The sequence below is a fragment of the Thamnophis sirtalis genome, unplaced genomic scaffold, assembly GCF_051295495.1.
Source record: "Thamnophis sirtalis isolate CommonGarterSnake01/CBP01778 unplaced genomic scaffold, rThaSir2_p1.2 scaffold_1, whole genome shotgun sequence".
Taxonomy (NCBI): Eukaryota; Metazoa; Chordata; class Lepidosauria; order Squamata; family Natricidae; genus Thamnophis; species Thamnophis sirtalis.
In genome coordinates, this window is record NW_028261381.1 from 47,906,412 (window position 1) to 47,978,500 (window position 72,089).

Consider the following 72,089-nt stretch of genomic DNA (forward strand, 5'->3'; position numbering starts at 1 on the left):
CAGAACATTATTTTACTTAATAACCGTAGCAAGAAAAGTTGTAGAATGGAAGCAAAACTCACTTAACAAATGTCTCACTTAGCAGCATAAATTTTGGGCTGAATTGCGGTCGTACATCAAGTACTACCTGTAGGCTCATGTCACCTGATCAATCCTGATTCTCAGTAAGAAGAGCAAAGCATCTGTTCTTCAGCTGATCCATCGGGAAGAGGAATGCTATGCGTGATGCCAGTGACACAATTATTCTACTGTACTGTTTTAAACCAAATGTTGTTTTTCTTTCCTCGTTGCCGCCTAATTCATCTGTGGAGGCTTTTTTGATGCAAGGTTAAACAAATTATCTGAATTGTTGACAGTCCTCTTTCCCCATTAGGCACTTCTGCCAGCGTAGAGGCGCTTAGTAACAACCATCAAAACTCATTATTGTTGCATTCCAATCGTGCAGCCAAGCTGGCAAAGGCATTGTTAACTCCTGGTAGACTGGCCTGCTCCTGCTGCTGCCATGAGTAGTAATCAAGACAGTAATAATAACTCCAGTCGGCATTTATAACCCAGCCTGTGGGAACTGTGTTTTGCCCCCACCCCACCCACTTGTCTCCATGGGCAAGGACAGCATGCTTCCAGTACTACTACTGTCACTTTGCCTGATTCAAGTGTCAGCTAAGCTGGCATTTGGCTTGATTAAAGAATAAGTGGACGCAGCTCTCTCGCCTTTATTAGAAGGAGTCACTTAAACTGATTATCGGGAGCTCCATTTCAAGGGAGACAATAGCGATCGGGGCATGTCTTTTATCCTGTTGATATCCTGCAATTTCCCAATCAAGCACATCCATGGTTATAAATCAGCCCATGTGAGATAGCTAGATGGCCATCAATCATTAGCTTTTGCGCATGACTGTTTTCTGATGACATTGAAATAAGCTAAATTTGGGGGGGGGGAGTCAGGCGTGACCCAGGAAGCTTTGACGGATCCAAACCCAAAATGGCTCTCAGGCATAATTTGAGCCTATCTAGTGATCCTGTTCATCTGCCTCTGAGTCCTGCCACGTGCGTGCATGTGGGTGACTCCAGGGCAGAATCTGGAACCCACCACTGGTGGGCATGGTTTAGCAGGCGTGACAGGGGAAGGATACTGCAAAATCCCCATTCTCTCCCCATTCCTGGGGAAAGGATATTGCAAAATCTCCATTCCCACCCCACTCTGGGACCAACCAGAGGTCGCATTTGCCAGTTCTCTGAACTCCTCAAAATTTCTGCTACCAGTTCTGTAGAACCTGTGAGAACCTGCTAGATTTCACCTCTGGTCCTAACCCTCATTTTTGGAGTAAAACATCAATAAAAAGTTGCAACAAGTGATGCATTTCATGATTACCATGGATGGGTTAAAAATATGCTATTGGGAGCTCATCCAGATCCAAAGATTTCCCTGAATAGAGGAATCTTCTTGTTCTAGAGTTGTTCCTGTCCACTTGTTAGCAAAGCCGTCTCCATTTGGCTCAATCCAGGACATCTTCAGGGGTGACACTCATGCATTTCATGTCCTTGATGTGATCCATTAACCGTTTCTTGGTCCCTGAATAGAGGAATCATGTGGTGGTAAATGTCTATGGAGATTTTCAGTCATTGAAGTCATGGTTGTCCCAAAGGTGGTTTTTCAAGAGGCAATTGGACTTTCTGTTTTTTCTTTGAAGACCTTTCACTTCTCATCTGAGAAACCTCTTCTGAAGAAGCTTCTTGGATGAGAAGCGAAACGTCCAGTTGCCTCTTGAAAAAGCACCTTTGGGACATTTGGTGGTAAATGGTTTGACAAAAGACTGTATTTGGGTGTTGAGTCTCAGAGGAAGCTGAAGAAAACATAGAATCTACATCACAGGTCAGGAGAGGGCAACTTCTATTGGCTCAACAGCTAAGGCAGGCTCTATATGGTGCATTGGAGATACCCATTCAGATTGTTATCAGACTTTCCTTCAGAGAAAGGGCTGGAAGAGTTAACTTCATTCCTTCTGGGATACTTGTGGCCTCCAAACATCGTACAACGAAATTAAATGCCATCTTCAGTGCACATTATAACTATAAAAATAAAAACACAAACACACATCCTCCACATCCTATATAATTGAAATTTAAAACTGAATATTGCATTAATATTGCAATATGTAATAGAGTTCAATATAGCTACTGCTCTGGGTTAGAAACTGTTTTTCAGCATGTTTGTTCTTGTTTTTATTATCCTGTACTGTCTGCCAAATGGTAATAGTTCCAAAAAAAGTGTGTCTAGGATGAGATGGACCTTTAAGAATGTTTTGAACTTTCTTAAGGCAGCGGGAGCTATAAAGCTCTTCCAAAGAGGGGAGAGGGCAACAAATGATCCTCTGGACAATGATGTTAACCCTCTGGAGTGCTGTACTATCTGCCACTGTGCAATTGGCAAACCGTACACAGGGGCAATAAGTTAAAATACTCTCTATGCTACAGTGGTAGAATGTCACCAGCAGTTTTTCATTCCCGTGTTGTTTCCTGAGAAGTCTCGGGTAGTATTATCTCTGCTGGGCCCTTTTGACCAGTGCTGCAATGTAAGTGCTCCAGGTCAGGTCCTCTTTTATGATAACACACAGAAACTTAAAACTGGCCATTTGCTCCACTCGGTCCCCATTGATAAGCAAGGGCTGGATGTCTGATCTATTCCTTATATAGTCTACTATAAGCTCCTTGGTCTTATTGGTGTTAAGGACCAAGTTATTGTCTCCACACCATGAAAGCAACCGGTCCACCTCTTCTCAACAGGCAGACTCATCTCCCCCGGAGATGAGCCCCACTGCTCTGTGATCTCTGCAATTCGAGATCCCATCAAGAATGAGACAGGCTGATGGTACGTGTCTATGTATCAACACCCCACCAATGGCCAAGTCTGCCCTTTTTGTGAGAGTTTGGAAAAAAATCTCACAAAAAAATTTGATTAATGCTCAGAAAAATGTTAGGTTACTGGTACTCATTAGTATTTTTTTTTAAAGTCTAACTGGGAGGCAATGTCTTTCTTCCACAGTTTTAATCTCATGAATCTTAATTTCTGCTTAACTCATATGTATGTAAAAATAAAGCACGGATTTGGGGAAAAAATGCCACAAGCCTTCGGTGACCTCATTCCAAAGGATCAAAGCCCCGGAGAGCTGTTGTTACGTTAATTCAGGATCTAGCCTATCACTTCCAGGTCCATTTGGGACATGTTTTTAGGAGTGAAGTGAGGGAACACAGGGCCACATGGGCCAAGTCTTTATGTATGTGTATTTATGCATATCAGTCAGTCAATAATAAATACAACTTATTCACAAACTGATGTGGCATGAAAAAAGAGAGGATAATTTTACAGAATTGTCCTGATGCCGTACTAGCTAGGGAAAAAAAGAAAATCTTTTCTTTTCCCCACTCACACAATATTTAAGTTTGACCGCTATAGAACTGTGCTGTTTTCAAGACCTGAACAGTGCCAGAGTAGAAAACAAGTCCTACTCATATTATGTCATCCAGATGCTTATCAGCAATCAGGACAGTAAGTACAGTAGCTTGTCTGAAGTCATCATTTGTCAAAACAGTTTGGGTTCAGCTCAGCTCAGGGCTTCTTGATTATTGTTTATTACTACAGTGTTTGCTAGAAAGCACAGAATATAGAATCAACCCAAATAAAATATTTGTGATGGGAATTAAATTCAGATTTTCAGTTCAAAAAAATATATCTCTTAGCCCTTTGCCAGTTTATCAAACAAGTAGTATGTAAGGGCATGGATATTTGAATACATGCATGTGCTTACACATATCAAAGTCAAGGAGGAAGGAAGGTGAGATAGCATGGAGTAGGAAGACTCATGAAGGAAATGGAGAACACCAAGATTGTTATCTAATAGCAACTAGAAAAAGCAAAGAAGACAAAGCAAATACTGAGCAAGGACCTTCATTAGAACAAGGAGGATCTATGCGGGTGGAAATATGGTCGCAACCACACTGCCTTTGCACCTTTGTAAGTAGTCTTCCCAGACCAGAAGTTGTGAATGTCTCATCTGAATTTTCTCCTTTCTTAAATGTCACTGCATCCTCAACTTCACGGTGCTCGTCTAGCATCCCACCATGTACAATTTTTAACAGCTGCAGTATCCTGAATGTTTAAGCATGTCAGTCGATGTGACAGGCTCCGTGCAGAGCCAAAGGGAAAAAGAAAACAAGCAGGTAGTATGAAGTATGCATCTGTCCCCTTCATCAGCATGCATGAAATGCATCATAAAACACTGCCTCCATGCCAAAGAGACCAAGCATTGGAAAGGAATTGCTCCAATTAATATTGATAGGAAGCACTTTTGACATGGATAAAGTGCAAATCAACATGACCCATGGGGGAGGTGAATAGAAATGATAATTGTGTCTGAAATGCAGCCTTCATTATCCTAGGAGTCTCCAAGATACCAAGACTACAGTAAAAAGTGCTTCCCATCAAATGTGGTCCCTATTTTTCTACTTGCATTTTTTACATGCTTTCGAACTGCTAGATTGGGAGAAGTTGTGACAAGTAACAGGAGCTCATTCTGTTACAAGGCACTAGGGATTCGAACTGCCAAACTGCTGACAATTCTGATCTACAAGCTCAGCGTCTTAACCACTGAGCCACCGCTCAGTGAAATATAGTCTCCTTCTAAAAGCAGAGCAACCATTTGTCTTAATCTTGCTGGCTTTACTTACCTTCTTTGACTCTTGCTACAATTACAGCAGACTTCTGCACAATTGCAGTGTCTGCTGAGAAGTTTCTTCTGGCTTTGCAAATGTTGAAGAAGGCAAAGAAGAGATTTCAAAGCAGTACAGACCTCCTACCCAAAAAGCGCTTTTTTAAAAGGCAACTGGACTTTCTTTGTTTTTCCATGAAGGCATTTCACTTCTTATCCAAGAAGTTTCCTCAGTTCCAGAATTAAAGAACCGAAGAAGCTTCTTGGATTAGAAGTGAAATGCCTTTCAAGGATAAACAAAGAAAGTCCAGTTGCCTTTTTGAAAAAGCAGCTTTGAAACAATTATGAACTGGATGATAGACATACACATCACCTAGCACCTTGTCATGTCCAAACTTTGTTCACATATAAAGTCCTTTGTGAAAGTGATTCAAAGTAGTTTTGTTCCCTAACAATAGTTCTCAATTTCCTGTGAACATCAGAAGACTCATCAATGACCTATTGGAACTTGGTACACATTCCCTACCCCCACCCCTAATTTTTCTGTCATTTACTCAGAGAATAGAATGAATAGAATAGAACTGGAAGGTACCTTTAAGGTCTTCTAGTCCAACCCCCTGCCTAGGCAGGAAACCCTACATCACTTCAGACAAATGGTTATCTAATCTCTTCTTAAAAACTTCCAGTGTTGAAGCATTCACAACTTCTGGAGACAAGTCATTCCACTGATTAATTGTTCTAACTGTCAGGAAATTTCTGCTCAGTTGCTTCTCTCCTTGATTAGTTTCCACTCATTGCTTCTTGTCCTACCCTCAAGTGTTTGGGAGAATAATCCCTGAGATATTGGAACACTGCTAATGTTAGGACCGATTATCTGATGCTATAGTTTATCTGCTTGGCAGATCAAACTTGGTTCTATGAAGTCATCTGTGTGCCAAAGAAGTAGTATCATTTCATGCTTCTTTGAATGAAACAACCCTTTTGCTTCTAATTCCACTTTTGTAATCTTATAAACATCTGTTTGTATCTTCAGTGAAGGTATCTGACTACACTATCTTTGGTCAGCACCTCTTTTATCCCCTTGGATTTCTCTAATCTTCAGGGTCTTATCCAATGATTCTTGCCTTTGCATTGTGTGTCCAAAACAGTTAAGCTTTAGCTTCATTATTAGTGCTTCCAGTAGGAAAGCAGTCTGGCTTTCTTTGTCTACTATTGATTAATTTGTTGTTCTTGCAGTTTAAGTTATTTACAATTTCCTCCAGCCCTACAGTTCAAAGGCCCTCCATTTTTCTTTGTTTATCCTTTCTGATAGTCCAACTTTCAGTGGCATAAGCTGAAACCCATCACTTTTATTTCCAGTGTGATATCTCTACACTCAGTATTTTGTCTAGGTTTGTCACTGGCTTTCTCTCATTTTTGAGAGAAATCACATCTCTTCACTCTTTCTCCATCTACTTACATTAGATTGGTATTGTTTGGCGATATACTTTTTAAAGAAAATATTGGGCGGCCAATCAGCTTTTGTGCTCTCTTCTTTCTCCTTAGCAAAAGATCCCTTAAGACTTCAAAATATTACCACAGGCATATCTGATATTGTGGTTATTTCTCCCAGAAATTTCCATTCCAATATTTTGGAGATTCTCAGTCATCCAGGTCATGGTTGTTCTAAAGGTACTTTTTCAAAAGGCAACTGGACTTTCTTTGTTTTTTTCTTGAAAATGTTTCGCTTCTCATCCAAGAAGCTTCTTTACTTCTAATGCAATTCTAGTGCAACTCAGTTGACTCCGATGGCACAAATAAACCTCCACATGGCCTCAACAACTCTCAGAAATAGTGCTAATGACCAGATGACTGCTAAGGAATATAAATCCATCCATTCGCCACCATTCAGTCAGAATTGATGAAGCTTCTTGGATGAGAAGCAAAGTGTCTTTCAAGAAAGGAAAAAAAGTCTAATGGATTTTTCAGAGTATAAGATGCACCTTTCGCCCCTAAAAGAGCGTGAAAATGTTGGTGCATCTTATACACCGAATACAGCCATTTTTGGCCTTCTGAAGCCCCATCCCGGCATCCTATTTTTGTGAAAATTGATGAAAATGGGCTGTTTTTCACCAAAACTGAGGTGTTTTTGCCTTCCTCCCCCCCCCCAGAAGCACTCTGAAGGCTTCAGCAGGGCTGGGGGAAGGGAAAAATGCCCCAGTTTTGGTGAAAAACGGGGTCATTTTTGCCTTACCCCAGGCCTGCTGAAGCCTGTAGAGTGCTCCTAGCAGCCAGGGAAGACAAAAATGTTTTTTTCTTACTTCTTTGAAATCTTGGTGCGTCTTATACACCGGTGCATCTTATAGACTGAAAAATACGGTAATTGCTTTTTGAAAAAGCACTTATAAGATTCCTATATTTCTTTAGTCCAATATCATTCATATTGTATTCTGTATACAAGTTAAATAAATAAAGCAATATTTCCAATTTAGTATACCTTTTCCTCAAATTTGAACCATGATAGTGCTCCATATATAATCATTTTCTTCCTGATCATGACATAATTTTTTCAAAAAGCACATGAGGCAGTCCAATATACCTGTTTTTAAGGTTATTCACGATGTGTTTTAGTTAAGGGTTATTCATAATGTATTGTAGTTGCAAAGTGAAAAGCCTTTATAGAATCAATAAAGGGAAAAAAGACTTTTTGGAATCCTTTGTCTTTTTATAGCCCATTAGTTATTAACAATGTGATTTCAGATATATTTGCCTCTTTTAAATCCAACTTGTACTTTTGGCAATTCTTGTTCCATATATCATGAAAGTCTGGATTATAAAAACTTGAGCAGTATCTCACCAGCATGAGAAGTGTAAAAACACTCAGGCTACTGGACAGTAAGTGTAATTCTTCATTACACATCACCCATTTGTTAATACTGCTCTTTCTTAATAGTACAATGATGTTTATTTATTTTTCCCCCCAGACCTGGGAAACTGCTGTTTTTTTGTACCTGTTTACAAACTGTAAGCAGCACTTCACTTATATTTTGCAAGGTTTCAAACAATTTGGCAGGTATTGTATTGATACTTGCAACTCCTTTATTGATACTACCTATGAGAGCCCTAATATAGTTGCATGGACATGTTAGCATTACTGAACTTTCCTTTTGCTTCTGATCACATCCGAGCTGGGTCTTCTAAACTCAGGCACATCATAATCCAGTTTCGTTGCCAGAGAGTGGAGTGGAATGTATTTTTCTCTTGCACATACAATATTTAGATATCCTATAATGTTAGTCTGGCCCACTATAACCCTGATGGTGAACCTATGGCACGTGTGCCACAGGTGGAACGCGGAGCCCTGTCCGCTGGCATGCGCACCATCACCCCAGGTGAGATCTCAGTGGCGTTTCTTTTGTGAGCTTCTGTTTCCCTGCAAACAACGAAACAGAAGCTCACGAAAGAGATCTTACCTCTTGCCGTGCTTCCAGTGTTGGGATGCCCCACCTCCTGCCAGCCAGCTGGTCTTCAGGTCTCTGCTGCACTTGTCCATGCATGCGTGTGTTTAAGCATGTCAGTGCATTTGCGAGTTTGCACATGTCAGTGCATGTTCATGTTCATGCACGTGTGCACCTTTCAGTTTGCGCACATGCAGTTTGGGCACTCGGTGCCTGAAAGGTTCATCATCACTGATCTATAATATAGCTGTGCATTTCTCTCTCATTTATTTTTTTCCAGCTGAGCAGAATGGAATGGAATGGAATGGAATAGAATAGAATAGAATAGAATTGAATTGAATTGAATTGAATTGAATTGAATTGAATTGAATTGAATTGAATTGAATTGAATTATTGGCCAAGTGTGATTGGGCACACAAGTAATTTGTCTCTGGTTCATAAGCTCTCAAACTTTGTTTTGCTCTTCCCCAGTGGCTTTTTGGATACTTTTGAACTGGGTGCCTCTTCTTCCAGTAACATGTTGGTCTTGTTGTGTTTGTGAGTGTTCATTTGGCTTTCATGGCGGACCATTGGAGCATGTTGTATTTTCCTTCTCCAATGGATCGTATTTTGTCTCAATCCTCTTATATGATTTGCCATTATAAGTGACTCTTATGGAATATTCATTCCACACAGTGTAACTCATAAAATCATTGGGATGTACAAAACTCTTCACTATTAGTGGATAATGATCCAAGATCCAGATTGGTAAGCAAGGAAGTGGCATCCATTTTCATATCCCATTGGGGTGATTTGATTGATGAATATACGTCTACCAAACTGGCATGAATTAAGAACTTTCTTTTACTCAAACTGGCCGTGCAAATTGTAGATGGGCACATTGTCATGGACCATCTTAAATTGTGGTACATCGACACGATGTCACCATCATACTTCAATTCATGGCTTGAGCAGAGTCCTCATCTTATAGCTCTGAATTCTAAGAACCAACATTTTGCATTGTTCCCAAAGTTACAACAGATGCCCAGGAAATGTGTCATACTTTTACCTGCCTGACTGTGCCTTCCTTTTTAACTACTGGGTCATGTTTGCTTTCTCTGCTAGTCAGATGATCACACATTGTATGTTGAAATATGCACCACTTTATTTTAAACTTCCTACTAACATTTAATTACAGTTCAGCTCTGCTCTGCAATGTCCTGCCATTAGCAGGGCATATTTTTAAAGAATTTTTTTAAAAAAATCTTATCGCTGAAATGAAATGAACCCATTTCATGAGTTCTCAAAATTCAGACATTGTCCCATAGCAGAATAATTCAACACAGCAATGACTCTTTTCCTCCAAGCCCTCTTCTCTACTTGTGATATTTTTCAGTGAAACCAAGATTGCAAGTGACCTCAAGAAATAAATTAGAGGGGGAGGGGGAGTAGAAGAAAAAAATGTACCACTGAAACTCCAAAAAATGATGGTTGAATGTTAAAAAGTCTTTAAGGACTGAATGAGTCTAAGTGGCCATAGGAAGCCAATGTTGTCTGCTGTGGCCTAGCACCGGGCTCCCCAACCTTGGCAAATTTAAGCCTGGAGGACTTCAACTCCCAGAATTCCCCAGCCAACTTTGCTGCTTTAAAGTTGCCAAGGTCAGAGACTCCTGGCTACCATGACAAACTATTGGGGGAAAATGTTATCTAGTCACTGGATCACTCCAATCCAAAGGCCCATATTATCAATATTTTAAAATGGCATTCAAGTTCCAGAATCAATGTTACAATAATGACATACTGTTTGTTCTAGTCATAAAGTATCATCCTGTGCAAAAACAACTGTGATAAATGAAGCTGTGAATTTATATACATGGCAGCAGCTTCCAGTGTTGACCAGTTTGGAATTATTTATCTTGTGTCTACTTAAAGCCATGCATGGACCAGAATAGTAATACTCAGAATTAAGGTTCTTGCCAGAACTACTTGGGGAATTTATCCATTCCTTTTCTATACTATTTATCTAATGTTGTCTCTTGCTCACTATAACTCTACAAGCAAATGGACATGACAATTGAATCAAACAATCAAATACACACCAAACCCAAAGTCCCAAATCTTTCAAAGAAAAAGATCCTGGCTAGGAACAGGAGGAGGGAAAAAAACAATAGATGTACATTCAAATTAATGCAGCTGCACAGTGAAGTTGGGCAGCATCACAAAGGAATAGACTACCAGTCCTGGAATAACTTGGAAGGATTTGCAAGGCATGAATTACTAATGCAATTGAGTCTGATCTCACTTCCCAGTGATCTCATTTCAGCCCATGTCATTCACACATTTCAGTTCTGCTCTGCAGAGCTTCTGGAAAATGTCAAGCTTGAGGGAACTACTAATGACAAAAGCCCATCTGATGAGATCTCTCTCTTAAGTCTTCCCATTTAGGGCCCCCATTCTTGCCTATAAGACATGCAGGTCTATGAGCCACTCGTATTCATGCTAAGGAAATATCCATTGCTTTAATTCTAATAGATATAGATAGCTATTATCTATATTCTATGGATTTGAGAGTATTACTCTTGCTACTAATATTGTTCCAGCCTTATAAATGGACTGATGTCATGTTTCTCTTGTACTAGTGATTTAAATAGGAGTATATATTGTAACCAGAGGTGGGTTTCGGCAGTCCCTATTGCCGGTTTGCACATGGGTGCGCCGTGCATGTGTGCTTGTTGCGTGCTACGTGCGCATGCACAGTACAATAAAAATTGCTTTGCGCATGCACAGATGCAAAGAAAAAGATGGCCGCACCATCGGCAGCACCCGGAGAACTAGTTCGGGGGTGTGGCAGTTCCAGTGACCCAGGCTGCCAAACCACTACAGGTTCAGCCGAACTGGGCCAAACCAGTAGGAACCCACCACTGACTGTAACCCAGTCTTGGGCCATATTAAAGAAGCAGCATTTACATTTCAATATAGAACTTTGACCATCTGATAGATTACAGATTAACAGAGTTGGAAGCAGTGGTGGGTGGCAGGCAGTACGCCCGTAACCAGCGCACCAGTGCCTGCCCAGAGCATCGGGTACCGTTCCAGTACAGTGCCCTGGAGGGCCCACCCACCCACCCAAGCTCTTTACCTGTCTTTAAACTCTTCAGCACTTACGTGCACATGCACGGCATGTACAGCACCTGGCGACGCTCTGCAGAGCAGCTGGAGCATCACAGAGGCATCGCTGGAAGGTAAGATTCATGTGTGCACTATGCGCATGTGCACGCACGCTGCACATGTTCATGTGGAGGATGCTGGGCCCACCATTGGTTGGACAGGATCTTTTTTTAAAGATTTTTTTTATTTTTTGAACAAACACAAACGGACAGAACAAAAAACAAAAAACGTAAAAGCATCTTCCCTTACAAATTATAGAAAGTGCAGTTGGTTACAAAATTTCTGTACATCCCTTCCATAGTCATCACTTGCAATACATATCAAATCACATATTTTTAAATCAAATATATTTATATATATATTACTATTATCGTACCTCAACCTTCATTTGACTATAGTTGCTTTTACATCCTTTTATATGAAATATTTTAAATCTAAAGTAAAAATGTATAATGGCATTCCATTAGATCTTCCTAAAACATCCAATAACCTTACATCTTTATAACATGTTCTGAATAAAAAATAATTATATTTAATAACAAAGCTTTTAAACCTCCTCTCATAGTCTCCATTTGTAATTTATATAAAATTTCATGTTGTCAAACATAGATAGATAGATAGATAGATAGATAGATAGATAGATAGATAGATAGATAGATAGATAGACAGACAGACAGACAGACAGACAGACAGACAGACAGACAGACAGACAGATATGTAATTTTGTGTCACAACCCCTGGTATGCACACTGCTTTCCTTTCTCTGTCTATCGGCTCATCTCAAGAGACCATCCAGACAGAAAGCCATTATTTTTACTGTTGCCTTTGTTACATTTTTGCATCATTATCATTATTAATCATTTATTTGACTATAAGTATTATCACTTCATTTATACATAATACTCTAAATTTATTATACACTTTCACTTTCCAGTAATAGTGCAGACTTTTGCCATTTGTAGTATTAGTATTCTGATTACTTTCTTAGTAAGTCTTGTATGGACTTCTCTTCGCAAGTTGTTGTTCATTTCGTATCTCATGAAAACTCGAAACCCTCCATCTGCTCCTTCCATCAGCTTATCTTCGGTTATCTCTGGTGCTTCTGTCAAGATTTCTGTCCTTACCTCCATCAATTTTTCTCTCTTTTCTTCTTCTATACTTTGAAATCTGGGGTAGAGTTCCAGTCCATCTATCTCCCCTTTCCATATTCCGCTCTTGCCATTTCCAACCACGCTAAATTTGTTGTCAGTATCCACAATTTTCTTATCTCTTTGCTCGTTTTTTCTTCAATTTTTAGGACTCTGTCCTCCACTTTCTTCATTTGATAAACATCCTCAATTTTTCCATCAAATTTTTCTGTTTTGTATTCTATATTCTCCAATCTCTTCCCAATTTTTTCTGTTACTACTAATATTTTTTGAATTTGAAACATGATCATTTGCAATGTTAAAGTTTCTTTTTGCTGTTGCGCCGTTCTTCCAATTTGTAAACACTGGAGCATTCAAGGCTTTTTATTAAGTTTCAAGCAAGTTCATTATAATCTTTCAAGTCAAGGTTTTGTCTTCCCTCCAATCCAGCTGGCAATAAAATTCTGGAAGAACACCTGTGTAAACAATCTGTGCTCTTCCTACTATCACTCTTGGTAAACAAACTGAGAAACCTTGAAGTGTCAAATGATCAAAGAGAAAAAAGTAAAACAATGTTTCCAAGCCTCCAGCCTCTAAGTGGCAGTGTTACTTCTTTTCCCTCTGTTGTTACAACCCTGTTTATATTCCTTTTTATATCTTCTTTATGTTCCAAGTTTAAAGTGAAAACAATTCTTAAATGGAGAAAAAGAAACAATCCAATCAAGCATTATAAAAAAAGAAAAATTTTAATCCATAGGTATAAGAAAGAATAAAAAGTAGTAGAAGAAAAACTAATCCATTCAGTTTAAAAAGTAGGGAACATTTGCAAAAATTCCATCCATAAAAAGAAAAATCAATAAAAGATAACAGACTAAGTTTAATGTAGTTTAATTTCACCGCTTATTCTCTTCTGTCTTCAATTTTAATTTAGCTTTGATTTTTGGGGGGTAGTTTCTTTTCTAATAATAAAATTTCCTCACCAATTCGACACGTTTTCTCTTTCCGCTTTCTTTCTGTTCCACAGTTGTCCTAACTTCAACAGCTTCAAAGGCTGTGTTTCTGTCATTGGAAATAAGAGCTTCACCTGGATCAATCAGGGACTTTGCGATGCCCCTGATATCAGCAGGACGTACTCTTTACTATCACCGTCTCTGCGGGATGGTTTAGGTCCAAATGGACCGCCCAGCAGCAGAAATATCAACTGCAATCTTGGAGCTCCAAGATCATACTTTGTGTTGTGGCAACGTCAGATCCTCCTCTTTATTGGATGGGATCTTGAAGGTCCAACCCCACCATTCAAGCAGGAGACCCTAGATCTCTATTGATCCTGCTACCAAATTACACAACATTGGTGATATAACCTGATCACATTCTGATGTTATAATTTTACAATGTTGGCCAAAGATGTTGCACTGTATGCTGCTGGGGAGTTTTGACAGTTTTCTGATTCTTATGTAGTCAATGACTCTTCGATGGCCAGATTATTTTTAAGATGCATTAGGCATCATAGCTATCACTTGCTTCCCTTTTTTAAATACTTGATATTTTTCATCAAGATTGTACATCATTGATCTGTACCAGGCAAATCCATAAATTAGTGGCTTCACCTTGCTGGTAGAAGTATACAGAGCCTCAAAAACACTGTCCAGTTTAGCTAAGCAGGTTTTAGGGGCAATGTTTGTTTGTTTGTATGATTGCTTGCTTTTAATATTTTTTTAAAAATAAATAAATATTCACCAGAATCTGCAAATAAAGAAGAGTAATGGACTTCTTCAAACTGCACAAGACAAGTGAAATCCCTCTTACCTCTTTGTTTATGCTGTAAAAAGACTGGCGTGCTTTTTAATCCTTCCTTAGAAATTGCCAATGAAGGAAAAGAATCAAGTGCTACAGGTTTTAAATTTTGAATTCTTTTGATGGAAGCCTAAGAATAGATGTTGCTTGTGCAGAGCACATTTCCTGATAGGAATCCACTCTCAGGGGATTCATCTTTTCAAGCTCTTCTACAAGCTGAATTAATCTCCTACCACCCCCATCCCTCACATGACCTGGTGTGCTGCTTTACTGCACTCCTGACATCAACATTTGCTTCCTATTCCCTGGTCATGTGATTTGGAAATGTTCTCTCTAAGTCTTCTATTTATTTATTCTACACTGCCTTGTCTCACCATCAAAGCTGACACCAGCCAGAGCACAGAAGAACTCAAAGAAATAGTTCAAGATTGGAAGAGGTGGAGACACCTGGCCCATGGAATCACCAAGAGTCAGATTCGGCCATTGACATCATCATCATCACCACCATCACCTTGTCTAGTTGTGTCTTTAAAAGGGATGACTGGGGAGAGCAGCTGCCTTGTATTCATTAGGTTAGATTCTTTTTCTATCTTCTCCTTGTTCATGTACACCAACAGGTTTTCAAGGTTTGAGGCAGCGCATGTCACATCAGGTGCTTTGTGAAGCTTTTACTGAAATTGAAACCTTTTTTTACATAAAGCAGGTGCTCTGCCTATAATTGACTTAACTCAATAAAGGAGAATATTTGTAGCTCAGGGTTGAAATGAGGGGTCCCTGGTGTTCTCTGAGCTTGGTCGTTTTCTTGCAGATGTTTCATTACCCAAACTACATAACCTCATCAGCACTGATGAGGTTGCTTAGTTTGGATAATGAAACATCTGCAAGAAAGCACCAAGGACTCCCTCACTGAGCTGTCTCACCACCTCCACCACCATACTGCTGATATACAGCACCTCTTAATGAACTGCTTTCTTCCTTAAACTCAGGAAGTAGAATTCAATAACTATGAGCAACTGGTTTCCAATGGAAATGAATCCAACTACAACTTGAGACAGAAGCCCTGATCTGGTAGCCTGTGACTACATTTGCATTTTTCTACATATGCATTTTATCAAGACTCCAGAGCTCCAGGGGATTTGGCCAAAGCCCTAACTACTGCAAAGTATCAGTGGGCACATTTTTACAAAAACTTCATCAATAATTTCTCATCTGGAAACAATTAGGAGTTTTGAGTATTAAATCTCAGGAGACAAGGACACTTGAAACATATACAAAAAGAGACCAGATTGTTTAACATTTCAGGTCATTTTATGAGCCAAAACAAGAAAGTTTGTAAGGGAGAGGGATATTAATGCTGCTTGCAGAGCAAGAGATAAGATACTTATCCTTTTTACAAGTCACTCACTGCCATTGAAAAAGACCAATAGATCAAAATGCAACTAATGAATAAATGTTCGGATTGTTGTTGATTGGGTGTGCTTGTGGCTGACAAAATCCATTATTTTCCAGCCTATTATTATGCTAAAAATCTCAAGAATATTCTATGGTGGTTTGAAAAGATGCATGCTATTAATCCTTTTTAATCCCATTTATCATGTATAGTGAAAACTATAGGCAATAACTTGCAACACTGAAGCTGTGAACTATAAGTCAGGCAAAGCAGCAGCTAATACTGTACTATCAGACTAATTTAGTGTACTATCAAACTAATTTATTTTGCATGCTTATTAACTCTGTTAGGCTAGCAAAAGAACTATAAATGACTGACATCCCACATATGTGGAACATTTTTAAACATCAGTGTTGCTGCCATCTGTCAGCTGCATGTATAAGAAAGAATTCAATCTGGGGTAACAGAAATGCAATATATTGTGCAATTGCCGTTTTATAAATAGTTTATTTTCCTGTTTACTTAGAAAAATACATGTACAAAGAGAAAATAAATAATTATAATGGGCGGCATGAAGGAAAGATATTCTATTGATAGAAATTTTCCTTTGCTCACAGAATGGCGATGCTGCCCATTCTAGATAACTTTCAGAAACTGGGATGCTCTCTGCCTCCTTCTCCTCTTCTTCCTCCTCAGGTTAAACTCTAAACATAGGATCTCATGCTTGGGATCCCTCCACAAGGATAGCAATTGCATTGGGTGGGCAATTTAGAGGATTTTGATACAAGGACACAAATTAGTGCCAAAAACAGCATCAATCCCTAAATGTGGATAATCAAGTTACACCTCTGTACAACTCTATCTGCACAGATGTTTCAATTAATTCCACCTCAGAACCTTTTGGATGGCATGCAAGGAACAATCCTTCACAAAATGATACATCAGACATCATTAGAGACAATTAATATTACAACAGCTTGATCTGAGGGAGAATGCAGGGTTGCTTCTGCACCAACCAGCTACTCCTAAGCCCCAGTGTATCTTTCCTGCATTACTGCCCTCATTACTGTCCACTTTGGAGTCCATAATAGAAACTGGTACTTGCCAGTTGCATTAGCCTGCTAGTAAATACAAGACAGTTTTTGGTTGGTGGAAAGGTATTAAAGTATAATACTTTCCATGAGAAATCATTGCAGATAAGCTGTACATAAAAAGCATCCACAAAAGAGACCTAAAACAAGATGAAGCAACAACATCAACAAGTGTCTCAAAGGTGTTTTTTCAAAGAATGCAAATGACCAGCTGTCTGCAGGGAGTATAAATCCTTCCATTCCACACCATCCAACCAAAGCTGAAGAAGCTTCTGGGGTGAGAATCTACACGTCTTCAAAGAAAAAACAGAAAGTCCAGTTGCCTTTTGAAAAAACTCCTTTGGGACAACCATGACCTGGATGACTGAGAATCTCCATAGACAACATCAGCAAGTACTGAGGGTCCAACTTGCAAAAAATAGCTCAAGACCATATTGGTTGGAAACATGCAGAAGAGCATCTTGCAGTGTATAAACAATGGCTAGAATGATGATGAATGATGAAGCTATGCCAGAACTCTATGTCGTCATCATGAGTGACATTAGGCTCTTCCAAATGGCCATATTAGTGTGCTTTCCACCAGCCTTTATATTAGGCAGTTGTCAATCCTTGTTTTGCAACAGTAACAAAATCAGTCAATGGCACTATCTTTACTGATTTAACACAGGTCAATTTCTGGAATGAAATTGGTGGATTAGCCTGACACTGTTTAGCTTGTCACAAACTGTCACCTGCCAGCCAGAAAAGCAATCAATAATGACTCTATTATGACTGTAAGGAAGTGTTTGGCATGATTAATTTAGTTACCTGTGCTATTGTCCAATGGACAGGTGGCAGATATAAAGAATGCACATAGGATAAAACAGTAGGGAGCTCTCTTGATGCACCTATTTATCAAAGAGCCAAGGTGGCGCAGTGGTTAAATGCAGCACTGCAGGCTACTGCTAGATCAGCAGTTCAGCGGTTCAAATCTCACCGGCTCAGGGTTGACTCAGCCTTCCATCCTTCCGAGATGGGTAAAATGAGGACCCAGATTGTTGGGGGCAATATGCTGACTCTCTGTAAACCGCTTAGAGAGGGCTGAAAGCCCTATGAAGCGGTATATAAGTCTACTGCTATTGCTATAAAGGATGCACCATGTCTGTAGGTTGTTTCCAAACATGAAACTAGCAGTTTTCTGAACAAGAGCTAAACTGTGAGAAGTAGCCCTTCAGACAGGTAGCAGGTATATAAGATAGCAGGAGCATAAGATAGGGTGAAATGGGAGGAAGCAGTCAATAACACGCAAGCTTTTGTTCTTGTCTATACTCAAGAAAAGGATAGTGCTGGCAGCAAGTGACTAAGAAGTCCAGCATCCCCCAGAGGTAACAAAAAATCTTGGAGAATGTCTCATTGTGGCTGATGCATTGGACTACCAAACCTGAAATAACATATTTTAGTCATTATTTTTAAACTTGAAGAACTAAGACCAACATTAAGCAGCCGCAGCTAAGGCTTTAAGACAAAGCAAAGTCATGAGAATATGCCTAGCAAGAAAAAGTGGTTACCTGGGCATATTCATGCCTCGGAGGAAGAGAGGACAAAAGCAGTAGCAATGGTTCCTTCTTTCTCATCATTGAACAGAAATCAAATATCCACTTTCTTATTTATCTGATATTAAGCTTTTAGACTTACTAATGAGTTAAGCATGTATGGAATGGTTCTGTTGAATTGCTAAGCAGATATCTTGACCATATAAATATATTCATTATGACACATAACATGTAAAGTGTTTTCAGTAATTGCGTTTATTTTAAACTCATTTACTCTCAACATATTGTAACAGATTCTAGGGCATACAATAGTTGTGTTATGTGTGTTATGCAAATAGTAGCTCCAAGAGTAGTTTCGTCTGTTTAAATAGCATTAGAAAAACTACCTCCCTTCCCCAGCGCAATCACCCTGTCTTCAATATTTAACCTCATTAATGTCATTAATACATACAAAATTTTCCTAGTTCTTCTTCTAGTACCATGTGTCTTCCTCTCCCTCCTTCCCCAGTAGCCCCCCATCAGGGGTGGCATCCTACTGTTTTAACAACCAGTTTGCTGAGTGCACACTCTGCAAGCACGTGCACAGTTCACAGGAAAACAGCTGAGGCATGTCAATCCACTCTGCTGCACTGATCAGCTGGGCTAAAAAAGCAAGAAAATAAAGGTGAGTTTAACCCAGGGGTGGGTGGATGGGCCCACCTGAAGGTCGGAGTGAACCTGGGCAGGGCTGATGTCGCGATCATACAATGTGCAATCAATATCTCTGTCGCTGGATGGTCCTTTTGGACCTAAACCATCCCATAGAGATGGTGATAGAGAAGGGCACATCCTGCTGATCCCTGGGACATCGCAAAGTCCCAGGTAGATCCAGGAGAAGCCCTTTTTTCCAGCAACAAAGAAGCAGCCATTGAAGCTGCTGAAGTTGTGACAGTTCCAGAAACGAAAGACAAGCAGGAGAGAAAGTGTGCTGAATTGGTGAGATAATTTATACTATTAGATGAGAGAACACCCCAAAGATTAAAAGTAAAGTTAAAATTGAAGACAGAAGAAGTCAAACGGTGAGATTAAGCATGAGTCAAACTTATGTGAATATCTCACATAAAATGAAGTAATGACAATAATAGTCAAATAAATGTATAATAATGATAATAATTGTATACATATACTGTATATCAGATTGATAATATGAGATTCTATATAAATTGTAGGTGAAGACTATGGTGAAAATGTACAAAAAAGTTTTGTAACCAATCAACGCACTGTACGAAATTGGAAGATGTTTTTATGTTTTATGTTTGTCTGTACTTGTTGGTTTAAAAATAAAAAAATGTTTTTAAATTTTAAAAAAAGGTTGGAGCAAACCAGTTCGCTCTCAGCTGATCTTCGGAGCTACCAGTACATCCAAACCGGGCCAAACCAGTAGAATTCCACCCCTGCCCCTATAAGTAACCTTATCTCTGAATGATACAACGATACAGAAAGATTTACGCGAGTTTTGCCCATCCTAGTATTGATTTACAATTTCTCAAATTATACTGCAGAAATCTTGGGACTATCTCAGCTTCTGTTGTGTTTAAGTTGCCCTTGCTTGGATGAAATGATAGCCATAAGTAAGTTTCAGCTATAAACTAGATAAAATCTGGCATGAATAGAATGTATTGCTGATTCATGTTTAACTTTGTAATTTGACTATGAGGTAGTCCTTAACTGTGGTGAGGATGGTGAGCATGATCTCTTCTGATTTTATTTTATGGCGTTTACAGATTGCGCTGGTCTTTGAAAATCTTGCAGCAATATTTTCTTAGCCCTGGAAGAGTTAACAGGGCTATATGTCTCTTTCTTATTCTATTCTGCAGTGTTGCATTACATTGCATGTTGTAAATAAGAATGCCTTGCTTTGTCAGATATGGTGGCTTCGGAGTTAATGAGACTTTGCATATTAATTGAGCAGAAAAGGAGCACTGCAGACTATTGACTTAATTAATGCTAATATTCTTGTAATGTTTCTACCAGAGCTAAACCTTCCTCATACAATTTGTTTAATGTGGTACCTAGTAATTTATTGATGCTCAGATCTCTTAAGAACTACAGTTCCTGGCAGGGTGTAATCTGGAGAATCTCCAACTTGGTGTCCTCCAGATGTGTTGTCTTGCAAGATCACATCATTCCCAGCCAGTCTTTGGATATACTGGCTGAGAATTATGACAGACTATATAGACCCATATATACAAAGCAAAGCATCATATAGGGAACAATGTATTTAAAGAAATTTTTATTCTGCAAAAATACCCAGTATCCAATAAATAATTGCTGCTCAATTGACCGACAGTTGTCCACAATAAAAATAGGTTTATACACTATAAAATAAGATCTAAGTATGTAGTTATCAACTAGCATTATCTAGTAGATCTATGAGAAGATCCAAATGAGTGATTCGGTTCAAAGCAGAAATAATCAAATCACTCATCCAAATTAAATTTGGGATCGATTCAAGGTGTTGAATTGAATTAGGTATCTTTGAATCATTTCAGACAAAATGTGAAAACAATTCAGGGTCAGTAGAATTGTAGAATTCACACAATTTCAAATATTGTTGCATTTTCCCTTCCACATATGGTGAAGGTTAGCAGTGGCAATGAAGCTATGCAGTGGGTCTCTGAGAATGACATGAGTAGCAAGTAGATGAGTTTTACCACCCCTGAAAATGCAAATTATCCAATAGAAACTTGATAGTTGATCCTGTGAAAGGGCAATTCTCATCCTGAGAAATTTTTTTTGTTACATTTTGCCAAAATAAAGTAGCTGCAAAAATTGTGATCATTCCCTATTATAGCCTGTGAGCAAATTATTTATTGAACCAAATCTTGGTTTGAAATGAATTTTATTGTTTTTTAATCTTGAATTACAAATTCATGTTGATTCATGTCATCATTATATTTCAAAATTGAATTAACAATTGACTAATTTGTGTAGTCCTACTATCTACTAACATTCTCTGTTGGGGGACAAACTGTGATGATAAATAGATAGATAGATAGATAGATAGATAGATAGATAGATAGATAGATAGATAGGTAGGTAGGTAGGTAGGTAGGTAGGTAGGTAGGTAGGTAGGTAGGTAGGTAGGTAGGTAGGTAGGTTAGTAGGTAGGTAGGTAGATAGATAGATAGATAGATAGATAGATAGATAGATAGATAGATAGATAGATAGATAGATAGATAGATAGATAGATAGATAGATAGATAGATAGATAGATAGATAGATAGATAGATAGATAGATTGATAGATTGATAGATTGATTGATAGATGATAGAGAGAGAGAGATTGATAGAGAGATAGAGAGATTGATAGATAGATAAAGAGATTGATTGATTGATTGATTGATAGATAGATAGATAGATAGATAGATAGATAGATAGATAGATAGATAGATAGATAGATATGGAAGGAGGGAGAGATACTGTATATCTATATCATCCATATTGATCTGTGCATCACACATATCTGTGTATGTGTGAATGGAGAATCATTGGAGTGTCTCAGCTTGAAACTTTTCATTTGATATATTAAGTCAAGGATATCTAAGTAGGCATTTGATGATATGTATTATTGTTTCCTTAAAAAAAGAAGGTTCCTTAAATTAGAATGGATAAAGTGCTCTAGTTGTAACCTAACTACTTTTTAACTGAAATATAAATATTTCTTTTTCTCTCCTTTCATCTTACCTTATCTTACCTCATCTCATCTTATCTGACCTTATCCAATTTCTGCTAATCTTATCATCTTATCCAATTTTCAGTCCAGTTTTCAATATAGTATAGGATTTTTCCCTAGCCTTTTGAAATGAGAAACCTTTGCCACAGTGAAAAGTGACCCATCAAACTCAGATCAGACTCCATATCTAGAAAACAAGAAATCAAAATCTTCATAGAGAAGAAGGAGGTTTTGTTGATTAAAATGAAAACAATGTAAATCATACTCTTGTTAATAGGCAGAACCTATTTCCACAAACTCTACTGAAATAACCTCCTTAAATTGGGTCCAGACTTAATCCTAGTTAAAGTAAGCTGATTTAAAATTAATGAGTCTTAACTCTAATCTATTCTAAGTATGATTTATAGCTGATCCTCATGTCTTGCTTGTCCCAGCACAAAGATGAGTCACCGACAGTTTTGGGAGGGTGAGGATAATTTATATCTTCCTCAGCCTAGACCAGTGATGGCGAACCTTTTCAGCACCGAGTGTGCGCATGTTTCGGGGCGCACCCCAGAAGAGAAGCTGCCTAGTGAGAATTCACACACCAGGAAATGAATGTCTGGTTTCCGGTGCATGCATGCACACTGGCCAGCTTGTCTTCTGGTTATTGGGACACATGAGCACACAACAATCAACTGGCCAGTGCACATGCACACAATGGAAAATGGAAGACTACCGTGTTTCCCCAAAAATAAGACAGGATCTTATATTCTTTTGACTCACCAAATGTTGCTTGGGCCTTACTATTGGGGGGGGGCTTATTGGTTTGGGGTTGCCGGGTGGCTGATCTATTGGGAGCAGGCGCCCAAAGAGTTGGGCATAACCTCAGGGGCAAACGGTTGTGTTGCGCTATCACAGCAACACTACACAGCAGCCATGAGGTGACCACACTCACGAGCAGTTGCCTGGCACCCCCCCTTTGTAGCTGGGCAGATCACCACTCACTGACCCAGTAATATCCCAAAGGCGCTAAGTCGCATGGCACTCTACCCAGCTGGAAAGGGAGGTTGCATGAATGCCTGTTCTGCCCCCAGCTTGAGTGCCTCCCAGCCTCACCATGTCCTAGCCCAGCTCTCCCTGCAGGGCCATGGGGCCAGTGGCAGCGCGCTTCCATCTGCACGCTCCAAATATAACCGGCTTGTAAACTCCGGAGATCCGCTGCCGAGTCTTCCAGCAGCAGCCACTCTGGGACTATGCTCTATGGTTGTGGGCTGGCTGTTGGAAGACTCTGGTGGACAGAGAGTCTTCCAGCATCTGGCCCACAACCATAGAGCATAATCCCAGAGCGGCTGCTGCTGGAAGATTCGGCAGCGGTTCTCCGGAGTTTAGAAGCCGGTTATGCTCGGAGCACGCCGGCAGCAGCGCGGCAGTGGTGGCATTGTGCCGGCAGCACAGCAGCAGCGGCACCTTGGCCCTGCAGGGAGAGCTGGGCCAGGGCATAGTGAAGCTGGAGGCATGCGAGCTAGAGACAGAACAGGCGCTCGCACAACCTCCCTTTCCAGCCGGGCAGAGCATCATGCAGCTTAGCACCTTTGGGATATTACTAGGTCAGTGAGTGGCATTCTGCCCGGCTGGAAAGGGAGGGTTGCTGGGTGGCTGCTCATGAGAGCAGCTGCCTGGCAACCCCTGCTCCAGCTGGGCACAGCACCATTCACCAACCTAGGGCTATCCTGAAGGCGGCAAGCAATGTGAGCGCCTTTGCCCCCCCTCGCCCTTGGCTCCTGCAGCTTGGCGCCTTCATGATATTGCTAGGTTGGTGAATTGCGCTCTGCCCAGCTGGAGGGGGGGTGTCCGGGGGACTTATTATCGGGCGGCATATATTTTTGCCCACAGGAAAAATATGGCATGGCCTTATTATCAGGACATGTCGTAGTTTGGGGAAAACACGGTAGTTTTTGCAGTTTCCAGCAGGGACGTGCAGTCACTAGAGGCAGGGGAGATGTGGCCTCATCAGTCATGAGGAAAAGGAAAGAATTTTAAAGAATTTTTTTAAAATAATTAAAGCCAAGGTAGTTGCTACCAGATTCACAGTGACTTGGAACAGTGCTTAGTGTTAACTATAGGAGCAGGCCAGAGAAATAGGGGCCTCCTGTGCATAAGCAATTTTTCGCCTTTTAAGAATTAAGCAAGGGTTAACAAGCAAAAAATTTCGTATGCAAAGGAGGCACATGTTCTCTCGCCTCCTGTAGAGGGCATTTTTAGAGGCTTTTTAGAGTTCTCTGGGAGCAACTAGAGCTCTGGCCTTTCATGAGGGCAGGGCAGGCAGAAGCAGAGTTGAAATCGTCTCTGAAACAGCTGGAAAAGGTGTGGGGGGGAGGGGGGAGGAATTCAAAACATTTGATCGGAAGGCAGCAGGGGAAGGGGGGGTATGGCAGAGGAGCTGCTTTCAAGCCTTTGGAAAATATATCCAATCCAACTTCTGTGTTTGTGTTTGTTTGAGAGTGAGTGTGTGAGTGAGTGAGAGAGGGATCCAATTTCTCTGTGTGCATGTGTCTGTTTGAGAGAGGGGGGAGGGAGGGAGAGAGGGAGGAAGGAGGGGGAGGGAGAAGAAGAAAAATGGGAAAACTTATTTTGCAAGGGGGGGAAATGCTGTCGCTTTAAATCGGAACTGAGCATGCCTGGCTGTGGAATTCTGGGAGTTGAAGTCCACAAGTCTAAAAAGTGCCTCACCAGCCATAAAGCTGACCGCACGTCACTGATTTCCAGCATTGCTGCACAGGCAAAAATCAGGTGATCATGTCATGTGCATGGATGCCAGAAATCAGGGAGAGGATCGGGTGATGCTGCACGTGCCAGCCAACATAGCTTTGTGTGCCACTTCGGGCATGCATGCCATAGGTTCGCCATCACAGGCCTCGAATGAACCTGGAAGTAGGAAGGAAAACTGCACCTAAATTTTGTTGCTGCGCATCAAAAGTAGAATTGTTTTCGTCTGATGGCTTAAGCATAAGGTGACCAGATTTTCAGATTGGAAAAGAGGGACGCCCTTGACCGGGGGGGGGGGGGGAGGCGCTTGATTAAAAAAAATTTTTTTTGTCAAAAGGTCACCCCAGGACACTGAAACCAGCATAAATACGAATCTGTTGCCAAACCAAATTTTGATCACGTGACCATGAGGATGCTGCAACGGTCGCTAAGTGTGAAAAATGGTCGCAACGGTCGCTAAGTGTGAAAAATGGTCATCAGTCACTTTTTTCAATGCCATTGTAACTTTGGTCACTAAATGTTTTCCCCTTCCTCGAGACTCCTCACTTAGTGACCATCAGAAATACGAATCTGTTGCCAAACATCAACATTTTGATCGCGTAACCATGAGGATGCCACAACAGTCGCTAAGTGTGAAAATGGTCGCTAAGTGTGAAAAATGGTCATCAGTCACTTTTTTCAATGCCATTGTATCTTCCTGATTATTAAAAGTGCAAATTCACTCAGTGTCAATCATGACTCCTGAGTCCATTTCAAAGTATTGTGCATAGAAATTTTTAAAATGGCTTGTTTCAATTTATTTTGGATAGAATCTTTTTTTAAATAGTCTAAGACAATTTAAAAAAAGAATCAACACAGAATACCACTATTTTAAAAAATCATATGCACAATAAATAAAATATTATTTTAAAATACATTGAGCCTATACTCCTTACAGTAAATGACTCATCTGGAAACAAGCCAATAACATTTTTTGTGCTTTCAAATTTACAGATTTTCCAAAATCAGCTTAAAGTCCAAATATTTAAAGACCACCCCCTCAAAGCTATCTTACCAGAGCTTTAAATATCTTCTGGGGAGGCCCTGCTAGTAATCCCATTCATGACAAAGGTAGGGCTTTCTCAGGAGGAAGGTCTCAGCTGGTGCCCATCCTTTGGAAACCTCCTCCAGAGCAGGGAGCCCTAACCTGCTGTCCATTCAGGAAGGCTGTACAAATTATTCTGTCTTCTAGAATCTAGAGCCATTGGGATTTAATATGGTTTTATCACTGGATTTTCTTTTTATTGTTTTTGTGGAATTGTTACAATGATTTTATAATAATATAATTTTATTTGGCATTTTTGTTGCTGTAAACTGCTGAAAGCCCCTGATAGAATACAAATTATTTAATAATAAATTAGGAAATGTGTAGCTGTTGTCTACACATTGTTTTGTTTGAACAGCTGAAATCAAGCCTGTTCACCCAAGGCAATTCTAGAGTAACATGTGCTTCAGGACAACCTCCCTCTTAGACTGCTTTTTAAAAATGAATTATGCCTTGCTTTTTCTATATTATCTTCACTGACACTGTTAGTTTTATGGTTTTCTTGAAGAGATATTTTATTATTCTTTTGTAAATCCTTTTGGATTTTTTCATGAAGAATTCCAGTATAAAAATAAAAATACAACACCATAGAGTAAGCTATCTTTTTCAAATACACTTGCAGTGGCAACCTATTACATATTACCTGGCAAAAGAAATCAGTGTTTCTTAAAATCTCTCCTTGGAGTCCAGAGGGTCAGACCCAATCAAGGGTACTCAAAATTCAAATTTGCCAGCCTATGTTGAAATCCCATCAAACAATTGTGAGAATCCACAGTAGCAGTGAATACTTAGATTTCAATATTTAATGCAATACATATTGATAAATATAACCCATACAAACAAACACCATTTTGGGATCCTGAGAGAATTTTTTTAAAACAAAGACAGTAATATAGAATACAATAGATTGTATTTGTTTCAGAAGTTCCTCTTTTTGGCTTGGTTCTTTAATCCAGAGATACGGAATTTGTGGGTCCTTGATATTCTCTGTGATTGGCTGTTTTCAGAGGGCAGCAAGACCACCCAGTTCAACCCTGAGCTACGCAAATTTTTTTCTATCACACAATTTAATAGCCTAGGGCCACATGTGACTCATGGAAGCCTTCAGTTTGGTCCAGCACAGCTCCCTATAGGTCAGAAATTAAAAAGTTTGATGCGATACAAAAGGGAAATGATTCAATCCATTGGGATGAATATTATTTGCTATGTTTAATTAATTAGTATAAATTAATTCAATTAAAATTTATTTTTTGTCCTACATCTGTCCATCCTGGCTCTGCCTATTTTTTTGGAGAACGATCTCTGGAATCCCATTCAGTGCTCACTAGGAACCTCAAATTACTGCATGCTGCTGCTATAAACAATTGTAAACATGCATGTTATTTGATCTATATTTGACTACATGCCTACTCAAAAATAAAAAGTTATGAATATGAGTACTCTTTTTGATGGGGGGTACATCTTATAGAACAAGGAAAGTTCAAGTAAATATGTGTATAAACTGTATAAATAGATCTGTGCTGCAGGCTATTTAAAGCTGGATGCAAGATATGAAAACACTGCAAACTATTGTTCAAGATAATTTGAGAAAAGGGAATCATTCACCAAGAGTGCTAAGTAGGCATTCTACATGAACCTGCAATTTTATTGCTATAATATTTATTATTAATTTAAAAACTCAGCCAAGATTCAGGCGGCTAACACATACAACTGTAATGTTTTGAACATATTTTTCTCTCTACACTATACAGCCTTCTGATGCATGAAATGAAACTCTTACTCTTAACTCAGACTATAGGCACACAATCTTTCCAGTAGTTAACATACTAGTTGGTAACATCTTAATTTGAGGCTTGATTGGAACATTATACAGAAGTTATTGAAAGACAGTAAAATGGACATCAACAATCTCACACCCTGCTCAAAGTTGTGACAGCAAGTTTAAATTTTTGACCTTAACTATCAAGAAAAAAAACAATTTTAAAACTGGCATGTCAGTGACTTCTTAAAAGTCAGGATGCCTGGTCAAGATTAAATTGCAGGTAGATTTCTTATCACTTTCTAAAAAGAGAAAAATTCAGAACATAACAAATAAAAGGTTGTGAATTTCACAGATGAGACAGAAAACCACAAATGGGCAAATATGATCTAGAAAGGCATGACTCTCCCATATTATGGGAATCCCATAAGCCCTGCAGATGTTCATAATGAAATTATATTTAACTATTTGGGACAGAAAGACAACACAGACTATTTTTTTTTAATTCACCAATATCACACCATAAGATTCTTTATCTTTTCTTTGCAACAATTCCTAATGGCACAAGAAATCTCCATCAATATCTATCCCCAAGAAGAAAACTCTTCTTTCACAGCAAAATAATGTAGAAAAATTACAAACAATAACTCTTTTCAGCTTTATGCACCACCCCAGTAAACACAAATGTTTGATCAGAAAAAATATGTCCAAGATAGGAGCAATAAGCTATACACCATGATTTAGGAGTTTGATTTTTTTCAAAAATAAATGCTAAAATACTAAACTGTATATATGCACATTTAGGTAAATAGTGTTCTGTATACCCTCTCGGAGGCGGCGATCAATCCCAATCACGAACGGACGCTGCCCGCAGATAACCTCCACGCGGTTCAGGGGCTTCTGCCGGGTGGCGGGACCCCCGGAAGTGAGAGGAAGCCCCGGAAGCGAGAGGCTGCCCCGGCGATCGATCCCAATCACGAACGAACGCCGCCCACAGATAACCTCCACGCGGTTCAGGGGCTTCTGCCGGGCGGCGGGACCCCCGGAAGCGAGAGGAAGCCCCGGAAGTGAGAGGCTGCCCCGGCGATCGATCCCAATCACAAACGGACGCCGCCCGCAGATAACCTCCACGCGGTTCAGGGGCTTCTGCCGGGCGGCGGGACCCCCGGAAGCGAGAGGAAGCCCCGGAAGCGAGAGGCTGCCCCGGCGATCGATCCCAATCACGAACGGACGCTGCCCGCAGATAACCTCCACGCGGTTCAGGGGCTTCTGCCGGGCGGCGGGATCCCCGGAAGCGAGAGGAAGCCCCGGAAGCGAAAGGCTGCCCCGGCGATCGATCCCAATCACGAATGGACGCCGCCTGCAGATAACCTCCAAGCGGTTCAGGGGCTTCTGCCGGGCGGCGGGACCCCCGGAAGCGAGAGGACATTCTGTGCGGGCGGCAGCCGCTGCACCCATGCTCTCGGAGGCGGTGATCCCATTCACGAAGAGGCAGCTCCTCGTGGGCGCAGCAGCTGCCGCCCGCACAGAGTGAATTCATTTGGGATCGCCTGCGGCCGCGAGGACTCCTACACAAATGGAATCCTCGCGGCCGCAGGCGATCCCAATTCACTCAGGCGGGGCGGGCAATTTCTGCACGAACGGACTACTCCTCGCGGCCGCAGGAGGAGAGGGAGGAGGAGGGGGCAGCCGAGCCGCCCGCACAGAGTGAATTCAATTGGGATCGCCTGCGGCCGCGAGGACTCCTGCACGAACGGATTATTCCTCGTGGCCGCAGGCGATCCCAATTCACTCAGCCGGGGCGGGCAATTTCTGCACGAACGGACTACTCCTCGCGGCCGCAGGAGGAGAGGGAGGAGGAGGGGGCAGCCGCCCGCAGACAACTTCCACGCGGTTCAGGGGCTTCTGCCGGGCGGCGGGAGCCCCTGAACCACGTGGAACTTCTCTGCCGCGGGCGGCTGCAGCTGCTCCCACCCTTTCCTCCTGCCGCGGCAAGCGGAAAATTCAATTAGAATTAGATTACTCACCAGTCAGCGCAGCTGCAACCTCTTTCGTCTTTTGTCGAAAGGAAATGGAGACTCGCGCAGGCGTGCTGAAAATTTCCCATCCCAGCCAGCTCACTGATTGGCTGGAGTCCAGGCCAATCCAATCAGTGAGCGGCAGGCTGGGCTGGCTTAAATTTGTAGGTAGTAGGTAAAAGGCTAAAAGCACACTTTTTTTGGCGCTCGCAGCTCCCGCCCATCAGCTGCTAGCTTGCTGGGCTGGCTCATCTGGTAGGATAGAGAACAGAACGATGAGCCAGCCCAGCAAGCTAGCAGCTGATGGGCGGGAGCTGCCAGCGCCAAAAAAAACATGCTTTTTTAAAAAGCGTGCGGGATGCGGGAAAATGCATTGGAAAGCGGGTGTGTCCCGCCAAAAGTGGGACTTCTGGTCACCTTACTTAAGCAGGGCATGTTGTCTGTTTTACTGTATTTTTGGAGTATAAGACGCACCGTTTTGAAGAGGCAAATTAAAAAAAAGTTTTTGCACTCTGCAAACCTCCCAAAAATGGCCCATTTTTCATGAAAATGGGCCCGTTGTTTTTCCAAAAAAAAGGCATGAATAGCATTTAGGGGTCTTGCGCCTGCCCATCACTGTGACACAAGTGGAGAGAGAGTTGAAATCAAGAAAAGGTTTCTGGCTTCTGTTCTAGATGATGTATGGACGGGAGGCAAGCAGCTGAAGATTGCAGTGCAGTAAAGCCCTTACATTTTGATTCAATCTACTGAAATTATTTGAAACTTATTTCAGAGAACTTGTTCAGGAAAGCAATTTCTGCTGATTTTTTTTCCAAAAGGTTGAGTCTGCCTAAGATCGTATCATAGTTTCATCTTGATTAATGGCAACTACTCCTCTGTTACAAAAGAAACATTTTCTAAAATTCATTCTACCAGGAAGTACAAACAATGAGCGGTTTTGTTTTGTTTTCATTTCCAAAAACGACTAAAACATATCCACCATGTTGTGCCATTATGTTCAATTTCTAGTTGCTCATCTTAGCTAAGAAAATATTTTGATCTAAATATTAGAAAGCAGGAGAATTTTCGTCTTCCATGCCCCCCATCAAACATCGCTCCTGATTAAAATTTGTATCGCCAATTAAACCTTTCCCAGGAGTTCATTGGGGAGGAGAAAGAGGAGGCTGCCAAGTATGAAATTAAGAAATAACTTAAAACATTAGACACATTTGGACAATGTGCCTGCATAAATCCAGTAATTTTAAAACCTACGCTGTGCTTCTGAATGGAGTGTAGTTGGGGGAACAATTGTCCCTCACTTTTTTTCCCTTGTCAACCAAGTAAAGGCAGCAGGTGGTTCAATAGAAGCACACAGGAAGTCTCCCAAAACCAGTGCTCTAGGTAGGCAAGAGACAATAATGTTGTTGAAAAAGAACCTTAAATAGGATATTCCAGCTACTGGGGATGTAACTTCATCATGTGAATTAGTCTTGCAAAAACCTAATATTGTTTTGGATAGCAATAGCACTTAGAATTATATACCACTTCACAGTGCTTTACAGCCCTTTCTAAGTGGTTTACAGAGTCAGCATATTGCCCCCAACAATCATTTCACTAACCTTGGAAGGATGGAAGGCTGAGTCAACCTTGAGCAGGTGAGACTTGAACTGCCGAATTGCTGGCAGTCGATAGTCAGCAGAATTAGCCTGCAATTCATGCAGTCTAACCACTGTGACACCATGGCTCCTGTTGTATTATTTCAAGTTATCGAATCATAAATATTTTCCCAGGGATGAGATTTAAGCAGTTAAATAAATATTAAGGTTAGTAAGATTATAAAAGAAGCTGAAACTACTTCTGTTATCCAAATGGGACCACTATGTTTTCTTCTGTGATGTTGCAATAGCAATTTACAGCACTTTACATCTCTTATTTTTAAATGGGCTCTTTATTTCATTGTGTAAATTCTGTGCCATCCTAAACTAACTTTGTAACATTTTGAGATGGTCTTCCATGTTTTGAGCTGTAATAGAATTGTGCACTCATAAAAAAAGAGAAATGTGCCTTTTTCCTCAAATGATTTAAAGACACACACTGTGCATTGATGTCATACGTCCTCAGGGAAGCCTGAAAGATTTTGTTCAAAAACAAAAACACCCAAACTCTCAAATGTGTCTAGTAAGCTGCTAGGCTAATGCTTTAACTAAAACAGTGGCACACAAGGGGATTTTAAAAATATAGAGCTGTCATTCCCAACACAGTTTTGTTTGTACAGTTTCTTTCAGGCAGACTCACTAAATGTTATATACAAAGGACTCATTTGGCTCCCCCTTTGTGTGTTCTTAGCAACTTCCTAGTTTCCATTTATGTGCTTGATACATATCCGCTTCCACACTCTGACTTCAATCCCAAAATCCTGTTACACAGGGGTGGGATCCTACCACTTTAACAACCGGTTTGCTGAGTGCACACTAAGCACATGTGCGCAATTTAGAGAAGCCTTACCTTTAAGATTACTGCTTGGAAAGGAAAACAGCTGCGGCACAGCAATCCACTCTGCCACACAACTCAGCTGAAAAGATAAAGGCAGAGGCATGCAGCTGGGCCCACTTGCTAGTAGGAGTGAACCGGTTCGCTCCCAGCTGATCTTCGGAGCTACCGGTTCACGCAAGCCAGTCCAAACCCATAGAATCCCACCCCTAATGCTACATACGAGTTTAAATATTCTCAGTATAAACAACTGATTACCGAGCAATTACATAAGAACAGATTCATCTGCAGCTCTTACATGCATATGGCTGTATCAAATTTTGGAAATCATTGAAGAAAGCAACTCTCTCTCCCTTGACGTCTTTCCCGTGGGATTTTGAGAAATCCACTTACAGGGTCAGAAGGTCACTTACATAGTATTTATTAATTGATAGCACTGAATATGGAAAAGAATCCAACTAAGGTATAGACCAGTGAGTTTTCCAAATGTAATGGTAGGTGAGAATGGCCTTGGGAGATAGGAGGAAGACTACACAACCATCATGCAAAAAGTATCTCAGCCCCCAAAACCAGAAGGAATATGGGGAACTTCTCAGAAAGTACCCTCCATAGTTTTAGTTTTATGTAAAACATATATATAGCTGTCCATCTTATAACCAACTCTGATAGATTTCTGGGAAGCAGAAGTAAAGTAGAGGAAAGATGCATTCACAGACTTGCAAGATTTTGTTATTGTAGTGTTGCAATAAAGGTAGTGTATTCACTGTGTCAAATATGAAATTTTGACAGCTACCTGCCTCTTCTTTTCAACTTGCTATTAAAGAAAAGGAGGGAGCTGTTGCTTTAGAATGGGTAAGATGGAGAAACGAAACTTCAACAATTCCACTGTAGATTGAGAGAGCCTGAATCCTTTTGAAGGACATTGTAGCAGGTGTGGAGTTGAAGCAGGCAGTTTCCATAACAAAGTGAACTTGTTTACACAGACTATGTGAAAGATTGGGGATTGTGCAGGGGAAATAATTGTTTAACTCTATGATTCTGGGAAGCTCCGAGGTAGTTTTGCTTTGACATTATCATGCAGTGTATTCAATAAACAGTAAGATTTTTAGAAACGGAATGAACCTGGAGTTTTATTTGGATTCTTGAGCTGGATGTTGACATATGGTTTGTGCTTCTTGTCTGGAGTCTCTCTAAGGACTCTTACCTTATATACTTGTGATCTAGTCATGTATCTCTTTCCATAATGAAAACAGAAGACTGTGTACCTTTTTACTTCAACTCCAGATATAGGAGTTTACTTTTTTGATGCAAGGTTTAAAAAATAGTGATGGAAAATAAAGCTGGGGAAGACCAATTATGAGCTTTTTCCCATCTCTACCAATTGTTACTAGTGCTGCCAGGCTGTTAGGCTTAAAATGTTGTGCATCTGTGTGGATCAAAAGTATCTGTGTGGATCAAAACAACCAGGAGTCACTTACTAAGGAACCAGCAGAAAGTGAGGAAGTTGGAAAAATATGGAAGGGCAATGCAAGGTAAAGATTGAGAGCCAGTCCAGCAGACAGAGAGCAGCTGCTTAGCCTTGCCATAGTTACAGAAGGAGGTCACCTTCTCAGGCAGCAAATATATTAGAAGAATAGGAAGAGGAGACTAAATTTGAATCTAATGCAGACCTTTGTTTATAAATTGTACTTGCCTAGCACTTTATTGAGCGAATGGATAACACAACTTGAGTAGAGAAAATGTTTGAAGTTCCAAAGAGCTTACTTTTTACCAAGTGCAGATATGCAAAAATGCAAGTAATCTAAATGCAGGAACATACTTCTCAAACAGTAACGTAACATTTGAAGTTTCTACTTCAGATTTTCCTTAGAGATTTATTCCAACAGCACCATGGAAGTGACTTTGCTTAGTGGATTTTTCTTTTCTTCCTTAGCATACTGTGAGCCCTCTGTTTGCCTAACCTGATGGTAGAAAACAGATTTTATTTTTTAACTTATTAAATGTTGGAGACTGCCCTTTGGATATGTGAGTACAAAAGGAGGAGTGTGAATTAGAAACAAAAGGAATTTGTTCTGACTTATTGATTTGTTATAATATTCCCATACACATCAACTTAGTCTGATCAGAATTTAACACCAAAAACAAATCCAGATTTTAGTAGAACTGCTACCTCTTTAAGCTGAGCATTGAATATATATGTAAGATAATTATTATCAGGCACTTAAAGTAAAATATGAATACTATTTCTGGAGGAGTAAAAACATATTTTTTCCTGAAATATACTCAAAATACCAACTTTTAAAAAAAAAAACCTAAAAGCATTATTCTAGTTACTTTTACATAATTTTCCAAGGAGACACTTAAAGTGGGTTCTGACCAAGATGACATCATTGGATTGCATAATCTTGTGTTCTTATTGGATATTGCACCCAAAATATTGTTCTGTCAATCAGGCTGGATTAGAATCCCATTTTACAACTAAGAATTATAAAGAGTTGGCATAGCTTGTGTGTTATAAGGAAAGGTTTTTATGAAAAAAAATATTGTTTTTAGCAATTATTGTCTCTGCTCACTTCTTTACCCACACTGTAAAATTATTTATTTATTTATTTATTTTATTCATCATTTATTTATTTACTAATGTATAAATTTTATATAGTCATCCAATTCACCAACGGTGACTCTGGGTGGGAATAAGGTGAATAACAATCAGAAAAACAAACAGCTAATAAAAACAAATATATAAAATACCTAATTAATAACTATGAAAAGAGCCAAAAATGCAAACTATAGACCAGGAAGGGTTAAAATAGCCAGCTCAACAATGGAGCCATCTGAACAATAGACACGTGCACGTTTGAATAGTTTGTTTTGCATGAAGAATAGGGGGGGGGGACCATACAGCATTTGGACGCAAGGATACACTGACCTGGCTTTGGTCATAATAGCCAACTCAATTGGTGGCTGAGAGTTGCCCTGCACTATCGCAAAGGGTTTCTGGGCAGAAGTGAACCAAGGGAACCAAGGGATCAAAGGTGTAACCAGTGGTAGTCAACCTGGTCCCTACTGCCCACTAGTGGGTGTTTCAGCTTTCATGGTGGGTGGTAGGGGTTTGCTGTAACTCTGCTTTATAAATTTTATAAAGTAAAGTTACTTCCCTACTTTATAAATCACTATTACTGTGGATCCGGTGGGCGGTTAGAAAGTTTTACTACTAACAGAGATACAAAAGTGGGCAGTAGGTATAAAAAGGTTGACTACCCCTGGAGTAAACGCTTATCAGAGTAGCAATAAGCCATTTTGTTGCTTTCCTAGGGCTAAGCCCCCTTCATAAGTGGGGCCTGGGTGATCAGTTGAAAGGGAGATGCCTGGCCAATATGGTGCAAGCTTCATTCTGACATTGATAATGTGCAGATATATAGATCACTGTCGGGGAAGGGTGCCACCAGAAGCTTGTGTCTTCCCATTGCCTCATCAATCCATCATCCATTTAACTACTGACACCTTGGCAACAGCTCACCATCAGCCATGCATTTGAATTGCAATCACCAGTTCCACCAGGGAATACAGATTGGGGGGAAAATGTTAAGATTCAAATGTGGTTAAGTATTGTGAACAGCAATTCCCTCGCAAGGTATCTTCATTGCCCTTTTGCCAAGGGGGAACAGTTGGGTCTTTTGTTAGAAGTACAAATTGCTCCTTAATACAAAAGGATAAAGCACCTCCTTAGAATTCCTCCAGGCTCCCTATAATGCTGCCGCATGTCAATTTTAATTTTTTTGAAATTTAAAGTGAGGGCTTTGTGCCTAAGCTCCGTCTTGTCACAAGGAGGAGAGGAATAAGTCAGAAAGGATTAGAAAACCTGGTGGGGATTGTGCATCTGTAGCAATTATGCTTCATTTGGATCTCTCAAATCTTCCTTTTCAAGCCGCATTCAGGGAAATGCACAACTGACAAGATAGGAGAGATTCTTAAGCATGTCAGCACATCGTACATTTGGAGAGGAGTATATTCATTTGTCCCTATAGGAGATAATTGGTTACATAATGTTGGAAAAGAGAAAGAGAGAAAGCGCCCTTCTGCATACTAAGTTCATGCCTTGAGTCTGAGCTACCAATTTGTATAATCCTGAAATATCCCAGGATTTCTCTTTTTTAAAAAAAATCTATCTGACTCCATCAGACGGAACAGTCAAGGAAAGGTTCCAGTGGGATCAGAAACCAATTTTGGTTCACTTAAGAGTAGATTGGATTTGGATTCAAATGCAGCTCCAAGAGTAGAATGTGGTCAAATTCCCATATGCCTAAAAGAATTATCTGAGGGTTTTCAACCCATTTCTGGAAATACCTTTGTTTGCCAGTTGTTTGCTAGAAGATGTATCGAAGCAAATAAAACAAGTTCCACACACGTAAGATATTTTCAGATGGAATGTTTGACAACCAAGATAGTACATCATTCAGAAGATGATAGAGCATTGGGGTTTTTTTAGTCTTAGGATGCTTGAATTTTATCCAATGTTTCTAGAAACAATGTCTCTGGGTACTTACTCCATAGCTTCAATCTCATAATAATAAGAATGACCAAACTGAGATCATCATTGCCTTTTTCAAGCAAAAATAATCTGTATTTTTCTCTTCCACATACAAGATATAGATATCCCATAATGCTAGTCTGGACCATTCTTTCTAATATAGCTGTGAGTTTCTCTCTCGTTCATTTTATTTTCACTGAGCTGGAAATAAAAACATATGTTCTAGTCAGTTAATATAGATCAATGATTTATCCAGCAGGATAAATGACTCATTTCCAGTTAAGAAAGCTGGAAATGGCTTGACAATGTCTCCTCCTAAGATGCTGGCCACAATTTTGGAATAAATTCTGCAGGTATTTGAAATAAAAGAAAAATGTTCCAAGTCCTGCTTTACAGAATCAAAAATGAGGTGTATGCATATATCACAGAGGTGTTTATTTTAATCTTCAGCTCTCTGAAGAAAATGAAAAAAAGACATCTCTTTCACAAAATTAAAGACTATACGTTTGCCTGATAAGCCAAATGCACATGATAGCATGGGAATGAATCCCATGTTCTTACTTGGAATAAGAACATTTATCCGCACATGTTTGAGAGAGAAACAGAGAAAGAGAAGATATATTCCTAGTCAATGATGGATTTTTCCCATTCAGCTTCTAACAATAAAACTACTTTTTCTTTATTAGGAGCATAAAACTATTTGGATGACCTTACGACCAGTTGTGTTAAGTGAACATATCATCATCCCCTCCCCAAAGCTGCAAGATCCTAGCTTGGCCAAAGTCCCCATTCACAGAGGACTAGAATTGTTCAGAAATTGTTGAGAAGTGCAGCTCAGATGCAATGGAACAACCCATTTCCCAAAGGTCAAGCCCACTATTTGGAGTAATTATCATTGACTGGAAGAGATTTACAACCCGAATGAATAAGAGAGGGCAGTGTTGTTAATGATAACACATCACATGCACATCACGTAGATGTCAATTAGTTGTTTCACCCAGGGGTCCACTGATACAGGAATGAATTTGGATCCTGGACTTTCAGAATGCAAAACTCAACAGTTGGACAATTATACATAAATAATGCAATATGAATCTACATATTTCTTGCCAATCTGTAAATATTTTGCTTTGTCTGGATCAGGATGTAATACTTGTCTGCATTGTGAGTGAGTGAGTGAGTGAGTGTGTGTGTGTGTTTCTCATCTCTCTGTCTCTCTCTGTCTCTCTGTCTCTCTCTGTCTCTCCCTCTGTCTGTCTCTCTCTCTTCTCTGTCTGTCTCTCTCTCTCCCTCTCTCTGTCTCTCCCCTTGTCTCTCTGTCTCTCTGTATCTTCTCTGCCTGTCTCTCCCTCTCTCCATCTGTCTCTCTGTTTCTATTTCTGTCTCTCCCCCCCCCCTCTCTGTCTCTCCCTCTGTCTCTCTCACTCTTTCCTTCTCCCTCTTGCTGTTAATTCCTGGTGACTCCTGGCAGTTTTCTTGACACAATTTCAAAAGGGGTTAGGGTTAGGATCTTAACATCCCCATATGCTATTTTTTTAAATACAAAACTGAGCTGAGAAAATGAGAAAATGAAAATAGTACTTGGTTAGGAAGCTCTAAAGCAATTATTGAGTCATCCCTTTCGTGCCTGATTTCTTTCCTTCTATATTCCTACATCATCAGACAAAGTAGTGTAGCAGGTAAACAGCCCTAAAGTAGCACTGCCAGCTCCTGCAGGCAAAAAAATGTAGCTTGTCTTGGTCCTTCACACCTTGTGTTTATGCTGGCCATTGAGTTCCTTATGGCAAACTAATCTTGGAGTCTATTTTTCTTTCTTGTCAGAATGTGTGTATTTTTAAGTCTCCAGTGGCAGAAATGTTTCCTGGGGGCATTTTTCCATTGCATTTTTTTTTAGACTTTTCCCTTGGTGCTAAAATTACATTAGCCTTCCTTGAGTTCCAGAGTTATAATGTTCCCCCAACCCTCACATAATGTCATGGGACAGTGGCCTTAAGGTTGGGAAAGGTGAACATTGTTTTCAGAAGCCATTTGAAACTTCTTTGAGTGCTATGCACAAAAATTGGGAAGATACCTTAATTCCCACAATATGGATGATGGAATTAGCTGAGATGGCTAAATTGACTAAATTAATTAAAGAATATTATTAACCTTGTTTCTTGTTGCAAGCTGCTTCTGGACTTTATGCTTGAGGTAGAAAAAAATTGAACAAAAACTTTGATTTTGGGTTTTGCTGATTAGATAGGATGTTTTTTATACAAATGGCTAGTACAGGGGTCAGCAACCTGCGGCTCTGCAGCTGCATTTGGCTCTTTCATCCCTCTGCCGCAGCTCCCTGTTGCCAGTCAGCTCCACAGTTGATAGGGTTGGGGTTAGGGTTAGGGCTTTTGGTTAGGACAGATAGAAGAAAAAGGACACAGTTCTAGGAGGAGACTATGGCGGGGGAACTGGACTTCCGGTTGGCAGAGGAAAAAGGATGCTACTCTAGGAGGAGACTCTATCGTGGGGGAACTGGACTTCTGATCGGCTCCAGAATTGAACGGGGGGCTTTTGGTTAGGACCATTGTGGCTCTTTGAGTGTTTAAGGTTGCCAACCTCTGGACTAGTACATATAAAAGTTGAGGTTGTATGGTATTGCCTTATTTCACTGCACTAAAAAGAGTCAGAAGTTAATGCTATTCTTTTTGTTTCCTCTTGTCCCCTACACTTTTTCCTCTTCTCATTTTCCTCCTCACTTCTCCATTGTTTTCAATTTTTTTGAATTTCACATTTTGATAAACGAATAAAATTTGTTTTAAACAAGGAGACTTCTCTGGATGATCCAGAAAGAATGCATTCCTTAAAAATCAAAAATGTATCACACCTTTTGCCAAAGAGAGAATAAAAACAAAAGAAAACGGCTATAGGTAGTCCTTGTTTAGCGATTGGGTCCAGCAATCCAGCTGTTGAGCAAAGTAATTGCTAAGTGAAACCTCGACTGTGCTTACTATCTTATTTCAGTTTGTTTGGCTTTACAAAGCTTTGAAGGTCATAAATGCGAGGATTTATCACAAAATTACTATCACTATCATAACTATGAAATGTCACTAAGAGGCAGTTGCTTAATGAAGAGTCCATGTATTACATCTCAGTTTAAAACAAAACAAAAGGGCTTATCAAAAAATGTCACTTGATGTGACAAGAAGGAGAGTTGTGCCTAACACATTCCATTCAAGTATGAGACAACCAATATTCTACAATATGGTCTTGAGCACATACCTACTATTTTCAAGGAGAACATCAAGAATTGCTTTGAAGCCCTGAGCTTCCTAGAAAAACAGAGGGCTTGTGGCATGAAATCAAAGGACTTGTCAAGTATGGGTGTGAGAAGAGACTGCCAAAGATCAAGAAACAGAAGAAAGCAAAATGGGTGTCAGAAGAAATCATGGAAATTGCCAGGAAGAGAAGAGAAGAGAAGAGAAGAGAAGACACAGCCAAGAAAGACAAAGATCTTAGGAAAAAACTTTAAAAAGAATTTCAGAAGCAGTATTACAATGACAAGATAAAGACCCTCTTTGAGGGAGGTTTATGAAGTGAAGACACTGAAAATGGAAACTGGCATGCAAAAACAAAGAACATCTTCTAAATTTCTCCAAACATAGGATGCCAATGGACAGGTAGTAATGAATTCAAAGAAGATCAAACAAAACTGAAAGGAGCATATTGAAAGTCTATACAACCCAAGATAACATCCAAGATAATTTAGAAGAATTTCCTTCTCACAAGGATGCCTACAACTAAAAGATTATTAAACCAGCATTCAGATCCTTATCAGGTCAGATGACTACATAATTTAATGGGATATAGCTATAGAAATAAGGGACGCAGTGGCTCAGTGGCTAAGATGCTGAGCTTGTTGATCAGAAAGGTAGGCGGTTCTAATCCTTAGTGCTGCATAGCGGAGTGAGCTCCCGTTACTTGTCCCAGCTTCTGCCAAACTAGCAGTTTGAAAGCACGTAAAAAATGCAAGTAGAAAAATAGGCACCATTTTGGTGAGAAGGTAACAGTGTTCCGTGCGCTTTGGCATTTAGTCATGCCAGCCACAGGACCATGGAGACATTTTCGGACAGTGCTGGCTCTTTGACTTTGAAACGGAGATGAGCACTGCCTCCTAGAGTCAGGAACAACTAGCACATATGTGCGAGGGGAACATTTACCTTTAGCTACAGAAATAGGGCAAAAGGAATCTGTGGAGTTTCTAACCAAACTATGTCAATAAATCTGAAGAATAGCGTGATAGCCAAGAGTGGGGGTGGGGGGAATCAACCTAATGTCCATATCCCAAAAAGGAGATTTATCAGAATATGTAAATGATTATACAACATTTTTTAATTTCACATGTTAAAAAAATAATGTTTAGGATTATTTAATCTAGATTAAAGCCCTTCATGGAGAGGAAGGTACTGGATCTTCCATCTGGGCTTTAGAAAAGGGGAAGGCACAAATTATATTATTGCTGATCCATACTGGATTATTGAGAAAAGCAAAGATTAATGAGCTGTGGTGGTGCAGTGGTTAGAATTCAGTACTGCAGTACTGAATTACTGAATTTCAGTACTACTTCTGCTGATGGTTGGCTGTAGTCCGACAGTTGAAATCTCACCAGGCTCAAGGTTGACTCAACTTTCCATCCTTCCAAGGTGGGTAAAATGAGGACCCAGATTGTTGGGGCCAATATGCTGACTCTAACCGCTTAGAGAGGGCTGTAAAGCACTGTGAAGCAGTATATAAGTCTAAGTGCTATTGCTATAAACCCAAAGAAGCTGGGAATCCTAGAACATCTCACTGTCCTCATGCAAACCTTAGATATAAATTAAGAAGCCACCATCCAGATAGAACATGGCAAAGCAGACTGACTGCAGATCAGCAAAGGAATTCAATTTTTAAAAGTTGCATGTGGTTTTAAAACTGGAGGTAAAACATCAATAATCTGCACTATGTTGATAATATAAGAATATAGTAAGCTATCAAAAAATATACAACAGGCACTAACTTCTAAAAAAGAAGAGCTGGTGACAAAAAGAGATGACCTATGAGACAACAAAAAATCTAATGGAATACTTAGGACTTTACCAGACAATTTCAAAACAAATACAATAAATTTTGGAAATAAGACTTTAAAATGTAGAAAAACTGGAGACTTCCTAAGCTGAGATTTATTGTGTTAATAACAATGATTACATTATCTTAAACAGAATAAATATATAAAAATCAATCAACCTATCAATTCAGCAATCTCACTCAAGGGACAAGCAACCAGGTTCAACCAAGTTCAACCAGGTTCTATTTATCATAGTTTGATCACATTACAAAAATATTAACTCTCTTGAGAAATCCATTATTATGGTAAAAGCAATAGCACTTAGGCTTATATACCACGTCACAGTACTTTTACAGCCCTCTCTAAGCGGTTTACAAAGTCAGGATATTGCCCCCAACAATCTGGGTCCTCATTTTACTGACCTTGGAAGAAAGGAAGGCTGAGTCAACCTTGAGCCAGTCAAGGTTCAAACTCCTGCAGTGGAAGGAAGGCAGAGTAAACCCGCAATACTGCATTCTAACCACTGCACCACCACGGTCGAAGGAAAGTAGAAGGAAAGAAGAAAAGGTGATTAACAACAAGGTAGATAGGTGGTGTAATTTGTAGAAGCAATGGGTATACTCTTGAAAGAACTGAAGAACCAGGTTGAGGAAAGGTTATTTGTTATGTGGTTGCTAAAAGTCAATGCCAACCTGATGAGATATAAAAATCAGATTACCTACCCTTGTTCTAGATCCTTTAAGGACACTATTCCATATATTTATACATTTACATATACAGACTGTAGTAACAAATACATGAAAGTTTAATAAGCGCTTGCAAAACTCCAAGTGGAAAAAAATAGAGCTAATATTAAATATAAGCAGAGTTTTGGTAAAGAACAAAATTGATTGTCTTCTCTCAGCTAATGAAGAAAGAAACAAAACCACTTTAACTTTCATTTTCACTAGGAAATGGAAAGCTTGGAAGAATCCTGGGATAAAATGTTAAAAACTAAATCAATTAAGGAAAATCCCCAAAAGAAAGTTAAGATCAGCAGCTCTGCTCTTGTAACATACCTTAGGTGAGAAATGAATCTGTTTTCTAAGGTAATTACTTATAAAAGGTAAAGATTCCCCTGGCACATATTTGCTAGTCATTCCCGACTCTAGGGAGTGGTGCTCATCTCCGTTTCAAAGCCGAAAAACCAGCACTGTCTGAAGACGTTTCCATGGTCATGTGGCTGGCATGACTAAATGCCGAAAGAGCACGGAACGCTGTTACCTTCCCACAAAAGGTGATTCCTATTTTTCTATTTGCATTTTTACATGCTTTCGAACTGCTAGTTCGGCAGAAGCTGGAACAAGTAACAGGAGCTCACTCCATTACGCGGCGCTAGGGGATTCAAACTGCCGAGCTGTCGACCATTCTGATTGACAAGCTCAGTGTCTTAGACACTGAGCCACTGTATCCCTTATTAATTATAATTAGTATAATTACTTATACTAAACCATAATTTACCAAATGATGGCTTGTGTTCAAAACGCACCCTAAGTCACACACAGATTCAGAAGGTTAAAGCCACTTGTGTTGAACCATCCACAAAGAGTGAGGAGGTTATGCGAATTGTAACCAGTCCAGTTACACAATGCTATTTTGAGGTAGGCTGAATTAGGGATCAAGGAAACCAAGTACTAATCTCCATTCAAGCATGGGGGTTTGTTTCCTGCATGTTGGGTCTTTTATTTCCCTTTACCCTTATCCACTTCAGAAAGCTGCCATGGAGCCCAAAAAATACAACTGTTGCTGTGTCCGAATAAATGTCTCATATATATTTTATATATAAATATGACATTTTTGCATATAGTGCAAGAAAACACTAGGAATAGCATTGTTCAATGGATTCAGGTTCTGAGTGGCCTTTAAGGACATCTATCATACAGAGTGTATTGCAATAGTACACAGTTAATTAAAGTGTGCATGATTATAAGAAGTGACACCAAGTCCAGAAGAATTAGAAGCACATAACCACTTGGTTTTGTCAAGGCTGAGTGACAAAAGCAAGTGGTTATGTGCTTCTAATCCTTTCCAATTTGATCCCAAAGTCCCCAAGACTTTGGAGACACGGCCTTGATAGCATTACCAACAGAGTGGCTCCATCTTTAAAACAATGTAAACTGATGAGAACTAAGGAAGTATCCCTTCTCCATTGCCGTACCTGCCCTCTAGAATTGAGTTTCTCCAACCACAAAAAAAGTTAGAGTATCCTGCCCCTGCTGTCCTTTAAAGGGGCTTTGAAATCATGACTCTTTCTCCAAGTGATGGGAGAAAGAAGTATAAGCCTTCTAAGGAAATTATATGAATGAGTTGACTATGTTGGTCCTGAGATTATTAACTTCTCTCTCTTTTTTTAACTGTAGCGTATGTGCTTTTGTTCTGTGCATGACTAAACAATCATCATGAGTTGGGTGGCCTTATAAATCACTAAACCAAGATCTGCTAGGAGAGCATGGGTGGGCCTGATGTTTGAGGTCCTCCTCAGCTGGTTCAGATGGAGGATTCCGAAATATAACCAGTTAAACCAAGGGAAACAATGCAGTTATTTAATGCAAGTTAAAATACCTAAAATTACCACTACAGGGTAGTCCTTGACTTACAACAGTTTATTTAGCTACGATGGCTCTGAAAAAAAAGTGGCTTATAACTGTTTTTCACACTTATGACCATTGCAGCATCCCCTTGGGCACATGGTCAAACTCAGACGCTTGGCAACAGGCAAGTATGTATAATGGTTGTAGTCTCCTGAGGTCATGGGCTCACCTTCTACGACCTTTTGACAAGCAGATTCTTTTAACAACCAATTGATTCACGTAACAACTGTGTCAAGAAATGTTATAAAATGGGAAGAAAACTCACTTAGCAACTGACTCCGAGGTGGGTTCCTACTGGTTCGGATCAGTTCGGGCGAACCAGTAGTGGTTCGGCAGCCGGGGTCGCTTGAACCTCAGCGACCCAGGCCTGCCACCTCCCAAGCCAGTTCTCCTATGGGGCCACCATCTTGATTTTCAGTTCTGCGCATGAGCAGAACAATTGTAATTGCACATTTTTTAAACATTTTACACATGCACAGACTTATTTTTGTACAAATGTGCACACGCGCGGAGCACATTTTTGCACGCACTGAACTGGCAGTAATGCCAGGAGCAACCCACCCCTGAACTGACTCACTAAATGTGGGATTCAGTTATGGTCAAGGATTACCTGTACAGTACTCCTCTTTTCTATTTCAAGTCAGACCTTGCTTGTAGCTTGATGAGCAGACGCAGCCCACAGAAAGAATGTGAAGCGAGGCAAAGAATGCGACACTTTTACTTGGCTTTGTAGAAGAATTGGCTACACCACTTCATGAAGCAATTTCCCAGGTGCCCTTTACCTCAAACACCATTGAAGCAAAACAACTCTTTGATGCTTTGGGTCACACTACCAAAGATGGATGCTATACAGTATATCAGTGCCCCCCAACCTTTGGGGCATCAAGGATTGGTTATGTGGAGAGAGGTTTTCTCCGTGGACCAGAGGGGGCGTAGTTTCGTGTGCTACCTTCACCCCGCGAATGGGGCTTTGCTTGTTTGCATGGCCCAATTCCCAGTATGCTGCAGACGGTGTCACTCCAGGGACCAGGGATTGGGGACCCCTGCTATATAAAATTAAGGAAGCCTCATTCCCCTTCTCCCAACCATTCCTCTTTCCCTTCTACAACCCCACTATATAGGAACACAGCAGAAAACCCAGCTCAAAAAAGATAATTTAATATGAGATTTCCTTTTGTTTTTTCTTCATTCACGTAGAGACAGAAGATCAAACGTTGTTAACATCATCACCCACACGAGATTTGCATTGCACATGGGTGGATGATATAAATAATATATAAACATAAACATATACTCTGTGTGTGTGTGTGGTGTGTGTATATGTATGTGTACATGTGTGTATGTATGTATGTATGTATGTATGTATGTATGTATATATATATATATATATATATATATATATATATATATATATATATATATATATATATATATATATATATATATATATATATATATATATATATATATATATATATATATATATATATATATAACAACATACATATATAAAACCAAAGTGATTATGCTCACATTCCCTATATACAAAGCAGTCTAGAAACAGGAATTCTCTCCTATTCTCAAAGTAATAAAGAAAAATAATATAGTGCAAGGATTCACCCCCTTTCTCTACTCTGCCTATCATGATTTTTGCCTTGGATTCTTTCATACGTACCTAATGTGCTAGAGTGGTTTCAAGCAGATGACTGCACTACGCAGTGGTTAAAAGGGGGTTCAAAGATCAATAGCTTCTGAGCCACTTATTTAATCAGAGAAGGCCTTATAACCTGATAGCAAAGTATTTGCTATGAAGCTGGAGCCTTAATCACTAAAATCTTTCCAGTAGGAGTAATGTCAGGCTTCTTGTGAATTTGGAGAGCTAAATTTGAAACTTCTTGACATGCTGATGGCCCAGACACTCCAGTTTCTGGGCAGGGCAATTTTTAAAATTTAATCCATCAGCAAAAATCAGATATTGTTGAATCCTGGCACTGATTTTGAAGCAAGGCTACTCACTTAAAAAGGGGTTTATACATTTTCATGACTGAATGGGCATTGGCAAAGGTGCTGCTGAGACTCTCTACCTGGATCGAAGGACCATATATAAATAAGCTTTGCAACCAGGATTTTGTTGGTGCTAGACTGCCCTTCTCACCACTGTGGGATTCTACGCACACATTTTAAATCTATGTTCCATAAATGGACAAATCCGTGGTGCCAATTACCCTATGAATCCTTTCTGACCGACTCGCCTCATCTCTTTTAGTGAGCAACAGAATACAGAGAAACACACACCAGTGGCTAGAAGGATGTCACAGTCTCTCTTTCAAATGGCAATCAAGGTACAATACAGCTTGCAATGTGACATGATCTGAAGAGCAGACCCCCAAGAGAAGGCATGGTGGGGACAAGGCAATGGACCACAGCTCGGATGCCTGGCTGTCAATCAGGATACAAAAGAAAGCCAGAGAAAGTGCTGTATTTATTGTTGTTTCCTCCATGGGCTTTGCCTCCATCCAATTTGACATAGACTTCGTCTCCCGAGTCCAGGTGGAGCACTACACTGTTGCTGGCATAGTCGTAATTCTGGTCAGCATCCTGAGCAATGGCGCTAGCTCGCACCTGCAAAGCACATCATGCCAAGAAGGAAGAAGGGTTCAGATCTCTGTCCTGTAAATCCCCCAAACCATCATTGCACAGCTCACCCCCTCTTTTCCCTGCCACCAGGATTTTTATTTATAATAAAACCATAATAAAATCACCATAACGGGGAGCCATAGAATTGCAACGGGATAGATGTTATGATTTGATATCTGAGGGAGCTAACCATCTAACTGCTTCTGGTAGGGCTGTGGTGAGATCATCCCAGGTGCCTTGAAATTTCCTGAGGGTGCATTCTTGAACTACCAGTATATGTGTTGTAGCTTCTTCCGCTGCACCACAGTGGCATTGCAGGCTCTTGGCCATTCCCCACTTAAAGAGCTTTGCCTTTTTGGCATGTCCTGTCCTGATTCTCTTCAGGTGGCTCCACGTTTTGGGGGTCGGGGTAACTGCATTCCTGGAAGTGGTTTTGTTAGATTTGTGTGATCTGTTTGGTTGTGGTTATTGAAAGCCACCCATCTTAATCACCCAAAGCTGCTTTTTCAAGTGGCAACTGGACTTCCTGATTTTTCTTTGAAGACATTTCGCTTCTCATCCAAGATGTTTCTTCAGCTCCAAAAACTCTAGTTGCCTCTTGAAAAAGCACCTTTGGGAGAACCATGACCTGGATGACTGAGAATCTCCATAGACATTTAGCGATGCACTTTGGGATGAACACCCTTTGAATTGTGCAGGAGTATGGAAGCATCTTAATCACCATTTCTTCATCTAGATTGTAAGACTGTGGTATATTATTTCAAGTTGGTTTCCTAGATTTAAGCCTGGTGAGAGATAGAGAGTCGAATATTTTATGTATTGGAAGAGCTCTAGGAATCGATGACATGTTTATCTTGCCATGGGCTCCTAGATGCCATCAGGATATCACTCCTTATATGCAAGTCCTGTTAAGTAAACCCAGGGGTTCTTTTCTAGAGATGCCAATGATCAGTAAGGCAGTGATATATCCCAGCATGTCAAATTTAAAGGATGCTCAAAAAAAGCCTACAGTGTTTGAACAAAACCCCACAAAATGGTTCCTAAGTTGAAAAAGGAAGACAAAGTTTCAGAGCTACCCTTTTGCATCAGATTGCTTTATTCTGATCCTCCCTTGATATTAATCTCTACCTTTGTCTCCTGCTCACATCTATTTCATTTCCATCACAGCCTCCCCCCTCCTTTGACCCCTTTTTATCTTCCAGCCAACTGTTTCTTAGGTTTTGCTCCTTGTTCATTCCTATTAATAATCATCTCCATCATGCATACATATTCTTTTTTTCTCTTAATCAGCCTTCTGAAAAAGAACACTGAATGTGACAGTAGAAGACACACAGTTTAACCTCTTCTCAGGGAAGTATTTTTTTCACTTGTCCTTTTGCAACCCATTCCAGCTCTTTGTTAAAATCTTCAATGACAAGAGATTCTCTAATTCCTCCAAGCCTTCTCTTTCTTACCTCCTTCCCCAAGAGAGCTTTTTAAAACCCCTTTCAGCACCATCATTTCTAACTACTACTCCATTATCTTTGGACTTTTCATTGGTTTTCCCAGTTTTATCTCTCGCTTAATCTGGCTCTCCTCTTTTTCTTTTGACTTTTTCCTTCCTTCCCTCATATTTTCAATCCATCCAGTTCATTTCCTAATTAAACATTAGTTACTTTGAGGAGGTATTGTGTAAGGTTTATTTTAAAGTTTCTTGCCACTTTATCCCATCATCCTATTTATGAGAAATCATAATAATGCTAAAGATGATAGCCCACTTTTCTGTACCTTTATGTTCAAATTAGTTGTAGCTTTCACTCCTCTGAGCAAAGTTGGAGACAGATGTGCTTTGCTTTGTCTTGTTAATTCCAGGGCAATTTCTTAGTTAGCCTTTTGCTTTTTTAGTTTAAAGTGTTAACATTTCTTCTGCAATTATCCAAAAATCCAATACTATTGTAGCAGTAATAAGATGAAAACATTTGTCTTTTTAGCTTTTTTATAACCAGCTTAATTGTGCATGAAATCAATTGTTGGACTCCACATCCAATTGCTTTTTTCTTGATCTTCTCTCTTGTGCCTTTTATTCTCCTCCTTCCTTCATAACCAGCTTCACCATTACTTTTCAGTCCCCCAAATTTCATTCTCTACACCCCCCCAAGTGCACATAAGCACCCACCCACCATAACTGATCAATGGCTCAAGCCATTATGTGATGAATTCTCTTTCCTCCCCCAAAATTACTGCAATCCGCACCCCTAATTTGCATCATCCTGCAAAACCTAATCTAATTTAGTCTGCCTAATGCTAAAAGAAACTATCATAAAAGTGCCATAGCAAGTATCTGAATGGATTCACATAATCTCCAGAGGAGTCGCATTTCTGTAAGGGCTGACCACATCTACATAGGACTCTTTGTTACCTAACACTCTGTGTGTGAGAGAGGGAGGAGGGGAGAGACAAGGAAATATACATGCCTTGATTTCTAGCAACTGCCTGGACAGATCTATGTTGTTGTTGTGTTGACATTTTTGGATGTTCTTGCCTTTTTCCTAGGGCTAAAACTGACTAGAACACCCAGTCGCCAAGTTTCTAGCCTAGTGTCTTTAACCACTGTCCCAAACTGACTCCACTAATTACTTTCTGCTAAATCATGGTCAGAAACAACTATAATTTATTAGATGAATACAGCAGGGATTTTACTTTTGCCTCCAGGCAATGCACAAACAGTGTGTGCACAAGCCTGAGTCTGAGATTTTGAGAATGAGTTTTATGTATTGGTTACACTGCAATCTACACATATTTTCTACCCTCTGGGTTTTAGGGAGCTATCCATGGTACTGGAAACGAATTCGTGGGAACCTGCCACCAAAATAGGTAAAGCCATATAGAATAAACTAAAGGTGTAGAGGTTTCTAGGACATGACTGAAAATGGTGGGAATATCTTTTTTCCTCATCCTCTATACTGAAAGGATTTGTGGGTTAAAAAACAAGATGATGACATGTTTCCATTTTTGGGTCAAAGAAACATGCGCACATATGCAAAAACATATGTGTGTTCTATGTGTCTAACCTGTGTATAAACACAATACACATATACAAACAAACACACTCCATATCAAAATCTTACAAATAATAATCCAGGATATGATACTACACAAAAGGAGAAGATAGTGGCCATGGGAGAAAGAAATCTTATGACAATAAAAGTCAGATTGGTAAGGTTCATCAAGAAGCACTAAAATTGTTACAATCAGCAATTTTAGGGTCTCCCATGACTAAGAGGTGATGTTTTATTTTAAAAACGTATAAAACGGAGACTATTATGATGACATTAGCAGAGCCCTGCTGGGCTATGTCAGAGACAGTTCAACTAGAGCAACTAGAGTGGAGAGGTACATTACTCTCATATGATTTATGCTATATGAGCATGATGGTAAATATTTATTGATATCTGTATCCACCCAGATTCCACTGTAATCCCATTACAAAGCTTGGGGCCATCAACACACAAATCCAGAAGTTAATTTTTAAACCGACAAAAACTCTAATAATAAAAATGTTATAGGAAATGAATTCTTGGTAGGCAAAAAGAAAATACTGGCTGATCTCAGGCTTTCAACTAAAAGTGACAGTCCCTGGAATGGAGAGAAAAGAATTACTTCCCTTTCAGTCTATAGCATACCCTGTATACACAATAATAAATGAATGTCTTCCTCTTCCTCCCAAGTCTACGCTTTCTTTCCTTCAGTTTTATTCTGAAGTCGAAAGAATTGGATTCAGGATAGAACACTCATTAAAGCAAAGCCTGGCCTTGAATTATGGACTCCAGGCCCCCACTACCATCATCATCATGCAATTAGAGCTTGATAAAGTAAAATTTAGAGTTTCTACCACAGAAAGGAATCCCAGAGAAAAAAAGAAGTAAACCTAAAATTCTAATAATTGGTCATTGTGGTTCCCTGTCTAATTTAGCTAGTGGCTATGTAATGTACAGAGCACAAGTTTATATAGTTGCATCATGTCATAAAGGGTTACATTTATTTAGATTCTTTTCTATAGAGGTGTATTTTTGTTTAACCAAAGCAGTATAAAACCTTTGTATTTAATAAATCAGCAAATAAATAAAATTTCAACTTACTGGAGAAATATATGGGGCCTTTTCTAAAGGAGCAACATTGGACTTCTGGGGAAGAAATTGTGAACTGAAAATGGCTCATTTAAAAATGGAGCTGAAAACTAATTATTGAAGAGCCAGCAAGCAGACCAAGCTCTTTGAAATTCCTGTTCAAACAAGATTACTTGGATCACTTACAATTGTACAGATAGTTACTCCTCATGAGGACATTGTGGGACAGAAGCTGTAGGTGCTCTTAAGTAGTTGTGGGTTTTTAAGAACACATTGGACAACCATTGTGAAATGGTATAGAGTTTCCTGCTTGAGCAGGGGTTGAACTAGAAGACTCCAAGGTATTTTCCAATGCTGTTCTTCTTTTATTTTGATAGATGTCTCCAATGGGTTTAGAGCTCTTGGAGACAAGAGATACAATCTCCACCCAAATTTTGGTCAGAGCCTTAACAGATCCTGGATTACATATTTCCTTTCTAATCACTTTTGAAAATTGCTTATTCATTGTTTTTCAGATATTGGGAATCTTTGTAACAACAAGTTTTTTTAACACTAGGTGAATTTCTTTCAGTCCTTAGTGAAAGCTTTAAATGCAAGTTTAAGGACTTAAAAAAAATAAACAGCAAGAGTGTGATTAAAACTTTGATTTTGTAAAGTTAAAAACTGACTTAAGGATCCAGATGGATTTGGAAGAATTTCTTTTGAAATTAAATATAATAATCCTTCCAATGGGAAAATGCTGTTGTTTTGAGTTCTAACACACACAAAAATGGACATTGAAGGTTGGAACTGAAGATTATATTTAAAGTAAAATAACACTTAAATTTGATTTACTAACGCCCAGCAAAGCAAAGTAATTTAACATTGTAGGGTATATGTGAACAATGGGCCAAAAAGTTCATTTTAAGAGTGTTTAAACTAGTTTTGAAAGTGGATTTAAAAATGACAGACTGCAAGAAATATGAAAAGATTCTACACAGGATAAGCAAATGAAACAGACTAATGTCATAGTAATTAAAAGGGAGATATACAAATAACAAACCAAAAGGATAACTTTTCCATATTGGATTTACCAAAAAGACTTGTTAAATTTTTTAAGAATTTTATGAAATGCATAAAGAAAAAAAATAAAAGAATTCAAATTTTAGGATATTATTTGAAGTGATTAAATATTATGTTCATTAAAAGCAAAAGGAAGGAATTATAGTTGGTTTTTTGATCAAGGTACTCTCTGGTACTCTTTAATGGCCTTTTGCTTGACATCAGAACTGAACAAAATGCTTTAAGGATGTGTTTTATAGCTAAGAGATGAGATATTGTAGAAGAGATCATTTGTGGTATTTTAAGAGAGGTGGTAAGTTGTTAAAATTGTTTATACTGTGATGAAGGGTGGGAATCGTTTCTTTATATATTTCTTTTCTTTTTCTTCACTATATATTCTTTTTTCCCTTTTAATTCTACTTTTTTCTGCACTTCCTATTTTTTCTGTTGATTCTTTTAGTTTTTCTGTTTGTATCTTTACTTGTAATTATTATACAAAGTAAAAGCCATAGCATCAGCCTGCCTCTCCACACATTATTCACCTGCACTCCTCTACAAACAGTAGTAAATGAGCCATCCATCACTCTCTCTCAATTCAGCATTCTCACAGGGTTGCTGTAATGGAAGTAAAATGGAGAAACCTGTGTACTATAAGTTGCCTTGAATTACAAGAGAAAAGGCAGAATGTTAAACAAATAGGAATTACCAACATCCCAAGTTGTGATTTTTCTCACAACTAGGGACATGGCATAGTAGAGCCATACACGTCTTATAACCATAGTGATCTTTTCATAAACCATAAATATTACTATGTTTACATTACTATATTACTCTTAAATGTTGCTACTAGAATAAGACATATCCATTAATCAATGGCTATATTATGGGGACAAGTATAACACCTGCTCCAGATTTTGCTGATTCTTAACTGGATATATAACTGCCTGTTAAATTAAAAAAAAATGTATCTCAGGTGGCATCACGAAATATCTCACCTCCCTTCCAATCCCCCCCCCCCAATCCTGCTCTCTTGCTTGTTATTGCATGCATGTCATGGATATTAAACCATAGACATTCATTGATCAACCATCCCTAAGTCCTAAAGGCCACATTTTGGTAGAAAGGATTTTCTGCTAAAGGATTCTTCCCTTCCCTGATATGAGTGTGTCTCCATCCCTAACTTAGAGGGAAGACCTGAATGAGCAAAGATCTCTGTGAAAGAGTCTAAATGACCTTTTCCACTGAAGATGAGTTCAACTGTTTTCCACCCAGCCTTGAATCAGCAGAAATGACATCAGTTTCAGGGTTTCTATTGTCCATTTCTGTCCTCCATGAATGTCTCTGACTTCTCTCCAAGGTAAAGTGTGACAAAGCCTTACAGATTTTGCATATCTTGGACAGTGTTTGCAGAGGGGAAAGAGTGCTTCATCATTGATTTGGTTAAGCCTGATTCATCATGGGCTACAGACACGATGAAGGCAGTGACTGCAGAATACTTCAGTGGGATATAAAAGATGTTTACCAAGGTGTGTTTGTGCCTCAGTTAAGTGCAAACAGAGAACACAGAGAAAAGGGTTTCTCTAAATTCACAAATCTAAATGGCAGAAGTGGAAAGAAAGATATGTGTTAATTATAATGTCATTATTAAATATATATATTCTACGGTATAATGTTGGAAGAAACTTCAAATCTTTCCTAGTCCAAATCCTGATGAAGTAAGAAAGACACTAGTACTACAATGCCCCCCCTGCTTAAATCCCCCCCCCAATCTTTCTAAAATGAAGTCTTTCTGATCCCATTTTGGAAGGAAGTTCCTGGATAGTAAGTTAGGCACTTGCACTCCTGGAACTGAAATTGTCCTGCCAGGCTGCCTCCATTCCATTGGAAGGAGATCCTGATATTTAAAGATAAGAAAGGAAACTTGGCTTTCAAAGATGACATTTAGAACAGGAAGAAGGGACTAAATTATTCACCTGAAGGAAGAACAGCTGCATACACACACACACCATAAAAATGATTTCCTGAAGATCTAGCTGCATGTGACATTTAACACACAACTACACCCTTGCAAACATTCCCCTTTCTTTTCCCTTGAGAGAAAAAAGACATTATGCGGAGAGGGAAACTTGGCAATTACTAAAAGAGAATTTCAAAGTTTATTTTATTTTATTTTTAACCTGGGAATACCTAGCATGGACTCTCACAAGACTCTCCAAAATTCCTGAGTTCTGGAACTCATCTTTCTTTCTTTGTGGATAATGGTCCTCAGATCCCAATCATTTAGTATATGTCAGTTCATTGGGAGGCAAAGCAGTACAAATTCAGTGAGCTGTTCTCAGCTTTAAGATCTAAGAAAAGATCCTTTGGTCTCAGTGTACCTTTTCAGCTAAAGAGAATTCTCAGTTTAAAATGGGGAGAGCACACAGTATTTTAAAAACAGCATCTGTGTGGATAAAACTGCAAGACTGTGGGAACACCTGTAAATAAAGTCACCTGTAGTTAAGAAGGATACATGAGGAAAGAAAGTCAGTCTCTCCTTTCAATTGCCTTAATCTTCAAATAGGGAGCAACACTTAAGATCTGGGTTCACCTTCTAGTTCATTGGTGATTTGGGAGCCTCTTGAGTCAAAATCTCCCCATCAACAATGGCCAAATTTTCTACTTTTGGAATCCCATAGAGATCCCATTTAGACCAAGAATTCTCACAGCCTTATTCACAGATGAAGGCTAGCTTTTCAAGTATTGATTTTTTAAAAAAATGTTTTGGAATGGAAGATGAGAATCCAAGTTCTACTGAGCTGTGTACCAAAAAGCTCCAAAGTAGATTTCATATCCCCCTCTTCCCCCCCTCCTTCCCCCCCATAAGTGTCCTATCTAAGGTTCAGGTTAGAGCAGGGGTCTCCAACCTTGGCAGCTTTAAGATGTGTGGATTCAATTCCCAGCATTCCTCGCTGGCTGTGGAATTCTGGGAGTTGAAGTCCACACGTCTTAAAGTTGCCAAGGTTGGAGACCCCCGGGCTAGAGGATCTGTCCTCATATGCCTCCCTTTAGCACGTGATAACTCCACCCCGGAGCCACTCCCCAGCCCAACAGGGCTGCCTAGGGTCGCACCCACCTGGCCGTTCTTGCAGAGATCTGCCCACATGCTGGTGCCGTCCCCGCCGCGCATGAGGATGTGGTAGGTGAAGAAGTAGATGCCGCGCACCTGGCAGGTGAACTTCCCCGTGCTGGGCTCGTAGTGGTTCCCCAAGTTGGTCACCACGTCGTCGAATTTGAGCACTTCGTAGCCCTCGTGAGGACTCTTCAGGCCCACGTAGAAGGCGATCCTGGGGCCGCTGAAGACAGCGCTCAGAGCGCCGGTTATCTCTCCTCCCGGCGGCGGGCTGCTACTGCCACTCACGCCCGACCCGCCTACTCCGACTGTAGTCGCTGCTCCGGGCGGTCCGATTCGGGACATCGATAGGCCCGGAAGTCCCGGCTTCCCCGAATCCCCCCTCTCTCCAGGGGGACCCCTCGGGCCTGGAGGGCCCGGTTCCCCGGGAGGTCCCCTTGGCCCCGGCTTGCCCGGGCGTCCAGGATCGCCCTTGGGTCCTTGGAAGAAGGGCGGCAGGGGAGACGGCGGGTGGGCGCTCAGCTCCTGCAGGGCCTCCAGAGCGGCGGTGCTCCCGGGACGGCCGGAGGGTCCGGCGGCGGCCACGCTGCTGGCGCTGTAGGGGTCGCAGATCATGCGGCAGGTGCCCATCATCTCGTAGTGAGCGCGGGTGGCGGAGGGCGCCTGCAGCAGGATGGGGATGGCGATGAGCAGGATGAGGCCCATGGCCAGGGCGAGCCCGAGGGCGGCGACCAGACGCTTCCTCCTCTGCCAGAAGCGGGCCACGAGCGCCAACAGGTCTTCCTTGTCAGGCGAGGGAATGGTGACCTCTTTGGACGGCGATTCTGCCTGCGGGGTGGAGAGAAGCAGAGAAAACAAAGCGGTCACGGCCGGGCGAGAGAAACTCTTACTTTCCGCCCCGGCTGTTTCTCATTCGACGCCCTTTAGAGCGGCAGAAGGAAGGTGGAAAGAGGCGGCGGCGATGCCGTCCATCCCTCCGGATGAGAGGAGAGCTCGGGAAGGCTGACATAAAAGCAGCCGAGCCGAAGCCAGCTCCCTCTTTATTCCCACCTCCCACCCCTCCTCTTCTTGCCGCTTTGCCTTCCCTGGCCCAACTCACTCCGGCGCTCCCCGGACCGGTCCCAGATCCAAGCGCGCCGCGCTCCAGCTCCAGCGGACTGGCCAGCTCCCCGGCAGGCAAAGCGGCGCAACGACGCTCCAGCTCGGCCGGTTCTTGAGACTCTCCTCCCTCTCCCTCCTCCGCCGCTTTGCACGGCAGCCGGAACACCACGTCCCGCCCCCCTCCTCTTCCACTCCGCTTCGACAAGGAGCCAACCGAAAAGAGCCCCCTTGCCTCCTCCGCCTCACTTTGCGCTCTTCCGGGTGATCCCCCAGACGTTCCCTCTATCCCCCGGAGAGGCTTCGACCTCTCTTGACCGACGGCGAGACGCTCATCGTCGAATGCATCGTCGCGCAGCTGACGGGCCTTTCCCGTCTCTCTCTCCCTCTCTCTCTCTCTCTCACCCCCTTCGCGACCGCTTGCCAAAGCTGGCCCGGTCATCTTCGCGGGGGCACAACCCCGGGAGTCCCATGGGGCAGGATGGAGGCAGAGACCCAGAGACGCTCCCGTCATCCTTCCTTCGCCAAGAGAAAGGAGCGCCCGGCTGCTGGTGGGAACGGCTCCTTCCCTCCCTCCTTCCTTCCTTCCTTCGCCACTCCGAGAACTTTGAGCTTTTTCTTCTCTTTCTCTGACTTCTCTGCCCCCCTCACTTCCCCCAACTTGCCTCACCTCAACCGGTTCGCTCTCTCCCTGGCGCTCTCCCGCTACCTCTTTTTCCGGCTACCAGATAGACGGGCGGGACTTGCAAGGAGCGCATCGTCCTAAGGTTGCTTTTCTCTGAACGTCTCTCCTGGATCTCGAGGAAGATTTGCTGGGCGTGGGGTGGGGAGGGGGTGGCGGCCGCATGTGCTGGGGCGCTCCGAACCTGCCCTTTGTGCCCGCGCAACGCCTCTTCTTCGCTCTACCGACTTCGACGGAGCTTATTTCCGGCTAACCCGACCTGACTGGCGTATTTTAACCTCGCCTGTTGCGCAAAAACTCAGCCTCTGTGGTCAGTCTGAAGCTAGGAATGTCGCACCAAGCCAAGAAATTGATTAATCCCCCCCCCCAAAAAAACCCCGTAGAAGCCGAACGAGGAACACCGCGTATATAATCCCACACAGCTTTACCTGTAATGAAGCTTCTCTGAATCCATTGCGGCAAGCGTATGTCAAAAAAATGCGTAAAATCGCACCCCGAATTTTAAAAAAACAAAGCGCCAAAACAATGTCAGGACTTACCAGGACTGCAGTGCCTCTGACACCCGTGTATCACGAGAGTTTAGGGAGCTCCTTAGCCAAATCTTTCTCTCCATACACCACTGGAATAACTAATGGTGGATTCTCCAAATGTTTAGCAGGCCACCCCCTCAGCAATGCAAAAAGGACCAGAGTGGTTTTGTTGTGACATGGCTTGCTCTAGGCAAAAGCCAACTTTGTGCCACAAGTGAAAAGCATGCAGCTCTTTGGGAATCAGATAGATAGATAGATAGATAGATAGATAGATAGATAGATAGATAGATAGATAGATAGATAGATAGATAGATAGATAGATAGATAGATAGATAGATAGATAGATAGATAGATAGATAGATAGATAGATAGATAGATAGATGATAGATGGATGATAGATAGATGATAGATAGATAGATAGATAGATAGATAGATAGATAGATAGATAGATAGATAGATAGATAGATAGATAGATAGGATAGGTGATAGATATGATAGGGTGATGGATGGTGGATGGATAAACAATACTAGGAGAAGGTGATAATAAGGATCACTTGATGGTGGAGAAGCTTAGTGCTGAAGGAACAAGAATATGTCCCTGTTCATTCCTCCACCCCTTATTGCTTTGGGGAATTAAATTTATTTGCACTCTGTATCATTGCTTCCCTCCTCCCATATGTGATTAATCAGCAGCAGGCAGTTTCATTTTGCAGCATATTTTTTACAGCTGCTGCAGCAGCAGTTCAACTTAAAATGCAATGCAATAACAGTAGTTGCTGCCAAGGATCCCCTTGGCCATCCTTAAAGGTCTAGTTACAATCCCTTGACTTCTCTACGTGGATGAAAGAAACAGTTTAGATCTGAAGAGTGTCAATGTAGTCTCTGAAATTCAGGCTCTGAAGTGGTAACTTCACTGGGGCAAATAGACCCTTGCTGTGCTGAAGTTATCATGTGAAGAAGAAATGGTCTCATAGCATGTTTCTCCATATAGTTGAAGGCATCCATTCATACAATCATATTCCAGTGCAAATAAATTGCATAGGAAAGTTGCATGTCTCCTCCAGCTTTATTTTTACCTTAATTTATGATGTATCACTTTGTTGCTTGTATGGACACTGAGAGCTTATGCATCTTGTGTGTCCAATCACACTTGTCCAGTAAAGAATGTTCCATTCCATTCCATTCTATTCTATTCCAGACCCTGTGGACCTATCTCTTCCTTATTATCAACATTAATCAACATTAATAACATAGGATGTTTACACACAAGATGCATAAGCTTTCAGTGTCCATACAAGCAACAAAGTGATACATCATAAATTAAGGTAAAAATAAAACTGGAGGAGACATGCAACTTTCCTATGCAATTTATTTGCACTGGAATATGGTATACATTACTTTTAATTTAATTTTAATTTAAAAAGTAGTTGTGGGGGAAATAAGAAAAGGTGTGTTGAATATGTTTGCTGCCTTGAGTTACTTGTAAAAGTAATAAAGGTGGGATACAAACAAACAAAATTACATGCAAAGTATAACATAAGAACCCAAGACATGTTCCATTCTCTCTCCATTCTCTTGAAGAAAACTGTTTTATATCTAATCCTCGGGAATTTACTAGCTTTCCAGGAAGAAGAAGAGGAACCACATAGACACAGGATGTCCTGTCACTTGAAATATGGGAACTCAATGATTTGTTAGTTAAATTATTGACGTTCTTCATTTTATTTTAGGTATTTATGTGATCAGCTCTTTTAACTGGAAAAGTGCCCCAAATAACTTGTAAAATCATAAAGTCAGTCCCTGGTTTTAGGCTTACCATCTAAGAAAACATGATGCAAAAGCTGAGGGGAGGGGAGATTGGTGGGGAAAAGAAAATAAGAAAACCAGTGGGTAATTTTATATAGGAATTATAAAATATTTGTAATATTATGTGAGTCTGAGAATACCTTTCTAACAACACACAATCAACCTTTTTGTCACAATAGCTGGAACGGAGACAAATCCATGGGAGACAACCTACAGCAGCCAAGTACTAGCCAAGATTGACCCTGCTGAGATTCCAAGGACAGACAAGCTTGGATCTTGAAAATGTCAAAGTCCAGTGTCAGATGTCCAAGTGTGTCTGATGTCAGGAGGTGCTGAGCCTAAATTTGGAAAATGCCAGCTTGTCAAACCTGAAAGGTTTGTTAGCCTCTCATCTCCATTATTAAACTTTTCTCTTTTTATTATATTAATAGCTTGTCCCGTTTCACTGGATTAGCATCGCATATGCTGTTTTTTTGGCTTTGCCTTTAAATACAACATATTTAATATTCAGAGAGCAGAGGAATCGAAACCTATTGAGTGAAGTGACCCTGATTCACAGAAACTGACTAGGCATGACAAGGCACAACCAGGCAGCAATGAGCAAACACCAACCTTCCCCCCCCCCCCCCCGGCTTTTGTCCTCTGTATATTCAATCATAGCCAGTGCCTTGCAAAACAATTCTCCTGGGTATTTTCCCTGCAATATCAAGGACTGAATATAAACATCTCATCTGCCATTGCACACACCTCTCTCCAGGGCTGGAGTCTCCCTGGCTTTTCCACATCTCCAGGACTTCAGGGAGATCCCAGCAGTAGCCTTCTTAGTGACCTCCCATTATTCTATACAAAGAAGTTCAAGTGAAAGGTTCAAGCACCTGGAGAAGAAAATAGCACAGAAGCGTCTTTCTCAAGGGAAGAAACATCTGAGAAGTGGCGATTTCCACAGTATTAAACAGCCTTGAATTGAAGATGAAGCTTACCTGATATGGTAAGACTTAACGTTCCTAATCAACAGGCAGCGAGAGAGAGGCACCCAGAAAGGCCACTCTGCACCTTTTTATTAATTTGTAATATTCTTTTAATAATTCTTGTCCCTTGTAAGTTTTAACTTTTATACACCACTGAGTGCTGTACTCAGAGTGAGGGAGATTGGTGATTCCAATAAGAAGGAGGGAGGGAGGGAGGGGGGGGAGGGAAGGAAGGAAGGAAGATACATAAATAGACACACACAGAGAGATAGAGAGATAGATAAAGAGATAGACATAGAGAGAGGGGTGAAATCCAGTTACCTTTGCTACCTGTTCAGTAACAATGTGAGCTCATGAAGGATCTTACGTTCATGTGCAGAGCACACCTGCAAAGGTAAGAGAACAGTGAGGGGGAAATCTGCTGTGCCATGCAATTGAGATTAGCTAGAAAGCAGGATTTCCTGCTAATATAAATTGTGCATCACACTGATCATCGGAACAACCGGTTCGACCAAACTGGTAGCCTTTTTACTACCGCTTCAGGCAAACCAGTCTGAACCAGTAGCTTTTCATCCCTGCATAGGTAGGTAGGTAGGTAGGTAGGTAGGTAAGCAGGCAGGCAGGCAAATTTTATATTTCTTTTTTAAAAATTAAAAAAATCTAAAACACAACATTTGCTGTATTGAATTAGCTGAGGTTGTGCACAAATTGAGCATTTGAGCATAAAAGGCACTCAGGCCTTTTAAAAATGTTGCCTCCCCAGTCTGGTCTCCAAGATTTGAAATAGGGTTAGAGCTAGAATTAGGATAAGAAGTATTGGTCAGCAACACCAGATGAAGAATTTGCAAAAGAGAATTGATAGATGTGGAAGTTTACATGGTTTGTCATGAATGCAGTTTCCCACTGTATATTATTCACATTGTTAAGTTTGGGAACATACTTATGGCACATTTAAGATTTGATTTGATTTTTTTTCCTGCAAAATTACAAGGTATTTAGTTAAGTTGACTGTATTTGTCAGGTTTCATGCCTTTAAAAAATCAAATCATAATTCTAAATTAAGAGTATTAATTAATACTAATTAATTAATTTAGTATTAAGGCATTCAAGTCTTTGAATCTCCTAGTTGATGATGAAATTTCACAATTTCCTCTTTGTCTAAGAACTGGAAATCTTCGCTCAGATATACCTGCTCATTAATTAATTCCATCATAAACACAAACCAGATCAGATGATAAAAATACATCTATTAATTTTGTGGCTGAATCAACTGTCATTTCCAAATGTGAAAGCAATGTTGCATTGTGATACAATGGCTGCATTAAGTCATTTCTACGCATAGCATCTTCTGGCATCAAGAGCCATGGTGGCACAATGGTTAGAATCAGAGGTGGGTTCCTACCAGTTCGCACCTATTCAGTAGAACCGGTTCATCAAATCTACTGAACCGGTTAGAAGAGGTTCCACCAGTGGACCCGGAAAGCAGGCCACACCTACAGAAGAGGTTCCAAAATTTTTTGAAACCCACCACTGGTTGGAATGCAGTATTGCACACTATTTCTGCCAATTGCGAGCAGTTCAATTCTGACCAGCTCAAGGTTGACTCAGCCTTCTATACTTCTGAGGTCAATAAAATGAGGATCCAGATTGTTGGGGATAATATGCTGACTGTAAACTACTTAGAGAGAGCTGTAAAGCACTATGAAGTGGTATATAAGTCTTAATTGCTATTGCTATCAACTTGTCATCATTGTGCTGGTAAAACTGTAATGAAGCCAAGCTTTAGATCATCTTAATGATGGCTGGATTATGCTACAAAGTCACAAAAAAGCTTGTCTAGTCAGGAAGAATGCTTTTAAATCAAAGTCTTTGAATGCTCAAATTCTAGGTGCAATCATGACATTTTGAAACAAGATTCCTAGCATTCTGGTTAAACAACATTTAGTCAAATCTCTTTTTGATGTGTCTGCCTAAGCCTCCTATGACCCACTCTTAGACAATCCTGAAAAATGGAAACAATTGATTCGCCAGATGTGAAGGGAGCAAGGGATGATGGATGGTGATGATGGAAGCACAGTTCCATTTGTCCCCATTTTTGTGCTGAAAAGAAATCAATCTGCTAATTGTTTTGATTTTTTTAATGATTCTAAAGGCAAGCTCATAGATAATCAAAGGAAAGCGAAATGCCTAAAGACTGGACAAGTTTAGAGCTGGATATAAACAGCATCCATATTTAGTTCAAAGAGCACCCTATTATAATATAAGTTCCTTGAAAGAATAGCAGTTTCTTTCCTTATTTCTGTTAAGAGTTTCTTTCTTTGATTTTCCCAATAATTTTCTGTATGAAAGTTAGCTTATACTCTTTAAAAACTTAATATCCCCAACCTCTCTTTTTATGAGTATTTGTGAACAAAAACACATTGTCTTCGTTTTCCTAGTAGTCCAAAAAGACTTGCTTGCAAAGCAGTTCTGGCAGGGGTGAAATTCAGCAGGTTCTGACAGGTTCTAGAGAACCGATAACGGAAATGTTGAGTAGTTTGTAGAACCGGTGAATACCATCTCTGGCTGGCCCCAGAATGGGGTGAGAATGGAGATTTTGCAGTATCTTTCCCCTGCCATGCCCACCAAGCCACGCCCACAGAACCGGTAGTAAAAAAAATTGAATTTCACCACTGGGTTCTGGGTTCCTATCATGTCATCTTGTCCATGTTTCCTTGGCCAATATGGAAAGTTATATTTCAAGGGTTTGCTTCCAAATAATCATACATAAAATTACATATTTCCTGAATTCCCAGGCTACAGTCAGATCACAGACAAAACAATAAAATACCAATTCTTTCTCACAGAAAATCTGCCAAGACAAAGGATTGCAATTGTAACAGAATGCAGTCAAACGATCTAGGTAACAATTAAGCAGAGATGCAAAAGAAAGTTTTTTTGATCCTCCGAGGGCCAGAGTGAACTGTATGAATTTGGAGAGGGTATCATGGGTATTGTTAAAGAGTGGTTGCCATGGGAAAGGGCTCACTGTTTCAGAAAATCTATTCCATGGTGAGGGTGGCCCTTAAAAAAAGAAGGCAATTTGTGAGATTGATTTCCAAGAATTTAAGGAGAAGACAGAGGTGGGGTTTGGAACCTGAAGCCATATCATCTATTTTGCTTGCTTCCTACTTTGGTTTTACAAAATACTATCTGAGAAGGGAGTATAACAGAGTAATGAAGTTAGAAGGGATCTTGGAGGTCTTCTAGTCTGGCCCCCAGCTCAACAGGAGAAGGTGAGAAGAAAAGCAAGTTGACCAAGGAAATGAATGTCTGGCAAGGTGATGTCTGAACTTCAAATGTTAAACCAAATGCCACTTCCACAAAACATAACCCAAGAATTCCTTTCATATATAAGGATAGCTACCATATTTTTCGAACTATAAGACGCACTGGAGTATAAAATGCACCGTGATTTTGAAGAGGTAAATTTTTTTTATAAAAAAAAATTGCACTCTGCAGGCCTCCAAAACCCTCTGCACACCTCGGTGTTTGCAAAAAAAGGTGGGGATATGCAGAGCTTTGGGAGACTCTTAGAGTGCTCCTGGGGACTGGGGGGGGGAGGCAAAAATGAGCAAAAAAACTGCCCTCCACAGCCATCAGGAGCACTTTGCAAGCATCCCAAACCCTCTGCATGTCCATTTTTGCAAAGGGGGCAGGGTTTTGGTAGGCCAAACATGCTGTATTCAGTGTATAAGATGCATCCAGATTTTCACCCTCTTTTTTGAGGGAAAAAGCTGTGTCTTATACTCCGAAAAATATGGTATATCATTCCACCAAGTTGGACAGAAAGGATCACCTAAAAAATCAGGATGAAGTTCTACAAGTTAGACAAAGCAGTCACATTATAACTACAGGTAGTCTTTGTCTTACAACAGTTCATGTAGTGACCATTCAAAGTTACAACAGCACTGAAAAAAATGCCTTATGACTTTTTTCACACTGATGACCACTGCAACATCCCCACGGTCACATGATCAAATTCAGCCACTTGGCAGCTGACTCATACTTATGACAGTTGCAGTCTCCCAGGTTCACGGGATCCTCTTTTGCGACCTTCTAACAAGCAAAGTCAATGGGGAAACCCAATTCACTTAACCACTGTGATACTACTGTATTTTCTGGACTATAAGATGCACAGGAGTATAGGATGCACCATGATTTTGAAGAGGTAAATTTAAAAGAAGTTTTTGCACTTCGCAGGCCACCCAAACCCTCTACACGGCTCATTTTTTGCACACACAAAAAGGGCATGCAGAGCTTTGGGAGACTCTTAGAGTGCTCCTCAGTGCTGGGGGTGGGGTGGGGGCAAAAACAAGCAAAAACAGCCCTCCACAGCACTCAGGAGTTCTTTGCAAGCCTCCCAAACGCTTTGCATGTCCATTTTTGCAAAGGGGGTAGGGTTTTGGTAGGCCAAACATGCTGTATTCAGTGTATAAGACGCACCCAGATTTTCACCCTCTTTTTTGAGGGAGAAAGGTTCATCTTATACTCTGAAAAATATGGTAACTTATCAACCACAGTGATTCAACTTAAGAAATGTGGCAAGAAAGGTGCTAAAATGGGGCAAAATTCACTTAACAAAATGTTTCATTTAGCAAGAGAAATGTTGGGCTTGATTGCAGTCGTACGTGGAGGACTGCCTGTATAGAAGTACTTGGTTACCTGCTGGATTTAAATCAACAATATTTGGAAACAAAAAAACCTTTCATTTTAGGGCTGCATTAATAAGGCAATCATACTTGGACTGGATGACCCGAATGAAAAACTGATTCAGTCATTTGGGAATACCGAAAAAACATCATAAATCTCTCAGGTTTAGGGGGTGGGGTTTTTTTTTGTAACCTTGAAAGTGTCTAAGAGTTAGCACTCAGACCTTGCCAGAGCCTGAAATCCATCCAGAACCAGATTGCAGGCCAGACATTGGATGATCCTGAGGATTAATGATGTGCAAGCTGGAACACACCTCTTCGCTCTCAAAATGATGTCCCTGGGTACTCATTGATGAATCGGTGCTGAATTGAGAGACCAGCCAGCTGCAGTTGAAAGGCCCTCTCTCGTGTCCTCTACCAGTTGCACGTGGAAGCTACATATGTCAGCTTAAAAGATTTGTTCTTCTTTCTGCTCTTACCAGGCATGAAGTGCTCTAATCTTCATTACCGGTTCGGAACCGGGAGCATGTGTGTATGTGCCCAACCTTCTGCACATGCACAGAGCATCCATGATGACATCTGGGCAAGTGGGCAGAGCTTCCCACCATCGTCACTACCGGTTTTCAAAAACTGGGACAAAATACCAGAATACCACCTCTGGCTCTTACTCATAGTTGGCTCTAGAATATTTTGGGGGAAGGGAGGGATCATTTGCTCCCAAGAGATACTCCTTGGTAATGCAAAAAAGAAAGGCAGCAATGGGCTTTGGGAGAGCTATAGAGGATAGCTGAAGAAGATATTTACAGGTACTCCTTGGTTTATTTATTTATTTATTTGTTTAATGGTCATTTAGTGGCCCTTCAAAGTTATAATAGCACCAAAAAAGTGACTTATCACCATTTTTCAGACTTACAACCATTGCAGCATCCGGAAGGAGGGAGGGAGGGAAGGAAGGAAGGAAGGAAGGAAGGAAGGAAGGAAGGAAGGAAGGAAGGGTCTGCCCATAGAAGGATATAGAAAGGGAGAATCAAACACACTCAGGAGATGAACTGCCCCAAATTCTGCTTCTTAAACACTCAAAACGTTTTTTAGCAAGATCATCTCTGTGCATGGAAATTGTCGGAAGTGATTTTCAAGATGGCTCAAGCTGCTAAAAACAGTCAAGCATATCAATCCCTTTGTTTCATTAGTTTTGTCTCTTTTGCTTATATCACCTCAGCCATCTGTCTTTGAAACAATTAGGAAGGGGAATTTCTGTTTAAAAGGAGTTTTCCATTAAATGTGTACCAAATAAGTGAATCTTTCTTTGTAGAACCTCAACAGTAATACATATAAGTAATCAAATTGCTACCAAAAAACCAAAACAAAAAAACCTTTGTTCCTACATTTCTCTAAGTAAAGAGGCAGGCAGGCAGGGAGTGAGAAAAGAAATAAAAAAGAAGAAAAATCCTCACAATTAATCTCACGCATGGCGTCATTTAAAAGTATGCAATGACTAATTGCTCCCATGCTGGCCAACATCCTCTAAATGTCTGTGAGTTGGGGGATGATATAGATATTATTACAAGTTAGGAATCTAGTCTGTCCAATGCTGTTTAAAACAAATTAAAATATTTTCTCCCATTTGTTCTTTTTCAGCTTTGTAGTAATTTTCCTGTACATTACCAGCTCTAATTGCAAGTACCTTTTTCTAAACTTTACTAAGCTTTATTTCATTTTTTGTCACCAAATCTGTTGCTGCTTGCATCACCTTGTATATTAGAGGGGCTCTTTATTCTCTTCAGGTTTAGGCCAGCCTCCTTAAGAGGTGCCTTTAATCTTCTCTTTCCCAAACACAGTTGCCCTGCCATTTCTTCAAACCTATTTGGAACAATTAAATTCCTGTATCATTTGACTCACAAGGGCTGCGGTGGCTCAGTGGCTAAGACACTGAGCTTGTCAATCAGAACGTTGGCAGTTCAGTGGTTTGAATCCCTATTGCCACGTAACGGAGTGAGCTCTGGTTACTTGTCCCAGTTTCTGCCAACCTAGCAGTTTGAAAGCACATAAAAATGCAAGTAGAAAAGTAGGAACCACCTTTGGCGGGAAGGTAACAACGTTCCATGCGCCTTCGGCATTTAGTCATGCCGACCATATGACCATGGAGACATTTTCAGGCAGCACTGACTCTTTGGCTTTGAAATGGATATGAGCACCGTCCCCTAGAGTCAGGAACGACTATGTGTGAGGGGAACCTTTACCTTATCATTTGACTCATTCTCACCTACAGGTTCTGTACTACACTTTCTAATTTCTATAATAAGATGACCCCATGTTGTCCATAATATTCCAAATGGGGCCCTGTTCATTTTATGGGGGTTTGGTTGTTGTTTTGGTTCAGCTTTTTTTGTACATTTCACTCATTGTTGAATCTTGGCAACTACCTGGACTGGTCCATGTAGTTTTCTTGGCAAGAGTTTCTCCTGACAGAAAAAGATGTCCCAAGATGGCCTCCTTCCTAGGGCTGAGAGAAAATGATGGGTCCAAGGTCACCAGCTAACTTTGTGCCCAGGGCAGGATTAGAACTCATAGTCTCTGAGTTTCTTTTTTTTAAATGTAAATTTTATGAAGACTTTCGATTAAAATTGTAAATACTAATATGAACTTGAAAAGATGAAAAATAGAAGAAATAAGAAGAGGAAGAATATAATAAAGAAAAAAGAAATATATTAAGAACTTTCCCCAAAAAAGCTTACAAACTGATTACAATATTTTCATCCTATATTCCTTCCCTTCTCTATAAGCAATCCATAAATATAAGTCAATATAAATCAATAAATATAAATCAATATGTCAATCCTGATGTCAGCAAAAAAAATCCATAAAGATTTGCTAGAATGTTTATCAAAACAACGTTTTATTGTAACTTTGATCAAATAAATCAACTCCCAGTTTTTAGCCTTGTGCCTTAACCACTACATCACACTGATCCTTGATCTTAGGTACAATGAGCTTTTATTTTTATTTTTGTCTTTCCATCAGATTCCAATATAGTTGAAATAGGAAATCCTGGGTTTCCGATATTTTAGGCCTTTAAAGATCATCAACAGGATTGTGGAAATTCCTTTGGAGGCAGCTCTTTGTGGATTGTTAAAGCAGTGAACTCTCACAACTCTTGCAGAGACTCATCTGTGCTGTGTCAATACACACAGCCTTTTCACTTTGCTGGGGGAAACAATTCCAAAATGCCTCAGTTTCTTTTCCTACTATTTTCTCATTTTTCACATGGGTCATGAGCGATGGCAATCAGATTGTTCAGACTGTTTTTCTCAACTAAAGAAAGGATCCCTGTGACAAAGATTGAGGGACATTACCCTAGACAGAGCCCTTGAGAACGTAGCATGAGGATCAATTCCACACTTGCAAAAAAGATGGATGGGAAGACATTTTTAAAAAAGGAATAAACAAACTCAGATAAGTGGAATGAAATGCTAATACTGAACATTGCAAGTTAGAAAAACAAAGAGCTCTATTTGAGTCATGTTATTTCCGATGCTATCCATTCTTTCTGAAACAGTAGTAGTAGTAGTAGTAGTAGTAGTAGTAGTAGTAGTAGTAGTAACAGCAGCATAGTATTACTACTATAGTAATTGTAGTATTTTTAATTGTTGTCATATTCATCAGTTCTTCCCCTTCCTCTTTTTCTCCTTTCCACTTGACACAAAGTTTTCAGATTCTATGATAATAGTGCATTCCACTGTTCCACGCAATTAAGTTGACACATTCTACAACAATTATTTAAAGTGCAATACAGTATTGAAATTGTAAATTATTTGCTGGGGGTTGAATTTATCATTCATCTAGTCCAATTCACTTTTGATCAGCTATGGAAACCCACAAGCTGAACTACAATACTTTGCAGCCCAGCTAGTATACAAATTGTAGCTCAGTCACATCTAAAGGACCATAGGTGGTGTCCATTCCTGCGTTAGAATATTAATTTATTTTCACCTACTATCAATAGGATTATTGTCATATAAAAAAACAGAATTTTCATTTTCTCCAGATAACCAGGTTACTAGATAACCATTTTCTCAAGTTCAATTTTTCCACATGTCCTCCTGCAACAGAATAGTACTATTCAAGGTAGGAATACACTGATGGGACAACGGCTTCAAGAAGTAAAAGCAGAAGAAATACATTCTTTAATATTTTATTTTATTGCTGTTGTGTTTATTTTTTTTATTGAAAAGTTTGGAAAAAAACTTTTACAAATGTTTACTTTCTTCCCCCTACCCTACCCCCCCAACCCCCCCAACCTCCCCCCCCCGACTTCACAGAACCAATACAGGGTATAAATCTTTAACAAGAATATTCTAAAATAAACTTTAAAAAAAGTTAATATCATCTTTCATTTGAGCTTTAACTCCTCTTTGCTAGGCTAGCTCTAAACAGATTATATCATTTCTTGTTTCTTCAGTCATAAACTATCTGGAATTTCTTAGTCCCATATTTATTTTGAGTATAGTCAATCCATCTTCTCCACTCCAGTTTATATTTCTCGTTTGAATAGTCCTTGAGATATGCTGATATTTTAGCCATCTCTGCTAAGTTTGTTACTTTTAATGTCCATTCTTGAATAGTAGGCAAATCTTCCTTCTTCCAGTATTGCGCCACCAGGAGTCTTACTGCGGTTATTAAATACAGAATCAGGTTGGAATTTACTTTAGCAAAGCAAGGCAAGATAAGCCAATTGAGAGATGGGAAACTGATACTGCCTTTCAGTGTGGAATGGAGAATATTATATATATATCTATTAGATTTTTTACAACCCCCGGTATGCCCAAATATGGGACGAAGATTACTACTTCCATTCTCTGTCCTTTGGCTCGTCACAAGAGACCATCCAGGCAGAAACCCAATATTTTTACTGTTGCCTTTTTGTTACATTTTGTTGTATTTGTGTATAAATAAATAAAGGGAGACTAGTATAGATCTATTTCAAGCTATTTAGCTCTCATCAGCTAGCCATACCCTTACTGGGATTTGAACCTGGGCTATATTATATACTAGGCAGAGATCTTAGCCATTAGGCCACAGGCTCTTATCCGTTATCAGCGAAGCCAGGGTGAAACGTATCTATTAGATTTTTTACAACCCCCAGTATGCCCAAATATGGGAGGAAGATTACTACTTCCATTCTCTGTCCTTCGGCTCATCACAAGAGACCATCCAGGCAGAAACCCAATATTTTTACTGTTGCCTTTTTGTTACATTTTGTTGTATTTGTGCTGATAAATAAATAAAGGGAGACTAGTATAGAGCTATTTCAAGCTATTTAGCTCTCATCAGCTAGCCATACCCTTACTGGGATTTGAACCTGGGCTATATTACATACTAGGCAGAGATCTTAGCCATTAGGCCACAGGCTCTTATCCGTTATCAGCGAAGCCAGGGTGAAAGGTATCTATTAGATTTTTTACAACCCCTGGTATGCCCAAATATGGGAGGAAGATTACTACTTCCATTCTCTGTCCTTCGGCTCGTTTCTTGGAGCTAAGGTCCATACATTTTTAAAAGGTCAAGGTGGAGAAACACTGTCCTAGAGAGTAACACCAATCTAGCAACTGAACCAAAAGGTTTTTTTTTTCTATAAAGGAAAACTTTGTATGTATATCAAGAGACACCTGAATTTAATTAGCTTTGGAAGAGCTTCAATTGCCTTGGAGGCCAACAAGAACTGTCTACCTGCTTGTTGTACCACAGGTATTCTGCAGCACACTACTGGCTCATACTTAAGTGGTATTTGTGTTGTTTGTACTTTTGTTACCAGGAGTATTGACACATTCAATGCCATTCCAAATTTTGGTTTTAGTTTTTTAAAACATATGATCATAGACTAAATATAATGGCATACAAACTAAAATTCTTATGTCACTTATTCCAAAAATCAGGCTGATATAAAAAATGCTATGCTTCCTTCTTTCTGTCTTTTCTTTTATTATAGTATTTATTATCCAGTCTTTCCTATAGGAATTCAGGGAGATCATCAGGGACCTACATGTTATCCTTATGGTAGTATTCTGTGAGCAAAATTGATTGACAGACTGCCTCACTTGTGATCATCATGTGCATCTACTGATGTTCACTTTTAAGACAGGACGTGAGTGTGGGGTTACTCTGACCCCTAAGATCTTAATCAGCAAATTTCACTTGATCTTATGTCTATCTTTAAAAACAGCCCCACAGAAAGTGTACTGTGGTAACTTAGCCTGAATGTGACCAGACCAAGGCATAACCATCAGTGGTCAGATATGCTTTCTTTATGGCCCATTCAATGCTCACAGGTGAGCAATAGAGAGAGGGGAAGCTGTTGTCTGGATGAGTCTCAAGAGCGCAAACTTTTTATTTTTATTGAGCTAGTCCCTCCTGTTTGCTAGGCTGTTTTAATTGTTTGCACTTGGCTTCCAAACATTTCAGACCATTCTTACCCCAAAGCCCTAAAACAGACTCACAGATCTTCCCCAAATCCATTTCCAATCCTCCTTCCAGTTAAAGAAACATGCATTACAAAATGCAGACCAGATATCTGGGATTTTCCTTTTCAAACAATTTGAAGGCTGGCTAGTCACAGCACAAGGCTGGGTACTTTCCTACTCTCTCACTGTGATTTTTTTCCTCCCAATTTCATCAGCTTCTGAACTTGCTGTCCTAAAGCTGCCAACATTTCAGAAAACAGATTCAAGACTCCTAAAAGAAACATCATTTATTCATGAAGCTCTTTAACAGGAGAATTTCTGCAGAGCAAATAAGGAACAAGGCAATTGTATAAATGTGTGTGAGCAGATGAGCATATTTATCTCCTTCGGGTTGCTTATTGGTTGCCTACGATAAACAAGATGGGATTTGAACTCAGATGTATGGGATTAGCACTGAATCTCCAGCTAAATATTACTTTGTGAGTACTTTACTAGGGATAGGACAAATAAACAAACTACAGATCAGGGGATCACAGATTTTACAAAGTCCTGAAAATGTCCGCTTTGCAGAGGAGCAGGAGAAAAGTATAATGCTGCTGCTCTTAAGTATTCTGTTTCAGCATTTCTATGGCACCTTTACTTTAGTCAATGGATGCCTCCTTTACGTAGCTTTTGTCAACCATCACATTTAAAGCAATGAAACTAT

At 40.2% G+C, this 72,089-nt stretch overlaps 1 protein-coding gene across 3 annotated transcripts; it reads right to left on the reverse strand.

Moving 5' to 3' along the window:
- Positions 1-45,772: 45,772 nt before the first annotated feature.
- Positions 45,773-57,590, reverse strand: C1QL2 (complement C1q like 2). 3 transcript variants are annotated; one of them, XM_087712299.1, is made up of 3 exons: positions 57,470-57,590; positions 55,154-55,978; positions 45,773-46,876 (listed from the first exon to the last, which is right to left on the reverse strand). In XM_087712299.1, exons 2-3 carry the CDS (start codon positions 55,853-55,855, stop codon positions 46,697-46,699), a joined length of 882 nt encoding a protein of 293 aa, XP_087568425.1. In that variant the 5' UTR covers positions 55,856-55,978; positions 57,470-57,590; the 3' UTR covers positions 45,773-46,696. The 3 variants fall into 3 exon arrangements, with proteins under 3 accessions (XP_087568425.1, XP_013912120.1, XP_087568307.1); XM_014056645.2 differs by lacking the exon at positions 57,470-57,590 and adding an exon at positions 56,919-57,043; XM_087712181.1 differs by lacking the exon at positions 57,470-57,590 and adding an exon at positions 56,250-56,807.
- Positions 57,591-72,089: the final 14,499 nt, after the last annotated feature.

Coding starts and splice junctions, on each gene's coding strand:
- C1QL2 (XM_087712181.1), bottom strand. CDS start 56,762: ATGACGGGAGCGTCTCTGGGTCTCTGCCTCCATCCTGCCCCATGGGAC. Junction 55,979..56,249: donor CCGGTCCGGGGAGCGCCGGA/GTGAGTTGGGCC, acceptor TCCACCCCGCAG/GCAGAATCGCCGTCCAAAGA. Junction 46,877..55,153: donor ATCTCTGCAAGAACGGCCAG/GTGGGTGCGACC, acceptor TGTGCTTTGCAG/GTGCGAGCTAGCGCCATTGC.